The following is a 72,089-nucleotide window of genomic DNA, read 5'->3' as shown; positions in this document are numbered from 1 at the left end:
TTCAGCTTGTGCAGGTACAGAGTACAGTAAGCTTACAGTAAGCTTACAGGACTCGTATGGTACTCGTCCCCCGTGGTTTTTGTCCCCCCAAAAATTTGGGGGGGGGCCTTTGGGGTCCTTGTGAAACACCCAGAACAGGCCTAGGGGGCAGGGTGTTTCTACCCTACCCCCTTTTTGCATTTTACACATTTGTTTTTCAGCTTTCTTGTGCCTCAGTCTACCGAGGCACAAGATGGCTGCCAACACTTTCTGGTTTGGAGTATTGACAGACAGTTGACAGCCAATTAGCATTCAGCTCGTGCTCGGAAAGGTACAGAGTACAGTAAGCTTACAGTAAGCTCCTCTAGATATATACATTTTTTGAAACATGACATATGACTCCACATGACACATGACACCACATGACACATGACATCATGTCAATACATGACACCACATGACACATGACACATGACGATACATGACACATGTCACCACATGACACATGACATCACATGACACATGACATCACATGACACATGACGATACATGACACATGACACCACGTGACACAAGATACGTGATGACTCATGACACCATATGACAACACATGACACATGACACATGAAACCACTAGACACATGACACCACATGACACATGACATCACATGACAACACAAGACACATGACATCACATGACACATGACGATACATGACACATGACAACACATGACACATGACAAGTGATGGCAGATGACACCACATGACACATGATGACACATGTGGTGTCATGTGTCATCATGTGTCATGTGTTGTCATGTGGTATCATGTGTCATCATGTGTCATGTGTCATGTGGTGTCATGTGTCATGTGGTGTCATGTAGTGTTATGTGTCATGTGTCATGTGTCATGTGTTGTCATGTGATGTCATGTGTCATGTGGTGTCATGTGTCATGTGTTGTCATGTGTCATGTGGTATCATGTGATGTCAAGTTTCATGTGTCATCATGTGTCATGTTTTCACGTGGTTTCATATGTCATCACGTGTTTTGTGTCACGTGGTGTCATGTGTCATGAGGTGTCATGTGGTGTCATGTGTCATGTATCGTCATGTGTTGTGTTGTCATGTGATGGCATGTGTCATGTGATGTCATGTGTCATATGTCATGTGGTGTCATGTTGTCATGTGATGTCATGTGTCATGTGGTATCATGTGTCATCATGTGTCATCTTGTGTCATGTGGTGTCATGTGTCATCATGTGGTGCCATGTGACGTCATGTGTTGTCAGTCATGTGGTGTCATGTGGTGTCATGTTTCATCATGTGTCATGTGTTGTCACGTGGTGTCATTTGTTATCACGTGTCATGTAACATGTGGTGTCATGTGTCATGTGATGTCATGTGTCATGTAGTCATGTGTCATGTGATTGCCAAAGGTACACGAAGAGCGATAGAAGTCAGATAAGGAACACCAAAACCAAAGTGACCGAACATAACGAATTACTAGTAAAGTCCCACAAAACGTACTTACATTGTGCAATTGTGCAACAAGCTACGCGGAGTACCGCGAAGTCAGTGACTTTTTGTCCAAGCTTGAACCCATCATGAATGATCTTAAAAACACTGATTTGATCATGTGCACTGTGGACGTATGTTCACTTTATACCTCCATCCCCCATGATGGTGGTATGGAAGCTATTGAACAAACATTAACTTCATCAGATTTGGACTCTGACCTGAAAGTCTTCCTGATGCAACTCACTATGTATACGTTGTATCATAGTTATTTCACCGTACTTGATAAATGGATTCTCCAGTTGAATGGAACTGCCATGGGCAATTCGGCGGCTCCTTGCTACGCTAATATATACATGAAAGTGTTTGAAGAATCACACATTCTTTGCCAAAACAGCTGGCTTCAACATGGAAAATTGTACCTACGTTACATTGATGACGTGTTTTTACTATGGGAAGGTACAGCTGAAACTCTTGTCAACTTTCTTGAATCATGGAATGATGTGAATGAACGCATTCAGTTCACGTGGGATTACAATGACAAATGCATCCACTATCTAGACGTGGAAATACACCGTGAACCAAATGAGTGGTTCACCACCATTTATCGAAAACCAACGGACAGGAATTCCATTTTGCATTATAGCAGTTTTCATCGGCCTAGTCTTAAGAACAACTTGCCTTTTGTCCAACTCCTCAGAGTGAAACGCATAGTTTCTAATGATCAAGTTTGCAAGCAAGAACTCAGAAACACATTGGAGAGACTTAAAGCTCGTGGGTATCCCACACCCATTTTGGATCTGGCAATGGAGCGCACAGACAAGTCTAGTAGATTGGTACTACTAAAACCCAAACCCAAAAAAATAACTGACCGCATGGTCGTGGTTTCAAAACACTCTAAGATGTCCAACCAGTTTCAACATATCATCCGGAAACACTGGCCTATACTTACAATGGAACCGGATTTCAATGGTCTATTCAATCAACCTCCGATGTTTGCCTTTACCAGGGGCTGCAATGTCAAAGAGTTATTGAGCAAATCAACGTCAACGATCACTCCACTTGTTTACAATGGTCTAAAACCTTGCTATAATTGCAGTAACTGTGGGAACTGTATCCCTGGAAATAAAACCACACACCCTATGAAAGGACACGTCATTAAATTGAGAGTGAATGCTACATGCAATAGCAGTAATGTAATCTATATGCTGAAATGCCCGTGCGGCAAATGTTATATCGGCCACACTGAGAGAAAGATCCGTGCACGCATTCTAGAGCACAAGAGCAATATACGCACATGTAACTTGAAGTCAAGTGTGGCAACCCACTTCATGGAACACAGACACAGTGTTGCCCAACTGAAATTTCAAATACTTGAACAAGTGAAAATCACTGGGAACAATAAAAATACCCTCTTGAAGAGAGAGAACTTTTGGATCCGGCTTATGTCCACCATGGCACCGCATGGTCTTAATGACCGTATGGAATTTTTGTGTTATCTGTAATTCTTTATACATGTGCTTTACTCATGTTCTTTCATTTATCTTTTTTACCGTTTAATCACTACTGTCACCGTTTGTGTTACTTCTTTTTTTGATCTTGTGGTGTTTGTTTGATCTTTTTCACCTTTCCAATATGGCCCCCACACTTTTTCCATTTCCTCCACAGTCTTTTCTAACTCATAGTCCCTTGTTTATGTTCAGGATTACTCGTGTCTTAATGCACACGATCACATCGCCCTCACTGACAGACTACCGACTTCGCGGTACTCCGCGTAGCTTGTTGCACAATTGCACAATGTAAGTACCTTTTGTGGGACTTTACTAGTAATTCGTTATGTTCGGTCACTTTGGTTTTGGTGTTCCTTATATGACTTCTATCGCTCTTCGTGTACCTTTGGCAATAGCGCTTTTGACATTAGCACTTCAGGGCTGCATGAGGGTTTTCTCTATCTGCTTCACTACACCCGGTGATCATGTAATCAACACTGGGACCTTTACCTCACGTAGACGTTTTCTTTTTTCCATCTTCTATTCACGGGGGTGCACATTTTGATTCGAATTTATTCACCATGGTATGATAATCACCCAGACTTCTATGATTATCACCCTGTTAGATTACTTAATAAGTCATGCAGTTTAGTACGTCACATTTGGATACAAGATTGAATTGTTTCCTTTTGGATTGTTTTTTTGTAGAGTACTCCCCTGAAGAAGGGCGTGGCCCGAAATGCATCGGGATGTGTGATTGTTTTGGTTTGAACACACCTAACGTTTGATGGAAAATATAACTATGGATATATTATCTGAACTTCACTTTTGAGTCAAGAATAAAATGTGAAAGCTCATGCCAACTGCATATTGATTGACCTTCATCACACTTTATGTTTGATTGAACTAGACGTATTGGTCTCTTCTTGTTGTGCGCAGAGGTGCTCTCTCAACTGAGTGAGCGTTGTACGAGTACCTGGGTTTTCACACTGTTAGTGCAGACAGTGTTTCCTATCGCAGCACACTCAACTTCTTAAAAGACATTACCTTGATAACGCCCAGCTGTGCGAGCTCCCTTCCTATTCTAGTAGTCCTTGTGAAACACCCAGAGCAGGCCTAGGGGGCAGGGTGTTTCTACCCTGCCTCCTTTTTGCGTTTTACACGTTTGTTTTTCTGTTTTCTTGTGCCTCAGTCTACCGAGGCACAAGATGGCTGCCAACACTTTCTGGTTTGGAGTATTGACAGACAGTTGACAGCCAATTAGCATTCAGCTCGTGCTCGGAAAGGTACAGAGTACAGTAAGCTTACAGTAATCTTACAGTAAGCTCCTCTAGATATATACATTTTTTGACAAATGACATATGACTCCACATGACACATGACACATGACACCACATGACACATGACACCACATGACACATGACATCACATGACAACACATGACACATGACGATACATGACACATGACACCACATGTCACCACATGACACATGACATCACATGACACATAACGATACATGACACATGACACATGACACCACGTGACACAAGACACATGATGACACATGACACCACATGACACATGATGACATGACAACACATGACACATGATATCACATGACACATGACACATGACACCACATGACACATGACATCACATGACAACACATGACACATGACGATACAGGACACATGACACCACATGACACATGACACCACATGACACGTGATGACACATGAAACCACATGACACATGACATCACATGACACATGACACCACATGACACATGACATCACATGACAACACATGACATCACATGACACATGACACTACATGATGACACATGACACCACATGACACATGATGTCACATGACAACACATGATGACACCACATGACAGCATACGACACATGACATCACATGACACATGACAACACATGACACATGATGACACATGACACACATGACACATGATGACATGACAACACATGACATCACATGACACATGACATCACATGACACATGATGACACATGACACCACATGACATCACATGACACATGACGTCACATGGCACCACATGATGACACATGACAACACATGATGACACATGACACCACATGACAGCACATGACACGTGATGACACATGACACCACATGACACATGACACGTGATGACACATGATAACACATGACAAATGACATCACATGACACATGACATCACATGACAAATGACGATACATGACACATGATGACACATGACACCACATGATATCACATGACGTCACATGGCACCACATGATGACACATGACAACACATGATGACACATGACACCACATGACAGCACATGACACGTGATGACACATGACACCACATGACACATGACACGTGATGACACATGATAACACATGACAGCACATGACACGTGATGACACATGACACCACATGACACATGACACGTGATGACACATGATAACACATGACAAATGACATCACATGACACATGACATCACATGACACCACATGACACATGACAACACATGACACATGATGACACATGACACCACATGACATCACATGACACATGACGTCACATGGCACCACATGATGACACATGACAACACATGATGACACATGACACCACATGACAGCACATGACACGTGATGACACATGACACCACATGACACATGACACGTGATGACACATGATAACACATGACAAATGACATCACATGACACATGACATCACATGACAAATGACGATACATGACACATGACATCACGATACAAGACATGTGATGACACATGACACCACATGACAACACATGACACATGATGACACATGACACCACATGACACATGACATCACATGACACATGACACCACATGACACATGATGATACATGACACATGACACCACATGACACATGACATCACATGACAACACATGACACATGACGATACATGACACATGACACCACATGTCACCACATGACACATGACATCACATGACACATGACGATACATGACACATGACACATGACACCACATGACACATAATGACATGACAACACATGACACATGACATGACACATGACACCACATGACCCATGACATCACATGACAACACATGACACATGATATCACATGACACATGACACCACATGACATGTGATGACAAATGAAACCACATGACATGATATCACATGACACCACATGACACATGACAACACATGACAACACATGACACATGACATCACATGACACATGACACTACATGACACATGACATGTGATGACACATGACACCACATGATATCACATGACACATGATGTCACATGACAACACATGATTTATTATTTATTTAGAAGTTTTCTATAGCGCTAACAAGACCCGAAGGTATCAGAGCGCTTCACATGATGACACATGATACCACATGACAGCATATGACACATGACACATCACACCACATTACACATGACATCACATGACACATGACACGTGATGACACATGACACACATGACACATGATGACATGACAACACATGACATCACATGACACATGACATCACATGACAACACTTGACACATGACATCACATGACACATCACACTACATGACACATGACACCACATGACACATGACACCACATGACACATTATGACACATGACACCACATGACAACACATGACACATGATGACACATGGCACCACATGACACCACATGACATCACATGACACATGACATCACATGGCACCACATGATGACACATGACAACACATGATGACACATGACACCACATGACAGCACATGACAGCACATGACACATGACACGTGATGACACATGACAACACATGACAAATGACATCACATGACACATGACATCACATGACAAATGACGATACATGACACATGACACCACATGTCACCATATGACACATGACATCACAAGACATGACGCTACATGACACATGACACCACATGACACAAGACATGTGATGACACATGACACCACGTGACAACACATGACACATGATGACACATGACACCACATGACACATGACATCTGACGGCACATGACACCACATGACACATGACACATTATGATACATGACACATGACACCACATGACACATGACACCACATGATACATGACAACACATGACACATGACATCACATGACACATGACGATACATGACACATGACACCACATGACACCACATGACACATGACACGTGATGACACATGACACCACATGACACATGACATCACATGACACCACATGAAACATGACATCACATGTCATGTCACATGACACTACATGACACATGACAACACATGACACATGATGACACATGACACCACATGACTGACAACACATGACGTCACATGGCACTACATGATGACACATGATAACACATGATGACACCACAGGACACAAGATGACATGATGACACATGGCATATGACACCACATGACACATGACAGCACATGACACATGACATCACATGACACATGACACCACATAACACATGACATCACATGACACGTGATGACACATGACAACACATGACAACACATGACACATGATTGTTTGGAGTGTTTACAGACAGTTGACAGCCAATTAGCATTCAGCTCGTGCTCGGGAAGGTACAGATTACAGTAAGCTTACAGTAAGCTTACTGTGCTTGTACAGTACTCGTACTCTGCAGTTTTTGTAAAAAAAAAAATGGGGGGCCTTGTGGGTCCTTGTGCAGGCCTAGGGGGTCAGGGGATTTCTACCCTGCCCCCTTTTTGCGTTCTACTTGTTTGTTTTTCTGCTTTCTTGTGCCTCAGTCTACCGAGGCACAAGATGGCGGCCAACACTTTCTGGTTTGGAGTGTTGACAGACAGTTGACAGCCAATTAGCATTCAGCTTGTGCAGGTACAGAGTACAGTAAGCTTACAGTAAGCTTACAGGACTCGTATGGTACTCGTCCCCCGTGGTTTTTGTCCCCCCAAAAATTTGGGGGGGGGCCTTTGGGGTCCTTGTGAAACACCCAGAGCAGGCCTAGGGGGCAGGGTGTTTCTACCCTACCCCCTTTTTGCATTTTACACATTTGTTTTTCAGCTTTCTTGTGCCTCAGTCTACCGAGGCACAAGATGGCTGCCAACACTTTCTGGTTTGGAGTATTGACAGACAGTTGACAGCCAATTAGCATTCAGCTCGTGCTCGGAAAGGTACAGAGTACAGTAAGCTTACAGTAAGCTCCTCTAGATATATACATTTTTTGAAACATGATATATGACTCCACATGACACATGACACCACATGACACATGACATCATGTCAATACATGACACCACATGACACATGACACATGACGATACATGACACATGTCACCACATGACACATGACATCACATGACACATGACATCACATGACACATGACGATACATGACACATGACACCACGTGACACAAGATACGTGATGACTCATGACACCATATGACAACACATGACACATGACACATGAAACCACTAGACACATGACACCACATGACACATGACATCACATGACAACACAAGACACATGACATCACATGACACATGACGATACATGACACATGACAACACATGACACATGACAAGTGATGGCAGATGACACCACATGACACATGATGACACATGTGGTGTCATGTGTCATCATGTGTCATGTGTTGTCATGTGGTATCATGTGTCATCATGTGTCATGTGTCATGTGGTGTCATGTGTCATGTGGTGTCATGTAGTGTTATGTGTCATGTGTCATGTGTCATGTGTTGTCATGTGATGTCATGTGTCATGTGGTGTCATGTGTCATGTGTTGTCATGTGTCATGTGGTATCATGTGATGTCAAGTTTCATGTGTCATCATGTGTCATGTTTTCACGTGGTTTCATATGTCATCACGTGTTTTGTGTCACGTGGTGTCATGTGTCATGAGGTGTCATGTGGTGTCATGTGTCATGTATCGTCATGTGTTGTGTTGTCATGTGATGGCATGTGTCATGTGATGTCATGTGTCATATGTCATGTGGTGTTGTGTTGTCATGTGATGTCATGTGTCATGTGGTATCATGTGTCATCATGTGTCATCTTGTGTCATGTGGTGTCATGTGTCATCATGTGGTGCCATGTGACGTCATGTGTTGTCAGTCATGTGGTGTCATGTGGTGTCATGTTTCATCATGTGTCATGTGTTGTCACGTGGTGTCATTTGTTATCACGTGTCATGTAACATGTGGTGTCATGTGTCATGTGGTGTCATGTGTCATGTAGTCATGTGTCATGTGATTGCCAAAGGTACACGAAGAGCGATAGAAGTCAGATAAGGAACACCAAAACCAAAGTGACCGAACATAACGAATTACTAGTAAAGTCCCACAAAACGTACTTACATTGTGCAATTGTGCAACAAGCTACGCGGAGTACCGCGAAGTCAGTGACTTTTTGTCCAAGCTTGAACCCATCATGAATGATCTTAAAAACACTGATTTGATCATGTGCACTGTGGACGTATGTTCACTTTATACCTCCATCCCCCATGATGGTGGTATGGAAGCTATTGAACAAACATTAACTTCATCAGATTTGGACTCTGACCTGAAAGTCTTCCTGATGCAACTCACTATGTATACGTTGTATCATAGTTATTTCACCGTACTTGATAAATGGATTCTCCAGTTGAATGGAACTGCCATGGGCAATTCGGCGGCTCCTTGCTACGCTAATATATACATGAAAGTGTTTGAAGAATCACACATTCTTTGCCAAAACAGCTGGCTTCAACATGGAAAATTGTACCTACGTTACATTGATGACGTGTTTTTACTATGGGAAGGTACAGCTGAAACTCTTGTCAACTTTCTTGAATCATGGAATGATGTGAATGAACGCATTCAGTTCACGTGGGATTACAATGACAAATGCATCCACTATCTAGACGTGGAAATACACCGTGAACCAAATGAGTGGTTCACCACCATTTATCGAAAACCAACGGACAGGAATTCCATTTTGCATTATAGCAGTTTTCATCGGCCTAGTCTTAAGAACAACTTGCCTTTTGTCCAACTCCTCAGAGTGAAACGCATAGTTTCTAATGATCAAGTTTGCAAGCAAGAACTCAGAAACACATTGGAGAGACTTAAAGCTCGTGGGTATCCCACACCCATTTTGGATCTGGCAATGGAGCGCACAGACAAGTCTAGTAGATTGGTACTACTAAAACCCAAACCCAAAAAAATAACTGACCGCATGGTCGTGGTTTCAAAACACTCTAAGATGTCCAACCAGTTTCAACATATCATCCGGAAACACTGGCCTATACTTACAATGGAACCGGATTTCAATGGTCTATTCAATCAACCTCCGATGTTTGCCTTTACCAGGGGCTGCAATGTCAAAGAGTTATTGAGCAAATCAACGTCAACGATCACTCCACTTGTTTACAATGGTCTAAAACCTTGCTATAATTGCAGTAACTGTGGGAACTGTATCCCTGGAAATAAAACCACACACCCTATGAAAGGACACGTCATTAAATTGAGAGTGAATGCTACATGCAATAGCAGTAATGTAATCTATATGCTGAAATGCCCGTGCGGCAAATGTTATATCGGCCACACTGAGAGAAAGATCCGTGCACGCATTCTAGAGCACAAGAGCAATATACGCACATGTAACTTGAAGTCAAGTGTGGCAACCCACTTCATGGAACACAGACACAGTGTTGCCCAACTGAAATTTCAAATACTTGAACAAGTGAAAATCACTGGGAACAATAAAAATACCCTCTTGAAGAGAGAGAACTTTTGGATCCGGCTTATGTCCACCATGGCACCGCATGGTCTTAATGACCGTATGGAATTTTTGTGTTATCTGTAATTCTTTATACATGTGCTTTACTCATGTTCTTTCATTTATCTTTTTTACCGTTTAATCACTACTGTCACCGTTTGTGTTACTTCTTTTTTTGATCTTGTGGTGTTTGTTTGATCTTTTTCACCTTTCCAATATGGCCCCCACACTTTTTCCATTTCCTCCACAGTCTTTTCTAACTCATAGTCCCTTGTTTATGTTCAGGATTACTCGTGTCTTAATGCACACGATCACATCGCCCTCACTGACAGACTACCGACTTCGCGGTCCTCCGCGTAGCTTGTTGCACAATTGCACAATGTAAGTACCTTTTGTGGGACTTTACTAGTAATTCGTTATGTTCGGTCACTTTGGTTTTGGTGTTCCTTATATGACTTCTATCGCTCTTCGTGTACCTTTGGCAATAGCGCTTTTGACATTAGCACTTCAGGGCTGCATGAGGGTTTTCTCTATCTGCTTCACTACACCCGGTGATCATGTAATCAACACTGGGACCTTTACCTCACGTAGACGTTTTCTTTTTTCCATCTTCTATTCACGGGGGTGCACATTTTGATTCGAATTTATTCACCATGGTATGATAATCACCCAGACTTCTATGATTATCACCCTGTTAGATTACTTAATAAGTCATGCAGTTTAGTACGTCACATTTGGATACAAGATTGAATTGTTTCCTTTTGGATTGTTTTTTTGTAGAGTACTCCCCTGAAGAAGGGCGTGGCCCGAAATGCATCGGGATGTGTGATTGTTTTGGTTTGAACACACCTAACGTTTGATGGAAAATATAACTATGGATATATTATCTGAACTTCACTTTTGAGTCAAGAATAAAATGTGAAAGCTCATGCCAACTGCATATTGATTGACCTTCATCACACTTTATGTTTGATTGAACTAGACGTATTGGTCTCTTCTTGTTGTGCGCAGAGGTGCTCTCTCAACTGAGTGAGCGTTGTACGAGTACCTGGGTTTTCACACTGTTAGTGCAGACAGTGTTTCCTCTCGCAGCACACTCAACTTCTTAAAAGACATTACCTTGATAACGCCCAGCTGTGCGAGCTCCCTTCCTATTCTAGTAGTCCTTGTGAAACACCCAGAGCAGGCCTAGGGGGCAGGGTGTTTCTACCCTGCCTCCTTTTTGCGTTTTACACGTTTGTTTTTCTGTTTTCTTGTGCCTCAGTCTACCGAGGCACAAGATGGCTGCCAACACTTTCTGGTTTGGAGTATTGACAGACAGTTGACAGCCAATTAGCATTCAGCTCGTGCTCGGAAAGGTACAGAGTACAGTAAGCTTACAGTAATCTTACAGTAAGCTCCTCTAGATATATACATTTTTTGACAAATGACATATGACTCCACATGACACATGACACATGACACCACATGACACATGACACCACATGACACATGACATCACATGACAACACATGACATATGACATCACATGACAATACATGACACATGACACCACATGACACATGACACTACATGACATATGACATCACATGACCCATGACACCACATGAACCATGACATCACATGACACATGACACCACATGACACGTGATGATACCACATGACACATGATGACACATGACACCACATGACACATGACATCACATGACACATGATGTGACATGACAACACATGACACATGACCTCACGTGACACATGACACTACATGACACTTGACACCACATGATACATGACACCACATGACACATGATATCACATGACAACACATGACACATGACATCACGACACATGACACCACATGACACATGACACCACATGACACATGACACTACATGACACATGACATCACATGACACATGACACCACATGAACCATGACATCACATGACAACACATGACACATGCCATCACATGACACCACATGACACGTGATGACACCACATGACACATGATGACATATGACACCACATGACACATGACATCACATGACATATGATGTGACATGACAACACATGACACATGACCTCACGTGACACATGACACTACATGACACTTGACACCACATGATACATGACACCACATGACACATGACATGTGATTACACATGACACCACATGACTGACAGCACATGATGTCACATGACACCACATGACACATGATACCACATGACACTACATAACAACTGATACCACAATACACCTGACACATGACACCACATGACACATGACATCACATGACACATGACACATGACAATACATGACACATGACATCACATGACACATGACACCACATGACACATGACATCACATGACAACACATGACATCACATGACACCACATGACACATGACATCACATGACAACACATGACACATGATGACACATGACACCACATGACATCACATGACACATGACATCACATGGCACATGACATCACATGACATGAAACCACATGACACATGACGATATATGACACATGACACCACATGACACATGACACCACATGACACATGACACCACATGACACATGACATCACTTGACACCAGATGACACTTGACATCACATGACACATGACATCACATGACACATGACAATACCTGACAAATGACACCACATGACACATGACATCACATGACACATGACATCGCATGACACATGACACTATATGACACATGACACCACATGATACGTGACACCACATGACACATGACACCACATGACAACACATGACACATGATGACACATTACACCACATGACTGACAACACATGACGTCACATGGCACCACATGACACATGACAACACATGATGACAAATGACACCACATGACATATGTCATGTGGTATCATATGTCATGTGTCATCACACATGACATATGACACCGCATGACATGACACATGACAGCACATGACAGCACATGACACATGATGACACATGACACCACATGACACATGACATCACATGACATGTGATGACACATGACAACACATGACACATGATGACACATGACACCACATGACAACACATGATGACACATGACACCACATGACATCACATGACAACACATGGCACCACATGACATCACATGACACCACATGACACCTGACATCACATGACACCACATGACACATGACACCACATGAAACATGACATGTGATGACACATGACACCACTTGACACATGACATCACATGACACATGACATGTGATGACACATGACACCACATGACAACACATGACACATGAGGACACATGACACCACATGACAACACATGACATGATGACACATGACACACGACACCACATGAAACCTGACACGTGATGACACATGACAACACATGGCACATGACATCATATGGCACATGACATCCCATGACAACACATGACACATGACATCACATGACACTTGGCGATACATGACACATGACACCACATGACACATGACACCAAATGACAACACATGACACATGATGATACATGACACATGACACCACATGACACATGACACCACATGAAACATGACACGTGATGACACATGACACATGACATCACATGACAACACATGACACATTACATCACATGACACATGACACCACATGACATGTGATAACAAATGACACCACATGACAACACATGACACATGATGACACATGACAACACATGACACATGACATCACATGACACATGACACTACATGACATCACATGACAATAAATGACACATGACATCACATGACACATGACACATGATACCATGTGACACATGACACCGCATGACACCACATGACACATGACACATGACATCACATGACACATGACATCACATGACACATGATACATGACACCACATGACACGTGACATCACATGACACATGATACATGACACCACATGACACATGACACCACATGATACATGACACCACATGACACATGATGACACATGACACCACATGACACCACATGACATCACATGACAAAACATGACACATGACACCACATGTCACCACATGACATGACATCACATGACACATGACACATGCCATCACATGACAACACATGACACATGACGATACATGACACATGACACCACATGACACCTCATGACACCACATGACACAAGACACGTGATGACACCACGTGACAACACATGACATCACATGACACCTCATGACACATGAAACCACGTGACATAAGACACGTGATGACACATGACAACACATGACACATGATGCCACATGATATCACATGACACATGACATCACATGGCACCACATCATGACAACACATGACAGCACATGACACATGACATCGCATGACACATGATGACACATGACACACATGACACCACATGACATGTGATGACACATGACAACACATGACACATGACATCACATGACACATGACATCACATGACACATGACGATGCATGACATGACACCACATGACACATGACATCACATGACACATGACATCACATGACACATGATGACACATGACACCACATGACACCTCATGACACATGACACCACATGACATGTGATGACGCATGACACCACGTGACAACACATGACACATGACACCACATGAAACATGACACGTGATGACACATGACATCACATGACACATTACATCACATGACACATGACACTACATGACATCACATGACATCACATGACACATGACAATACATGACACATGACACCACGTGACACATGACACCGCATGACACCACATGACACATGACATCACATGACACATGACACCACATGATAACACATGACACATGACATCACATGACACATGACATCACATGACACATGATACATGACACCACATGACACATGACACCACATGATACATGACACCACATGACACATGATGACACATGACACCACATGACACGTGACATCACATGACACGACACCACATGACACATGACACCCCATGACACATGACACCACATGACACATGACATCACATGACACATGGCACCACATGATAACACATGACACATGACATCACATGACACATGACATCACATGACACATGACGATACATGACACCACATGACAAATGACACCACATGATACCACATGACACATGACATCACATGACACATAACACCACATGAAACATGACATTGCATGAAAACACATGACAAATGACATCACATGACACATGACACATGACACCACATGATACGTGACACCACATGACAACACATGACACATGATGACACATGACACCACATGACTGACAACACGTCAGTCATGGCACCACAAGACACATGACAACACATGATGACACATGACACCACATGACACCACATGACATCACATGACAAAACATGACACCACATGACATCACATGACACATGACGATACACGACACATGACACCACATGTCACCACATGACATGACATCACATGACACATGACACATGCCATCACATGACAACACATGACACATGACGATACATGACACATGACACCACATGACACAAGACACGTGATGACACCACGTGACAACACATGACATCACATGACACCTCATGACACATGAAACCACGTGACATAAGACACGTGATGACACATGACAACACATGACACATGATTACACATGACACCACATGATCTCACATGACACATGACATCTCATGGCACCACATCATGACAACACATGACAGCACATGACACATGACATCGCATGACACGTGATGACACATGACACACATGACACCACATGACATGTGATGACACATGACAACACATGACACATGACATCACATGACACATGACATCACATGACGATGCATGACACATGACACCACATGACACATGCCATCACATGACACATGACATCACATGACACATGATGACACATGACACCACATGACACCTCATGACACATGACACCACATGACATCTGATGACGCATGACACCATGTGACAACACATGACACATGACAACACATGACACCAAGTGACACAAGACACATGCTGACACATGACACCACATGACACGACATCACATGACACCTCATGACACATGACACCAAGTGACACATGACACATGATGACACATGACACCACATGACACGACATCTCATGACACCACATGACACATGACATCACATGACATGATGATACATGACACCACATGTCACCACATGACACATGACATCACATGACACATGACATCACATGACACATGATGATACATGACACATGACACGTGATGACACATGACACCACATGACACATGATGACATGACAACACATGGCACATGACATCACATGACACATGACACCACATGACACATGACATCACATGACATCACATGACAATACATGACACATGACATCACATGATAACACATGACACACGACATCACATGACACATGACATCACATGACACATGACGATACATGACACCACATGACACATGACATCACATGACACATGACGATACATGACACATGACACCACATGACACATGACATCACATGACACATGACACCACATGACACATGACATCACATGACAACACATGACACATGACATCACATGACACATGACGATACATGACACCACATGACACATGACATCACATGACAACACATGACAACACATGACACATGACACTATATGACACATGACACCACATGATACGTGACACCACATGACACATGATGACACATGACACCACATGACACCACATGACTGACAACACATGACATCACATGGCACCACATGATGACACATGACAACACATGATGACAAATGACACCACATGACACATGATGACACATGACATATGACACCACATGACACATGACACGACAGCACATGACAGCACATGACTCATGACACCACTTGACACATGACACCACATGACACATGACATGTGATGACACATGACACCACATGACAACACATGACACATGACACCACATGACACATGATGACACATTTATTTATTTATTTATTTATTTATTTATAAACAGTTTTCTATAGCGCGAACTAGACCCATGGGTATCAGAGCGCTTTACAACAATGGCATAGGATAAAAATAGCAGTGTATATAACAAGCAATGATATTGCACACCGTAGTTGGTAATATTTTCAGCATAGTCATTCCACTGTTCTTCAATTTCTCATTTTGTTATCTTAAGAACCTCACAGTTAAGTCATAGAAGGCGAAATGCCTGCCTATGGGAGGAATTTGCTCATGAGGAAGGTCTTAGCTTCCTTCTTAAACAATGCTATGTTCGAAATTTTTCTGATATTCACAGGCAGAGAGTTCCAGATTCTATGGGCTGCTCCGGAGAACGCTCTCTCATAAGTTTTTTTCTTCCTGAAGATAGGTGGTCTCAGCAGTAGCAAATTGGCACTTCGGGCTGGTCTGTTTCTTCCTGAAATTTCTATTTTCTGGGCAAGATATCTAGGTGTGTTGTGGTGAATCGCTTTGTGGGCGATACATGCCATTTTTAGTTGTATTCTAGCTTCAAAGGGTAGCCAGTTTAGCACCTTCAGGTGAGGGGTGATGTGGTCAAATTTCCTCGTTCTGGTCTTGCCGCTGCATTGAGACAAGCTTTTAGAGGGGCTATGGAAATTTTTGGAGGACCTGCTAGAGTTGTACATCCATATTCAATTCTTGAGATAACCAGTGACTGCACAGCTAGTTTTAGGTCTTTCTCCGATAAAACACATGACAACACATGACACATGACATCACATGACACATGACATCACATGACAACACATGGCACATGACATCACATGACACATGACACCACATGACACATGATATCACATCTACCGATACACATGGCATATGACAACACATGACACATGACACCACATGACACATGATATCACATGACAACACATGACATCACATGACACATGACACCACATGACATCACATGACAACACATGATACATGACACATGACACCACATGAAACATGACACGTGATGACACATGACACCACTTGACACATGACATCACTTGACACATGACACCACATCACAACACATGACACCACATGTGTCATGTACCACATGACAACACATGACACACATGACACATGACACCATATGACACATGACATCACATGACAACACATGGCACATGACATCATATGACACATGACATCACATGACAACACATGACACATGACATCACATGACACATGGCGATACATGACACATGACACCCCATGACACATGACACCACATGACACATGACATCACATGACAACACATGACACATGACATCACATGACACATGATGATACATGACACATGATACCACATGACACATGACACGTGATGACACATGACAACACATGACACATGACATCACATGACACATGGCATCACATAACACATGACACCACATGACACATGACACCACATGACACATGACACGTGATAACAAATGATACCACATGACAACACATGATGAAACATGACACCACATGACACCACATGACTGACAACACATGACGTCACAAGGCACCACATGATGACACGTGACACCACATGACACAAGATGACACATGATGACACATGACACCACATGTCACCACATGACACATGACATCACATGACACATGACACCACATGACACATGCCATCACATGACAACACATGACACATGACAATACATGACACATGACACCACATGACACCTCATGACACATGACATGTGATGACACATGACACCACATGACAACACATGACACATGACACCACATGACACATGAAATCACATGACACATGCCATCACGACAACACATGACACATGACATCACATGACACCACATGACATGACAACACATGACACATGATGATACATGACACATGACACCACATGACACATGACACCACATGACAACACATGTCATCACATGACACATGACGATACATGACACATGACACCACACGACACATGACACCACATGACATGTGATGACACATGACACCACATGACACATGACAACACATGACATGATATCACATGACACATGACATCACATGACATCACATGACACATGACGATACATGACACATGATACCACATGTCACCACATGACACCACATGACACATGACGATACATGACACCACATGACACCTCATGACACATGACACATAACATCACATGACACCACATGACACATGACATCACATGACACATGACACCACATGACATCACATGACAACACATGACACATGACACATGATGATACATGACACCACATGATACCACATGACACATGACACGTGATGACACATGACACCACATGACACATGATGACACATGACACCACATGACACATGACATCACATGACATGACACCACATGACACATGACATCACATGACACGTGATGACACATGACACATGTTAACACATGACACCACGACACCACATGACATCACATGACACATGACGTCACATGGCACCACATGATGACACATGACACCACATGACATCATATGACACATGACGTTACATGGCACCACATGATGACACATGATGACACATGACACTACATGACACATGAAACATGATGACACATGACACATGATGACACATTATACCACATGACACCACATGACATCACATGACACATGACACCACATAACACATGACACCACATAATACATGACATCACATGTCATGTCACATGACACATGACACTACAAGACACATGACACCACATGACACATGACACCACATGACACATGACACTACATGACACATGACACCACATGACAACACATGACTGACAACACATGACATCACATGGCACTACATGATGACACATGACAACACATGATGACATATGACACCACATGACACCACAGGACACAAGATGACACATGATGACACATGACAGCACATGACACCACATGACACATGACATCACATGACACATGATTGTTTGGAGTGTTTACAGACAGTTGGCAGCCAATTAGCATTCAGCTCGTCCTCGGGAAGGTACAGATTACAGTAAGCTTACTGTGCTTGTACAGTACTCGTACTCTGCAGTTTTTGTAAACAAAAATAATGGGGTGCCTTGTGGGTCCTTGTGGGATCCCTGAGCAGGCCTTGGGGGTCAGGGGGTTTCTACCCTGCCCCCTTTTTGCGTTCTACTTGTTTGTTTTTCTTCTTTCTTGTGCCTCAGTCTACCGAGGCACAAGATGGCGGCCAACACTTTCTGGTTTGGAGTGTTGACAGACAGTTGACAGCCAATTAGCATTCAGCTCGTGCAGGTACAGAGTACAGTAAGCTTACGGGACTTGTATGGTACTCGTCCCCCGTGGTTTTTGTCCCCCCAAAAATTTGGGGGGGGGGGCCTTTGGGGTCCTTGTGAAACACCCAGAGCAGGCCTAGGGGGCAGGGTGTTTCTACCCTGCCCCTTTTTGCATTTTACAGGTTTGTTTTTCTGCTTTCTTGTGCCTCAGTCTACCGATGCACAAGATGGCTGCCAACACTTTCTGATTTGGAGTATTGACAGACAGTTGACAGCCAATTAGCATTCAGCTCGTGCTCGGAAAGGTACAGAGTACAGTAAGCTTTTAGTAATCTTACAGTAAGCTCCTCTAGATATATACATTTTTTGACACATGACATATGACTCCACATGATACATGACACATGACACCACATGACACATGACACCACATGACACATGACATGACAACACATGACACATGACGATACATGACAAATGACACCACATGTTACCACATGACATCACATGACACATGATAATACATGACACATGACACATGACACCACGTGACACAAGACACGTGATGACACATGACACCACATGACACATGATGACATGACAACACATGACACATGACATCACATGACACATGCCACCACATGACACATGACGATACAGGACACATGACACCACATGACACATGACACCACATGACACGTGATGACACATGAAACCACATGACATGACATCACATGACACATGACACCACATGACACATGACATCACATGACATCACATGACACATGACACATGATACGTGATGACACATGACACCACATGACATCACATGACACATGATGTCACATGACAACACATGATGACACATGACAGCATATGACACATGACATCACATGACACATGACACCACAGGACACATGACATCACATGACACATGACACACATGATACATGATGACATGACAACACATGACATCACATGACACGTGACACCACATGACACATGACATCACATGACATCACATGACAACACATGACACATGACATCACATGACACTATATGACACATGACACCACATGATACGTGACACCACATGACACATGACACCACATGACAACACATGACACATGACACCACATGACTGACAACACATGACGTCACATAGCACCACATGACACATGATGACACATGATGACAAATGACACCACATGACTTGACACATGACAGCACATGACAGCACAGGACACATGACATCACATGACACATGACACCACTTGACACATGACACCACATGACACATGACATATGACATGTGATGACACATGACAACACATGACACATGATGACGCATGACACCATACGACAACACATGACACCACACGACAACACATGACACATGATGACACATGACATCACATGACAACACATGGCACCACATGACATCACATGACAACACATGACACATGACATCACATGACACATGATGATACATGACACATGACACCACATGACACCCGACATCACATGACACATGACACCACATGACACATGACACCACATGAAACATGACACATGATGACACATGACACCACTTGACACATGACATCACATGACATGTGATGACACATGACACCACATGACAACACATGACACATGACATCACATGACACATGACACCTCATGACACATGATGACACATGACACCACATGACAACACATGACACATGATGACACATGACACCACATGATGACACATGACACGACATGTCACCACATGACACATGACATCACATGACACCTCATGACACATGCCATCACATGACAACACATGACACATGACGATACATGACACCGCATGACACATGACACCACGTGACACAAGACACGTGATGACACATGACATCACATGACAACACATGACACATGACATCACATGACACATGACATCACATGACGATACATGACACATGACACCACATGACACATGACATCACATGACACATGACACCACATGACACATGACATCACATGACATCACATGACACATGACGATACATGACACCACATGACACTTGACACCACATGACACATGACATCACATGACACATGACAACACATGACACATGATGACACATGACACCACATGACACCACATGACTGACAACACATGACATCACATGGCACCACATGATGACACATGACAATACATGATGACAAATGACACCACATGACACATGACATATGACACCACATAACACATGACACGACAGCACATGATAGCACATGACTCATGACACCACTTGACACATGACATCACATGACACATGACACATGACATGTGATGACACATGACACCACATGACAACACATGACACATGATGACACATGACACCACATGACACATGATGACACATTTATTTATTTATTTATTTATTTATAAACAGTTTTCTATAGCGCGAACTAGACCCATGGGTATCAGAGCGCTTTACAACAATGGCATAGGATAAAAACAGCAGTGTATATAATAAGCAATGATATTGCACACCGTAGTTGGTAATATTTTCAGCATAGTCATTCCACTGTTCTTCAATTTCTCATTTTGTTATCTTAAGAACCTCACAGTTATGTCATAGAAGGCGAAATGCCTGCCTATGGGAGGAATTTGCTCATGAGGAAGGTCTTAGCTTCCTTCTTAAACAATGCTATGTTCGAAATTTTTCTGATATTCACAGGCAGAGAGTTCCAGATTCTATGGGCTGCTCCAGAGAACGCTCTCTCATAAGTTTTTTTCTTCCTGAAGATAGGTGGTCTCAGCAGTAGCAAATTGGCACTTCGGGCTGGTCTGTTTCTTCCTGAAATTTCTATTTTCTGGGCAAGATATCTAGGTGTGTTGTGGTGAATCGCTTTGTGGGCGATACATGCCATTTTTAGTTGTATTCTAGCTTCAAAGGGTAGCCAGTTTAGCACCTTCAGGTGAGGGGTGATGTGGTCAAATTGCCTTGTTCCGGTCTTGCCGCTGCATTGAGACAAGCTTTTAGAGGGGCTATGGAAATTTTTGGAGGACCTGCTAGAGTTGTACATCCATATTCAATTCTTGAGATAACCAGTGACTGCACAGCTAGTTTTAGGTCTTTCTCCGATAAAACACATGACACCACATGACACATGACATCACATGACACATGACATCACATGACAACACATGGCACATGACATCACATGACACATGACACCACATGACACATGATATCACATCTACCGATGCACATGGCATATGACAACACATGACACATGACACCACATGACACATGATATCACATGACACATGACACCACATGACATCACATGACAACACATGACACATGACATCACATGACACATGACGATACATGACACATGACACCACATGAAACATGACACGTGATGACACATGACACCACTTGACACATGACATCACTTGACACATGATACCACATCACAACACATGACACATGACACCACATGTGTCATGTACCACATGACAACACATGATACACATGACACCATATGACACATGACATCACATGACAACACATGGCACATGACATCATATGACACATGACATCACATGACAACACATGACACATGACATCACATGACACATGGCGATGCATGACACATGACACCACATGACACATGACACCACATGACACATGACATCACATGACAACACATGACACATGACATCACATGACACATGATGATACATGACACATGACACCACATGACATGACACCACATGACACGTGATGACACATGACAACACATGACACATGACATCATATGACACATGACATCACATGACAACACATGACACATGACATCACATGACACATGGCGATACATGACATGACACCACATGACACATGACATCACAACACATGACACATGACATCACATGACACCGCATGACACATGACACCACGTGACACAAGACACGTGATGACACATGACATCACATGACAACACATGACACATGACACCACATGACATCACATGACAAAACATGACATCACATGACACAAGACACCACATGACATATGACATGACACATGACGATACATGACATATGACACCACATGCCACATGACACCACATGACACATGATGATACAGGACACAAGACACCACATGGCCCATGACACCACATGACACGTGATGACACATGACACCACATGAGACATGACATCGCATGACACATGACACCACATGACACACGACATCACATGACAACACATGACACATTACACATGACACCACATGACACATGATACCACATGACACATGACACGTGATGACACATGACACCATATGACAACACATGACACATGCTGACACATGACACCACATGACACCACATGACATGACACATGACAACACATGACACCACATAACTGACAACACATGACGTCACATGGCACTACATGATGACACATGACAACACATGATGACACATGACACCACATGAGACCACAGGACACAAGATAACACATGATGACACATGACATATGATACCACATGACACATGACAGCACATGACACACGACATCACATGACACCACATGACACATGACACCACATGACAACACATGACACATGATTGTTTGGAGTGTTTACAGACAGTTGACAGCCAATTAGCATTCAGCTCGTGCTCGGGAAGGTACAGATTACAGTAAGCTTACAGTAAGCTTACTGTGCTTGTACAGTACTCGTACTCTGCAGTTTTTGTAAAAAAAATAATGGGGGGCCTTGTGGGTCCTTGGGGCATCCCTGAGCAGGCCTAGGGGGTCAGGGGGTTTCTACCCTGCCCCCTTTTTGCGTTCTACTTGTTTGTTTTTCTGCTTTCTTGTGCCTCAGTCTACCGAGGCACAAGATGGCGGCCAACACTTTCTGGTTTGGAGTGTTGACAGACAGTTGACAGCCAATTAGCATTCAGCTCATGCTCGGAAAGGTACAGAGTACAGTAAGCTTACAGGAATCTTACAGTAAGCTCTTCTAGATATATACATTTTTTGACACATGACATATGACTCCACATGACACATGATACATGACACTGCATTCAGCTCGTGCAGGTACAGAGTACAGTAAGCTTACAGTAAGCTTACAGGACTCGTATGGTACTCGTCCCCCGTGGTTTTTGTCCCCCAAAAATATTGGCGGGGGCCTTTGGGATCCTTGTGAAACACCCAGAGCAGGCCTAGGGGGCAGGGTGTTTCTACCCTGCCCCCTTTTTGCGTTTTACACGTTTGTTTTTCTGCTTTCTTGTGCCTCAGTCTACCGAGGCACAAGATGGCTGCCAACACTTTCTGGTTTGGAGTATTGACAGACAGTTGACAGCCAATTAGCATTCAGCTCGTGCTCGGAAAGGTACAGAGTACAGTAAGCTTACAGTAATCTTACAGTAAGCTCCTCTAGATATATACATTTTTTGACACATGACATATGACTCCACATGACACAAGACACCACATGACACGACACCACATGACATCACATGACACATGACATCACATGACATGACGATACATGACACCACATCTCACCACATGACACATGACATCACATGACACATGACATCCCATGACACATGACAATACATGACACAAGACACGTGATGACACATGACACCACATGACACATGATGACACATGACACATGACATCACATGACACATGCCACCACATGACAACACATGACATCACATGACAATACATGACACATGACACCACATGACACATGACATCACATGATAACACATGACACATGACATCACATGACACATGACATCACATGACACATGACGATACATGACACATGACACCACATGACACATGACGACACATGACATCACATGACACATGACGATACATGACATCACATGACACTTGACACCACATGACACATGACATCACATGACACATGACACCACATGACACATGATGACACATGACATATGACACCACATGACACATGACACGACAGCACATGACAGCACATGACTCATGACACCACTTGACACATGACATCACATGACACATGACACATGACATGTGATGACACATGACACCACATGACAACACATGACACATGATGACACATGACACCACATGACACATGATGACACATTTATTTATTTATTTATTTATTTATAAACAGTTTTCTATAGCGCGAATTAGAACCATGGGTATCAGAGCGCTTTACAACAATGGCATAGGATAAAAACAGCAGTGTATATAACAAGCAATGATATTGCACACCGTAGTTGGTAATATTTTCAGCATAGTCATTCCACTGTTCTTCAATTTCTCATTTTGTTATCTTAAGAACCTCACAGTTAAGTCATAGAAGGCGAAATGCCTGCCTATGGGAGGAATTTGCTCATGAGGAAGGTCTTAGCTTCCTTCTTAAACAATGCTATGTTCGAAATTTTTCTGATATTCACAGGCAGAGAGTTCCAGATTCTATGGGCTGCTCCAGAGAACGCTCTCTCATAAGTTTTTTTTCTTCCTGAAGATAGGTGGTCTCAGCAGTAGCAAATTGGCACTTCGGGCTGGTCTGTTTCTTCCTGAAATTTCTATTTTCTGGGCAAGATATCTAGGTGTGTTGTGGTGAATCGCTTTGTGGGCGATACATGCCATTTTTAGTTGTATTCTAGCTTCAAAGGGTAGCCAGTTTAGCACCTTCAGGTGAGGGGTGATGTGGTCAAATTTCCTTGTTCCGGTCTTGCCGCTGCATTGAGACAAGCTTTTAGAGGAGCTATGGAAATTTTTGGAGGACCTGCTAGAGTTGTACATCCATATTCAATTCTTGAGATAACCAGTGACTGCACAGCTAGTTTTAGGTCTTTCTCCGATAAAACACATGACACCACATGACACATGACATCACATGACACATGACATCACATGACAACACATGGCACATGACATCACATGACACATGACACCACATGACACATGATATCACATCTACCGATGCACATGGCATATGACAACACATGACACATGACACCACATGACACATGATATCACATGACAAATGACACCACATGACATCACATGACAACACATGGCACATGACATCATATGACACATGACATCACATGACAACACATGACACATGACATCACATGACACATGGCGATACATGACACATGACACCACATGAAACATGACACGTGATGACACATGACACCACTTGACACATGACATCACTTGACACATGATACCACATCACAACACATGACACATGACACCACATGTGTCATGTACCACATGACAACACATGACACACATGACACCATATGACACATGACATCACATGACAACACATGGCACATGACATCATATGACACATGATATCACATGACAACACATGACACATGACATCACATGGCGATACATGACACCACATGACACATGACACCACATGACACATGACATCACATGACAACACATGACATCACATGACACATGATGATACATGACATGACACCACATGACACATGACACGTGATGACACATGACAACACATGACATCACATGACACATGGCATCACATGACACATGACACTACATGACACATGACACCACATGACACATGACACCACATGACACATGACACGTGACAACACATGACACATGATGAAACATGACACCACATGACACCACATGACTGACAACACATGACGTCACAAGGCACCACATGATGACACATGACACCACATGACACAAGATGACACATGATGACACATGACACCACATGTCACCACATGACACATGACATCACATGACACATGACACCACATGACACATGCCATCACATGACAACACATGACACATGACAATACATGACACATGACACCACATGACACCTCATGACACATGACACCACATGACACATGACACATGATGACACATGACACCACATGACAACACATGACACATGATGACACATGACACCACATGACACATGAAATCACATGACATGACATCACGACAACACATGACACATGACATCACATGACACATGACACCACATGACACATGATGATACATGACACATGACACCACATGACACATGACAACACATGACAACACATGACACATGTCATCACATGACACATGACGATACATGACACATGACACCACATGACACATGACACCACATGACATGTGATGACACATGACACCACATGACACATGACAACACATGACATGATATCACATGACACATGACATCACATGACACATGACGATACATGAATCATGATATCACATGTCACCACATGACACCACATGACACATGACATCACATGACACATGACGATACATGACACATGACACCACATGACACATGACATCACATGACACCATATGACACATGACATCACATGACACATGATACCACATGACACATGACATCACATGACACATGACATCACATGACAACACATGACACATGACATCACATGACACATGACGATACATGACACCACATGACACATGACACGTGATGACACATGACACCACATGACACATGACATCACATGACACATGACACATGACATCACATGACACCACATGACACATGACGTCACATGGCACCACATGATGACACATGACATCATATGACACATGACGTTACATGGCACCACATGATGACACATGACAACACATGATGACACATGACACATGATGACACATGACACCACATGACTGACAACACATGACATCACATGACACATGACACCACATAACACATGACACCACATGACACATGACATCACATGTCATGTCACATGACACTACATGACACATGACACCACATGACACATGACACCACATGACACATGACACTACATGACACATGACACCACATGACAACACATGACTGACAACACATGACATCACATGGCACTACATGATGACACATGACAACACATGATGACATATGACACCACATGACACCACAGGACACAAGATTACACATGATGACACATGAGACATGACAGCACATGACACATGACATCACATGACACATGATGACACATGACAACACATGACACATGATTGTTTGGAGTGTTAACAGACAGTTGGCAGCCAATTAGCATTCAGCTCGTGCTCGGGAAGGTACAGATTACAGTACGCTTACTGTGCTTGTACAGTACTCGTACTCTGCAGTTTTTGTAAACAAAAATAATGGGGTGCCTTGTGGGTCCTTGTGGGATCCCTGAGCAGGCCTTGGGGGTCAGGGGGTTTCTACCCGGCCCCCTTTTTGCGTTCTACTTGTTTGTTTTTCTTCTTTCTTGTGCCTCAGTCTACCGAGGCACAAGATGGTGGCCAACACTTTCTGGTTTGGAGTGTTGACAGACAGTTGACAGCCAATTAGCATTCAGCTTGTGCAGGTACAGAGTACCGTAAGCTTACAGGACTTGTATGGTACTCGTCCCCCGTGGTTTTTGTCCCCCCAAAAATTTGGGGGGGAAGCCTTTGGGGTCCTTGTGAAATACCCAGAGCAGGCCTAGGGGGCAGGGTGTTTCTACCCTGCCCCCTTTTTGCATTTTACAGGTTTGTTTTTCTGCTTTCTTGTGCCTCAGTCTACCGATGCACAAGATGGCTGCCAACACTTTCTGGTTTGGAGTATTGACAGACAGTTGACAGCCAATTAGCATTCAGCTCGTGCTCGGAAAGGTACAGAGTACAGTAAGCTTTTAGTAATCTTACAGTAAGCTATTCTAGATATATACATTTTTTGACACATGACATATGACTCCACATGATACATGACACATGACACCACATGACACATGACACCACATGACACATGACATGACAACACATGACACATGACGATACATGACACATGACACCACATGTCACCACATGACACATGACAATACATGACACATGACACATGACACCACGTGACACAAGACACGTGATGACACATGACACCACATGACACATGATGACATGACAACACATGACATCACATGACACATGACACCACATGACACATGACATCACATGACAACACATGACACATGACATCACATGACACAGACGATACAGGACACATGACACCACATGACACCACATGACACGTGATGACACATGAAACCACATGACACATGACATCACATGACAACACATGACACATGACATCACATGACACATGACACTACATGACACGTGATGACACATGACACCACATGACATCACATGACACATGATGTCACATGACAACACATGATGACACATGACACCACATGACAGCATATGACACCACAGGACACATGACATTACATGACACATGACACGCGATGACACATGACACACATGACACATGATGACATGACAACACATGAAACATGACACCACATGACACATGACATCGCATGACATCACATGACAACACATGACACATGACACTATATGACACATGACACCACATGACACGTGACACCACATGACACATGACACCACATGACAACACATGACACATGATGACACATGACACCACATGACACATGATGACACATGATGACAAATGACACCACATGACTTGACACATGACAGCACATGACACATGACATCACATGACACCACTTGACACATGACACGTGATGACACATGACACCACATGACACATGACACGTGATGACACATGACACATGACATCACATGACACATCACGACAACACATGACACATGATGACACATGACATCACATGACACCACATGACATCACATGACAACACATGGCACCATATGACATCACATGACAACACATGACACATGACATCACATGACACATGATGATACATGACACATGACACCACATGACACCTGACATCACATGACAACACATGACACATGACACAGCATGACACATGATACCACATGATGACACATGACACCACTTGACACATGACATCACATGACACATGACATGTGATGACACATGACACCACATGACAACACATGACACATGAGGACACATGACACCACATGACAACACATGACACATGATGACACATGACATTACATGAAACATGACACATGATGACACATGACAACACATGGCACATGACATCATATGGCACATGACATCCCATGACAACACATGACACATGACATCACATGACACATGGCGATACATGACACATGACACCACATGACACATGACATCACATGACATGACAACACATGACACATGACATCACATGACACCACATGACACATGACACCACATGAAACATGACACGTGATGACACATGACACCACATGACACATGACATCACATGACACATGTCATCACATGACACATGAAACTACATGACACATGACACCACATGACACATGACACGTGATAACAAATGACACCACATGACAACACATAACACATGACACCACATGACACCACATGACTCACAACACATGACGTCACATGGCACCACATGATGACACATGATGACACATGACACCACATGACACATGACATCGCATGACAAAACATGACACCACATGACTGACAACACATGACGTCACAAGGCACCACATGATGACACATGACACCACATGACACAAGATGACACATGATGACACAAGACACCACATGTCACCACATGACATCACATGACACATGACACCACATGACACATGCCGTCACATGACAACACATGACACATGATACCACATGACACCTCATGACACATGACACCACATGACACATGACACGTGATGACACATGACAACACATGACACATGATGACACATGAAACCACATGACACATGACATCACATGACACATGACATCACGATAACACATGACACATGACATCACATGACACATGACACCACATGACACATGACAACATGACACATGATGATACATGACTCATGACACCACATGACACATGACACCACATGACATGTGATGACACGACACCACATGACACATGACAACACATGACATGATATCACATGACACATGACATCACATGACACATGACGATACATGACACATGACACCACGTCACCACATGACGCCACATGACACATGACATCACATGACACATGAGATACATGACACCACATGACACCTCATGACACATGACACATGACATCACATGACACCACATGATATCACATGACACATGACATCACATGACAACACATGACACATGACATCACATAATAACACATGACATCACATGACACATGACGATACATGACACCACATGACACATGGCACCACATGACACGTGATGACACATGACACCACATGACACATGATGACACATGACACCACATGACACATGACATCACATGACACATGACACCACATGACACATGACATCACATGACACCACATGACATATGACACCACATGACACGTGATGACACATGACACATGTTGACACATGACACCACATGACACCACATGACATCACATGACACATGACGTCACATGGCACCACATGATGACACATGACACCACATGACATCACATGACACATGACGTCACATGGCACCACATGATGACACATGACAACACATGATGACACATGACACTACATGACACATGACCCATGATGACACATGACACATGATGACACATGACACCACATGACACCACATGACACATGACACATGATGATACATGACACATGACATCACATGACAACACATGACATTACATGACACATGACACCACATGACACATGACACGTGATGACACATGACACCACATGACACCACATGACACATGACATCACATGACAACACATGACATTACATGACACATGACGATATATGACACCACATGACACATGGCACCACATGACACGTGATGACACATGACACCACATGACACATGATGACACATGACACCACATGACACATGACATCACATGACACATGACACCACATGACACATGACATCACATGACACCACATGACACATGACACCACATGACACGTGATGACACATGACACATGTTGACACATGACACCACATGACACCACATGACATCACATGACACATGACGTCACATGGCACCACATGATGACACATGACACCACATGACATCACATGACACATGACGTCACATGGCACCACATGATGACACATGACAACACATGATGACACATGACACTACATGACACATGACCCATGATGACACATGACACATGATGACACATGACACCACATGACACCACATGACACATGACACATGATGATACATGACACATGCCATCACATGACAACACATGACATTACATGACACATGACACCACATGACACCACATGACACATGACACGTGATGACACATGACACCACATGACACCACATGACACATGACATCACATGATACATGACACCACATGACACATGACATCACATGTCATATCACATGACACATGACACTACATGACACATGACACCACATGACACATGACACCACATGACACATGACACGTGATGACACATGACACCACATGACAACACATTACTGACAACACATGACATCACATGGCACTACATGATGACACATGACAACAAATGATGACATATGACACCACATGACACCACAGGACACAAGATGACACATGATGACACATGACACATGACTTGAAAAACAACACACCTGCCTATGCTGAGCAATTTTTCTCAAAAACAATACTTATAGAAATGTGCATGAAAAATAAACATGAACAACAGCTTTAGAAATTGCAATGTTTCCTTTAATTCTTTTGCAGACTATTTACTTTTTAGTCTTTGCTTGTTTTTTATGGCATGAGAATACAAAAATTGTGAAAACAACTACTATACATTTACATACAAACAAACGGAAGCAAACTTTGGTATGTACATAATTCATTCAAAATCACACTCAACACATTCTTGGCCATCCAATCATACAAAAAACATTCATACTGGTCCCATGATCATAAACACAGTTTGTGATAATGCAAAGAAATATATATATATAGCATTTGTAAATTTCAAACGATAATCAAACTTTTTACACAGTTCTTTGGAAAAAGTAATAATCCATCAATTGAATGACACAACCATGAAAAAAATGATGATGACACGGGACCGAGTCAGGTCGACGCGTTTCGAACCCTATCCTTTCGGGGGTTCTCTTCAGGACCACAGTTTACTACAAGGGGAAGAGGAAAGCAACAATCACTAGACCGAACCTGAGAGATCACCATCTCAACCAATGCACCGCTAGACTCAGCCTACCTCAATACATGGGTCAAAGCTCCTCAAGTGGAATAAGAAGACAGAAGTATTCCCAGCAAAAGGGAGCGAAGAAGTGCTGCGAAAGAGAACAAGTATACTCAATCATACGGCATTCTGTCTAGGCTGGTGGAATCAGGCTAGTGTATACATAGGATCAATGCGTGTGCTCACCTTGCATGTAGCGCGTGTGCGCTCAGCCAATGCTTGTCAATTTTGGTGACGCTCGGTCCGTGAATTGTATGGATCCGGCGTCTCTGGAGATTAAAAAAGTGAAGGTATTCGTTAAAATCCACAATGTGGAGGGAAGCGCAAAGGTGGCCGCTACAGAACCGCGCTGAGAAATCCCGGTGTCCGCTTACCGTGAAAACTAATTCAACCAGGCGAAACAGTATCTCAAACGTCCTCGCTCCTCGCTCCTCGCGGTCACTAGCGAGTTACTGAGGCCTCCCTGCAGCTTGGCTCAAGAGAATGGTCGCATCCTACGGGGTGTAGGGAGTTGTAGTTTCATGTAATATGCGCCAAGGAGGGTTCTGGGAGATGAAGTCCTATGGGCAGTATCATTGGAAAGTTTTGTAAATTTCCGAGATTTCGTTCAATCCATTGACTGCTGTGTCATATTTCCTGATTAATAGGGCCTCTCTTTGATTCAGTCGTAGTTCCAAATCACCTCCTCTTGGATCTTTTTCGATTTTGGACAAGACGGTCCATTTGAGATTATTTTTATCATGTTTCTTCGTCACCCAGTGGTGTACCAATGGCGCATTCTCAACTTCTCTGCGCAGTCTGGATTTATGCTGCGTAATGCGTTGTCTGACCTCTTGGGATGTTTTCCCAATGTATAGTTTTGGGCAGGGGCATAGGATCGCGTAAACGACATTCCTTGTTTTACAATTAGTAAAAGCTTCATGCTTCCAGTGAATGTTGTTAAAGGAAAATACTGTTTCTTCCATGGTGTCATGACAACAAACGCAGGTGCCACATTTGTGATGTCCTTTAGTCTGGGGGAAGCCGAAAAGGCTTCTCAACGTTGGTGGTTGTTTACTCGGTAAAGCAGCCCTCACAATGTGATTTGCCACGCTCTTCTCCTTCTTGAAAGCAAATAGTGGTGGATTCATCAAGTCCTCATGCAAGTCTTTCACTAGATGCCAATTGAGATTTATCAGCCTCTTAAGTTGATTTGCAGCAGGGCAAAAGGTTGATACACACACCACTCGGTTTTGCTCAACCTTAGCTTTCTTGTGCATTAGTGTTTCGCGGGGCGTCCACCATGCTCGCTTAAGGGATTGCTTTAGAAGTTTTCTTGGATATCCTCTTTGGAGAAGCCTCTCCATGAGTGAATTGGCATGGTCGAAATAGTCCTCTTTTCCTGAGCAATTCCTTCGGATCCTCAGGAATTGTCCGAATGGTAAATTCTGTCTTAGACTTCGTGGGTGATTGCTGGTGAATAACAATGCCTTGTTCCTATCGGTAGATTTTCTAAACACGGTTGTTTCTAGGCTTCCATTACGAGGGACAACTTTGACGTCCAAAAATGTAATTGATTGGCTAGATGATGTACAATTAAATTTTATGTCGCTCGAGCGCCCATTAAGCCATTCAACAAACCCATTGAGGGTTTCTGGAGTCCCAGTCCAGATGAAAAAGACGTCATCTATGTAACGCATATAATGCGAGATCTGATGACTGTAGGGATTATCATTGTAAATGAATTTTTTCTCATAGAGGCCCATGAACATGATCGCTAATTCCGGGGCAAATGGACACCCCATGGCTACTCCCTTCACCTGAAGGAAGTAGTCGGTGTCAAAAGTAAAAAAATTCTTTCTTAATGCGAAGGATGCCAGCTGTACAATGAAATCAGAAGGTACTTGGCAAGGTCTAGCACGTGTGTCCAAGAACCATGCCAGTGTCTCAAGGGCCTGATCTTGAGGAATCTGCGTGTACAATGACACGACGTCTAGCGTTACTAGAAGCTGGGAACTTTGTTCAAAAAGAACGCTACTGATTCTTTGGAGGAAAGCCGTGGTGTCCTGGAGATGTGCTGGAATCTCTTCAATAAAGGGTTTCAGGAAAAATTCGATGTACTTAGCCACTGGTTCTAATAAGGACTCACACCCAGAAACTATGGGGCGTCCTGGTGGGTTTAATTCGTCCTTGTGAATTTTGGGTAATAAATAAAAAACTGGAGTTCGTGGATTCTTATTCTGTAAAAAGGCCAGTTCTCTGGGTCCATTGAACCCTAGATCAAATCCTTTCTGGATTGCTGAAAATAGTTCATTCTGAATTTCGAGTGTGGGATTTTTTGTGATGCGTCTGTAGCATGAGTTGTCATTCAGTTGTCGAAGTGCTTCCGTTTTATATTTATTAACGTCCCAAATAACCACTGCTCCCCCCTTGTCAGCTTGCTTGACTACTATATTCTTGTCATTTTTCAAGGTGGTCAAAGCTTCTTTCTCAGCTTTAGCAAGATTGAATTTGACGAAGTTCCTCTTCTTTTCTAGTGCTGATATTCCTGAAAGAATTGTGCGTTCGAACGTTAGAATCTCTTTAGGAATCTTTGAGCCGGCTGGGCAAAAGGTGGATTTCTTCCTAAGTCCCGTTACTTCCGTTTGATGTTCCTCGCATATGTCAGAAAAGAATGTCTTTAATCTTAATTTACGACAGAATTCCAATGTTTCTAACTTCATCTTAATGAAGTCTGTGGGTCTCGACGGGACAAATCCAAGGCCCTTCGTCAAGATCGATGTTTCAGCTTCATTTAGAGTCCTGTCAGATAAATTAAAGATAGATGGAAGATCTAACTCTTGTAGAACCGGGATCGTGTCCTCATTTCCCATGGCTGGACGGGACGTGACCGACCTCTCGGTTTCGGGGGGCCTTGTCCTAAAAAAGATGCCTGGTTTTGTTGTTGACGTTGACCCTGATCTTGTGGGTTGCCTTGCTTATTTTGATAGGATCTATTAGTGTTGTTAGAATCACTTCCAGAAGAAGATGTATCTGAGAATGAAATGAATTTACGTCGTGAACGACCTTGGTTCTCCTGAAGAAACCTCCGTGATTCAGAGTTGGAATAAAAGTCTTTTCTCAAGTAGGGGTATACGGATTCCAAAGAGAAATTTTTCTTGTCCAGCTCAAACTTGTTGTTTTTTTGGGCAACAGTGAAATCCTTGAATTCGCCGATTTCTTTTTCCACCTTCTCCAGGAGTCCCCGCAGGACTTCAAATTCGTAACATCCCGGTCGTTTTCACGGACGACCCTGAATACAAAAAAGGATTCAGTGGGGTTGAAACAAAGTGCAGTAGGGACCTGATGGTCCTTACTATTGAGACCGCACACAGAATTTCAGTTAAAGAACTCGAAGAAATTGCGATACTTGAGAAAGAAATTCAAGACAATCAACTCATAACTGATTCTAAAGGACTCCTGGAGAAGGTGGAAAAAGAAATCGGCGAATTCAAGGATTTCACTGTTGCCCAAAAAAACAACAAGTTTGAGCTGGACAAGAAAAATTTCTCTTTGGAATCCGTATACCCCTACTTGAGAAAAGACTTTTATTCCAACTCTGAATCACGGAGGTTTCTTCAGGAGAACCAAGGTCGTTCACGACGTAAATTCATTTCATTCTCAGATACATCTTCTTCTGGAAGTGATTCTAACAACACTAATAGATCCTATCAAAATAAGCAAGGCAACCCACAAGATCAGGGTCAACGTCAACAACAAAACCAGGCATCTTTTTTAGGACAAGGCCCCCCGAAACCGAGAGGTCGGTCACGTCCCGTCCAGCCATGGGAAATGAGGACACGATCCCGGTTCTACAAGAGTTAGATCTTCCATCTATCTTTAATTTATCTGACAGGACTCTAAATGAAGCTGAAACATCGATCTTGACGAAGGGCCTTGGATTTGTCCCGTCGAGACCCACAGACTTCATTAAGATGAAGTTAGAAACATTGGAATTCTGTCGTAAATTAAGATTAAAGACATTCTTTTCTGACATATGCGAGGAACATCAAACGGAAGTAACGGGACCTAGGAAGAAATCCACCTTTTGCCCAGACGGCTCAAAGATTCCTAAAGAGATTCTAACGTTCGAACGCACAATTCTTTCAGGAATATCAGCACTAGAAAAGAAGAGGAACTTCGTCAAATTCAATCTTGCTAAAGCTGAGAAAGAAGCTTTGACCACCTTGAAAAATGACAAGAATATAGTAGTCAAGCAAGCTGACAAGGGGGGAGCAGTGGTTATTTGGGACGTTAATAAATATAAAACGGAAGCACTTCGACAACTGAATCACAACTCATGCTACAGACGCATCACAAAAAATCCCACACTCGAAATTCAGAATGAACTATTTTCAGCAATCCAGAAAGGATTTGATCTAGGGTTCATTGGACCCAGAGAACTGGCCTTTTTACAGAATAAGAATCCACGAACTCCAGTTTTTTATTTATTACCCAAAATTCACAAGGACGAATTAAACCCACCAGGACGCCCCATAGTTTCTGGGTGTGAGTCCTTATTAGAACCAGTGGCTAAGTACATCGAATTTTTCCTGAAACCCTTTATTGAAGAGATTCCAGCACATCTCCAGGACACCACGGCTTTCCTCCAAAGAATCAGTAGCATTCTTTTTGAACAAAGTTCCCAGCTTCTAGTAACGCTAGACGTCGTGTCATTGTACACGCAGATTCCTCAAGATCAGGCCCTTGAGACACTGGCATGGTTCTTGGACACACGTGCTAGACCTTGCCAAGTACCTTCTGATTTCATTGTACAGCTGGCATCCTTCGCATTAAGAAAGAATTTTTTTACTTTTGACTCCGACTACTTCCTTCAGGTGAAGGGAGTAGCCATGGGGTGTCCATTTGCCCCGGAATTAGCGATCATGTTCATGGGCCTCTATGAGAAAAAATTCATTTACAATGATAATCCCTACAGTCATCAGATCTCGCATTATATGCGTTACATAGATAACGTCTTTTTCATCTGGACTGGGACTCCAGAAACCCTCAATGGGTTTGTTGAATGGCTTAATGGGCGCTCGAGCGACATAAAATTTAATTGTACATCATCTAGCCAATCAATTACATTTTTGGACGTCAAAGTTGTCCCTCGTAATGGAAGCCTAGAAACAACCTTGTTTAGAAAATCTACCGATAGGAACAAGGCATTGTTATTCACCAGCAATCACCCACGAAGTCTAAGACAGAATTTACCATTCGGACAATTCCTGAGGATCCGAAGGAATTGCTCAGGAAAAGAGGACTATTTCGACCATGCCAATTCACTCATGGAGAGGCTTTTCCAAAGAGGATATCCAAGAAAACTTCTAAAGCAATCCCTTAAGCGAGCATGGTGGACGCCCCGCGAAACACTAATGCACAAGAAAGCTAAGATTGAGCAAAACCGAGTGGTGTGTGTATCAACCTTTTGCCCTGCTGCAAATCAACTTAAGAGGCTGATAAATCTCAATTGGCATCTAGTGAAAGACTTGCATGAGGACTTGATGAATCCACCACTATTTGCTTTCAAGAAGGAGAAGAGCGTGGCAAATCACATTGTGAGGGCTGCTTTACCGAGTAAACAACCACCAACGTTGAGAAGCCTTTTCGGCTTCCCCCAGACTAAAGGACATCACAAATGTGGCACCTGCGTTTGTTGTCATGACACCATGGAAGAAACAGTATTTTCCTTTAACAACATTCACTGGAAGCATGAAGCTTTTACTAATTGTAAAACAAGGAATGTCGTTTACGCGATCCTATGCCCCTGCCCAAAACTATACATTGGGAAAACATCCCAAGAGGTCAGACAACGCATTACGCAGCATAAATCCAGACTGCGCAGAGAAGTTGAGAATGCGCCATTGGTACACCACTGGGTGACGAAGAAACATGATAAAAATAATCTCAAATGGACCGTCTTGTCCAAAATCGAAAAAGATCCAAGAGGAGGTGATTTGGAACTACGACTGAATCAAAGAGAGGCCCTATTAATCATGAAATATGACACAGCAGTCAATGGATTGAACGAAATCTCGGAAATTTACAAAACTTTCTAATGATACTGCCCATAGGACTTCATCTCCCAGAACCCTCCTTGGCGCATATTACATGAAACTACAACTCCCTACACCCCGTAGGATGCGACCATTCTCTTGAGCCAAGCTGCAGGGAGGCCTCAGTAACTCGCTAGTGACCGCGAGGAGCGAGGAGCGAGGACGTTTGAGATACTGTTTCGCCTGGTTGAATTAGTTTTCACGGTAAGCGGACACCGGGATTTCTCAGCGCGGTTCTGTAGCGGCCACCTTTGCGCTTCCCTCCACATTGTGGATTTTAACGAATACCTTCACTTTTTTAATCTCCAGAGACGCCGGATCCATACAATTCACGGACCGAGCGTCACCAAAATTGACAAGCATTGGCTGAGCGCACACGCGCTACATGCAAGGTGAGCACACGCATTGATCCTATGTATACACTAGCCTGATTCCACCAGCCTAGACAGAATGCCGTATGATTGAGTATACTTGTTCTCTTTCGCAGCACTTCTTCGCTCCCTTTTGCTGGGAATACTTCTGTCTTCTTATTCCACTTGAGGAGCTTTGACCCACGTATTGAGGTAGGCTGAGTCTAGCGGTGCATTGGTTGAGATGGTGATCTCTCAGGTTCGGTCTAGTGATTGTTGCTTTCCTCTTCCCCTTGTAGTAAACTGTGGTCCTGAAGAGAACCCCCGAAAGGATAGGGTTCGAAACGCGTCGACCTGACTCGGTCCCGTGTCATCATCATTTTTTTCATGGTTGTGTCATTCAATTGATGGATTATTACTTTTTCCAAAGAACTGTGTAAAAAGTTTGATTATCGTTTGAAATTTACAAATGCTATATATATATATTTCTTTGCATTATCACAAACTGTGTTTATGATCATGGGACCAGTATGAATGTTTTTTGTATGATTGGATGGCCAAGAATGTGTTGAGTGTGATTTTGAATGAATTATGTACATACCAAAGTTTGCTTCCGTTTGTTTGTATGTAAATGTATAGTAGTTGTTTTCACAATTTTTGTATTCTCATGCCATAAAAAACAAGCAAAGACTAAAAAGTAAATAGTCTGCAAAAGAATTAAAGGAAACATTGCAATTTCTAAAGCTGTTGTTCATGTTTATTTTTCATGCACATTTCTATAAGTATTGTTTTTGAGAAAAATTGCTCAGCATAGGCAGGTGTGTTGTTGTTCAAGTTATTATTGGCTCAGCCTTGCTGAGTTTTGAGTCAAGACCCTCTATTGTTATTGAAACATGACACATGACAGCACATGACACATGACATCACATGACACATGACACGTGATGACACATGACAACACATGACACATGATTGTTTGGAGTGTTTACAGACAGTTGGAAGCCAATTAGCATTCAGCTCGTGCTCGGGAAGGTACAGATTACAGTAAGCTTACTGTGCTTGTACAGTACTCGTACTCTGCAGTTTTTGTAAACAAAAATAATGGGGGGCCTTGTGGGTCCTTGTGGGATCCCTGAGCAGGCCTTGGGGGTCAGGGGGTTTCTACCCTGCCCCCTTTTTGCGTTCTACTTGTTTGTTTTTCTGCTTTCTTGTGCCTCAGTCTACCGAGGCACAAGATGGCGGCCAACACTTTCTTGTTTGGAGTGTTGACAGACAGTTGACAGCCAATTAGCATTCAGCTCGTGCAGGTACAGAGTACAGTAAGCTTACAGGACTTGTATGGTACTCGTCCCCCGTGGTTTTTGTCCCCCCAAAAATTTGGGGGGGGCCTTTGGGGTCCTTGTTAAACACCCAGAGCAGGCCTAGGGGGCAGGGTGTTTCTACCCTGCCCCCTTTTTGCATTTTACAGGTTTGTTTTTCTGCTTTCTTGTGCCTCAGTCTACCGATGCACAAGATGGCTGCCAACAGTTTCTGGTTTGGAGTATTGACAGACAGTTGACAGCCAATTAGCATTCAGCTCGTGCTCGGAAAGGTACGGAGTACAGTAAGCTTTTAGTAATCTTACAGTAAGCTCCTCTAGATATATACATTTTTTGACACATGACATATGACTCCACATGATACATGACACATGACACCACATGACACATGACACCACATGACACATGACATCACATGACAACACATGACACATGACACATGACGATACATGACACATGACACCACATGTCACCACATGACACATGACATCACATGACACATGACGATACATGACACATGACACCACATGACACAAGACACGTGATGACACATGACACCACATGACACATGATGACATGACAACACATGACACATGACATCACATGACACATGACACCACATGACACATGACATCACATGACAACACATGACACATGACATCACATGACACATGACGATACAGGACACATGACACCACATGACACGTGATGACACATGAAACCACATGACACATGACATCACATGACACATGACACCACATGACACATGACATCACATGACAACACATGACACATGACATCACATGACACATGACACTACATGACACATGACACGTGATGACACATGACACCACATGACATCATATGACACATGATGTCACATGACAACACATGATGACACCACATGATAGCATATGACACATGACATCACATGACACATGACACCACATGACATGACACATGACACGTGATGACACATGACACACGATGACATGACAACACATGACATCACATGACACATGACATCACATGACAACACATGACACATGACATCACACTACATGACACATGACACCACATGACACATGACACCACATGACACATGACACGTGATGACACATGACACCACATGACAACACATGACAAATGATGACACATGACACCACATGACACCACATGACATCACATGACACATGACGTCACATGGCACCACATGATGACACATGACACCACATGACACCACATGACACCACATGACACGTGATGACACATGACACGTGATGACACATGACACCACATGACACATGACATCACATGACACATGACATCACATGACACATGACACTACATGACACGTGATGACACATGACACCACATGACATCACATGACACATGATGTCACATGACAACACATGATGACACATGACACCACATGACAGCATATGACACATGACATCACATGACACATGACACCACAGGACACATGACATCACATGACACATGACACACAATGACACATGACACACATGACACATGATGACATGACAACACATGAAACATGACACATGACACCACATGACACATGACATTGCATGACATCACATGACAACACATGACACATGACACTATATGACACATGACACCACATGATACGTGACACCACATGACACATGACACATGATGACACATGACACCACATGACAACACATGACACATGATGACACATGACACCACATGACTGACAACACATGACGTCACATAGCACCACATGACACATGATGACACATGATGACAAATGACACCACATGACTTGACACATGACAGCACATGACACATGACATCACATGACACCACTTGACACATGACACGTGATGACACATGACACCACATGACACATGACACGTGATGACACATGACACATGACATCACATGACACATCATGACAACACATGACACATGATGACACATGACATCACATGACACCACATGACATCACATGACAACACATGGCACCATATGATATCACATGACAACACATGACACATGACATCACATGACACATGATGATACATGACACATGACACCACATGACACCTGACATCACATGACAACACATGACACATGACACCACATGACACATGACACCACATGATGACACATGACACCACTTGACACATGACATCACATGACACATGACATGTGATGACACATGACACCACATGACAACACATGACACATGAGGACACATGACACCACATGACAACACATGACACATGATGACACATGACACCACATGACACATGACACCACATGAAACATGACACATGATGACACATGACAACACATGGCACATGACATCATATGGCACATGACATCCCATGACAACACATGACACATGACATCACATGATACATGGCGATACATAACACATGACACCACATGACACATGACACCACATGACATGACAACACATGACACATGACATCACATGACACCACATGACACATGACACCACATGAAACATGACACGTGATGACACATGACACCACATGACACATGACATCACATGACACATGTCATCACATGACACTACATGACACATGACACCACATGACACATGACACGTGATAACAAATGACACCACATGACAACACATGACACATGACACCACATGACACCACATGACTCACAACACATGACGTCACATGGCACCACATGATGACACATGATGACACATGACACCACATGACACATGACATCGCATGACAAAACATGACACCACATGACTGACAACACATGACGTCACAAGGCACCACATGATGACACATGACACCACATGACACAAGATGACACATGATGACACATGTCACCACATGACATCACATGACACATGACACCACATGACACATGCCATCACATGACAACACATGACACATGATACCACATGACACCTCATGACACATGACACCACATGACACGTGATGACACATGACAACACATGACACATGATGACACATGAAACCACATGACACATGACATCATATGACACATGACATCACGATAACACATGACACATGACACCACATGACACATGACATGACAACATGACACATGATGATACATGACACATGACACCACATGACACATGACACCACATGACAACACATGACACATGTCATCACATGACACATGACGATACATGACATATGACACCACATGACATGTGATGACACATGACACCACATGACACATGACAACACATGACATGATATCACATGACACATGACATCACATGACACATGACGATACATGACACATGACACCACGTCACCACATGACGCCACATGACACATGATATCACATGACACATGAGATACATGACACATGACACCACATGACACCTCATGACACATGACACATGATATCACATGACACCACATGACATCACATGACACATGACACCACTTGACACATGACATCACATGACAACACATGACACATGACATCACATAATAACACATGACATCACATGACACATGACGATACATGACACCACATGACACATGGCACCACATGACACGTGATGACACATGACACCACATGACACATGATGACACATGACACCACATGACACATGACATCACATGACACATGACACCACATGACACATGACATCACATGACACCACATGACACATGACACCACATGACACGTGACACATGTTGACACATGACACCACATGACACCACATGACATCACATGACACATGACGTCACATGGCACCACATGATAACACATGACACCACATGACATCACATGACACATGACGTCACATGGCACCACATGATGACACATGACAACACATGATGACACATGACACTACATGACACATGACCCATGATGACACATGACACATGATCACACATGACACCACATGACACCACATGACACATGATGATACATGACACATGACATCACATGACAACACATGACATTACATGACACATGACACCACATGACACCACATGACACATGACACGTGATGACACATGACACCACATGATACCACATGACACATGACATCACATGATACATGACACCACATGACACATGACATCACATGTCATGTCACATGACACATGACACTACATGACACATGACACCACATGACACATGACACCACATGACACATGACACGTGATGACACATGACACCACATGACAACACATTACTGACAACACATGACATCACATGGCACTACATGATGACACATGACAACAAATGATGACATATGACACCACATGACACCACAGGACACAAGATGACACATGATGACACATGACACATGACAGCACATGACACATGTCATCACATGACACATGACACATGACAACACATGACACATGATTGTTTGGAGTGTTTACAGACAGTTGGAAGCCAATTAGCATTCAGCTCGTGCTCGGGAAGGTACAGATTACAGTAAGCTTACTGTGCTTGTACAGTACTCGTACTCTGCAGTTTTTGTAAACAAAAATAATGGGGGGCCTTGTGGGTCCTTGTGGGATCCCTGAGCAGGCCTTGGGGGTCAGGGGGTTTCTACCCTGCCCCCTTTTTGCGTTCTACTTGTTTGTTTTTCTGCTTTCTTGTGCCTCAGTCTACCGAGGCACAAGATGGCGGCCAACACTTTCTGGTTTGGAGTGTTGACAGACAGTTGACAGCCAATTAGCATTCAGCTCGTGCAGGTACAGTAAGCTTACAGGACTTGTATGGTACTCGTCCCCCGTGGTTTTTGTCCCCCAAAAAATTTGGGGGGGGCCTTTGGGGTCCTTGTTAAACACCCAGAGCAGGCCTAGGGGGCAGGGTGTTTCTACCCTGCCCCCTTTTTGCATTTTACAGGTTTGTTTTTCTGCTTTCTTGTGCCTCAGTCTACCGATGCACAAGATGGCTGCCAACAGTTTCTGGTTTGGAGTATTGACAGACAGTTGACAGCCAATTAGCATTCAGCTCGTGCTCGGAAAGGTACAGAGTACAGTAAGCTTTTAGTAATCTTACAGTAAGCTCCTCTAGATATATACATTTTTTGACACATGACATATGACTCCACATGATACATGACACATGACACCACATGACACATGACACCACATGACACATGACATCACATGACAACACATGACACATGACACATGACGATACATGACACATGACACCACATGTCACCACATGACACATGACATCACATGACACATGACAATACATGACACATGACACCACGTGACACAAGACACGTGATGACACATGACACCACATGACACATGATGACATGACAACACATGACACATGACATCACATGACACATGACACCACATGACACATGACATCACATGACAACACATGACACATGACATCACATGACACATGACGATACAGGACACATGACACCACATGACACGTGATGACACATGAAACCACATGACACATGACATCACATGACACATGACACCACATGACACATGACATCACATGACAACACATGACACATGACATCACATGACACATGACACTACATGACACATGACACGTGATGACACATGACACCACATGACATCATATGACACATGATGTCACATGACAACACATGATGACACCACATGATAGCATATGACACATGACATCACATGACACATGACACCACATGACATGACACATGACACGTGATGACACATGACACACATGATGACATGACAACACATGACATCACATGACACATGACATCACATGACAACACATGACACATGACATCACACTACATGACACATGACACCACATGACACATGACATCACATGACACATGACACGTGATGACACATGACACCACATGACAACACATGACAAATGATGACACATGACACCACATGACACCACATGACATCACATGACACATGACGTCACATGGCACCACATGATGACACATGACACCACATGACACCACATGATACCACATGACACGTGACGACACATGACACGTGATGACACATGACAACACATGACAAATGACATCACATGACACATGACATCACATAACAAATGACGATACATGACACATGACACCACATGTCACCATATGACACATGACATCACATGACACATGAGACCACATGACACATGACATCACAAGACATGATGATACATGACATATGACACCACATGACACAAGACATGTGATGACACATGACACCACGTGACAACACATGACACATGATGACACATGACACCACATGACACATGACATCACATGACACATGACACCACATGACACATGACACATGATGATACATGACACATGACACCACATGACACATGACACCACATGACACATGACACATGATGATACATGACACATGACATCACATGACACATGACGATACATGACACATGACACCACATGACACATGACACCACATGACACATGATGACACATGACACCACATGACACATGACATATGACACCACATGACACATGACATCACATGTCATGTCACATGACACTACATGACACATGACAACACATGACACATGATGACACATGACACCATATGACACCACATGACTGACAACACAAGACGTCACATGGCACTACATGATGACACATGATAACACATGATGACACATGACACCACAGGACACAAGATGACACATGTGGTGTCATGTGTCATCATGTGGCATGTGTTGTCATGTGGTGTCATGTGTCATCACGTGCCATGTGTCATGTGGTGTCATGTGTCATGTGGTGTCATGTAGTGTCATGTGTCATGTGTTGTCATGTGATGTCATGTGTCATGTGTCATGTGGTGTCATGTGTCATGTGTTGTCATGTGTCATGTGGTGTCATGTGATGTCAGGTTTCATGTGTCATCATGTGTCATGTTTTCACGTGGTTTCATGTGTCATCAATTTCTCAGGCCAATGAAATGAACACAAAATAGAAAACAAATAAGCATAGTAGCAAGGCTACTGAGAAGGAGAGCAGTGCACCTGAAATGCATAGAAGATTTTGAAATATAATTTACCTACAATGTAATCGGCAGCATTATTGCTCTTGGTAAAAAACAAAAATTTGCAATATAATAACACACAGAGTGGGATAAAACAGAGTAGTGATGAAATAGATAGAAATAGCTACTACTTCTCACCAAGCCCGGGGATCTCTATGCCGAGCACGTCCAGCAAGTCGCGTTCCCGGTCCATGAGATCCGTCCAGCGGTGGGTGGCCTGGTTATAGGTGCGCCGGACCCCAGAGTGTTCAAACATGGCCCGGCACACCTTCTCCCACTGCTTCCGGCGCTCCCGGATCCCGTAGCCGGTAGCGATCCTGCCGCCTCCCATGATGGTCTTGGGGAGGATGCGCTGGACGTGAAAGACTAGTGCGGCCACCTCCTCCACACTAAAAATCTCCCGAGCTGTAACTGTCTCCCCCCTCAAAGGCCTGCATGGGAGCCGGGCACGGGGTGCGGGACCCTTCCCCTTTGCGGGCTTCTTCCCGGCTCCCTTTGCGATGGTTTGAGCAGAAAGGAAGCAAAGTAAGAAAGAAGAAATAGAACAGGGAAGAAGAAAAGAAAAGCGTTTAAAAAAGTAGTTTAAAATTAACAAAAAGTAGCAGAAAACACAGAAATATAGAGCTAGAAAAATAGGGGGATAGATAATAAGTAAAATAGATTAAAAAAAACTTCAAACAAGCAAAGGATGGCAGAGAATAAGAAAGGATACAGAGAGCATGCCCAGAACCATAGCAATGAATGAGAAACAAGATGGCCGCGTCCGTTCACGACCTCGTGGGTAAGTTCGCGCCAGATTTTCCTCGCGATCACACGCGAAATTGTACTAGCGAGCCGCACACTTTGCGAGATTACATATAGCGGCCGGAAACGGAATTACGTCACGCAAACAAGATGGCCGAGCCAATGTACGACCGCTAGGGTAACTTCGCAAACGTTGCGCTACAAGTGGCTTGCGAACACGCAAAAAATCACGCGAACAAACACGCAGCAAAAAAAAACAAATGGTGTAATCGCACGAATTTGCGGCTTCCGAAATCGATCTCGCACGGATTCACGCCCTGCAAATCGCGCGAAATTGCAGAAAAACGATTTTTGCAAAACTGAAAGCAATCAGCAGGTGCAAAAGTTCAATCTTAACATTAGTAACCATTCACTCTAGTGCTTCCTGAGGGGCCCCTCCAGAGTTCAGTTGCCTATTTGCAACTATTCTATGACCCTGCTCTGACCCTCACAGCAGGCTCATAGAATAGCTACAAGTAGGCCATAAAGGTCCTGTGAAAAAAAATTGCACTGCAACAGAAAGCAAATTACAGATAAGGAAGGAAGCAGGTGCCAGCCAGACTGGAAGTTTAAAAATCAGTGACACATTAATCAACCCCAAATTAATTCATGGCACTTGAAGCAGGGCAGGTGTGCTTGCTTTTTTTCACCCCCATAATCTACAGTGATAAACTAACCAGAGGGTGGCAATGAGGATGTACCAGAGGGTGGCATGGGTGTACCAGAGGGTGGCAGTGGTGAAACAGAGGGTGCTGTGAACCTGTGATGATGAACCAGACATAGAAACAACATAGTCGCGGCCGTTGCGAGCTGACAAGTAAGTTCGCAATTGCGAACTGGTACACAAACCTCGCGAACTGGCAGAAACCCTTGCAAACACAAAAAAACACAAAAATCCACAAATTCGCGAGAGTTCGCGGATTTTGCGGATTGCGAATCCATAAATACGCAAGTTCGAGTACGCCAGATTCGCTAAATCCGCCCAACTGCCAACACTTTCTGGTTTGTGGTGTTTACAGACAGTTGACAGCCAATTAGCATTCAGCTCCTGCTCTGGAAGGTGCAGAGTACAGTAAGCTTACAGTAAGCTTACTGTGTCCGTACAGTACTTGTACTCCGCGGTTTTTGTAAAAAAAAAGATGGGGAGGGCCTTGGGGGTCCTTGTGGGATGCCCGAGCAGGTCTAAGGGGGTCAAAGTGTTTCTACACTGCCCCTTTTTCGCATTCTACATGTCTGTTGTTATGCTTTCTTGTGCCTCGGTCTACCGAGCACAAGATGGCTGCCAACACTTCCTGGTTTGGAGTGTTCACAGCCAATGAGCATGCAGCTGGTACTCGGAAAGGTACTCATACCCTGTGATTTTTGTAAAAAAAATAAAATTGTGGTGCGGCCTTGGGGGTCCTTGTGGGACCCCCAGCGCAGGACTAGAGGGTCAGGGTGTTGTTACCCTATCCCCTTTTTGCGTTCTACACGTTTGTTTTTCTGCTTTCTTGTGCCTCAGTCTACCGAGGCATAAGATGGCTGCCAACACTTTCTGGTTTGGAATGTTTACAGACAATTGACAGCCAATTAGCATTCAGCTCGTGCTCGGGAAGGTACAGAGTACAGTAAGCTTACAGTAAGCTTACCGTGCTGGTAGAGTACTCATACTCAGCGGGTTTTGTCGAAAAAAAATTGGGGGGGCCTTGGGGGTCCTTGTGGGACCCCCTGAGCAGGCCTAAGGGGTCAGAGTGTTTCTACCCTGCCCCCTTTTTGCGTTCTACATGTCTGTTTTTCTGCTTTCTTGTGCCTCAGTCTACTGAGGCACAAGATGGCTGCCAACACTTTCTGGATTTGGAGTGTTGACAGACAGTTGACAGCCAATTAGCATTCAGCTCGTGCTCGGTAAGGTACAGAGTACAGTAAGCTTACAGTAATCTTACAGTAAGCTCCTCTAGATATATACATTTATTCTCTTTTGATTTTCTCAGGAACTACTGGAGGGATTTACACCATTTAAACAAGAGGGTAATCTGCGAATCAAACTCTACCATTTTGCCAAATTTCTTGTCATTCCGTTCAGCCGTTCGGGCTGCAGCCGTGTCTAATCATCCTATGGAAAATTGCATTGGGAAAACACGTTTTGGGACCCCCCTTTTTTCTCAGCCCCCACTTCACGAATCCCCCCAAATCTTTCAGGGAAGGAGCAGGCCATCTTCTTTGAGAAATTCACAAAGATTCATCAACCGGCGCCAAAGTTATTCCCAATAGAATGTTGCGGATTTCCTATGGAAACTAGGTCCTAACTATATATACCTACTGGCGACCGCCATTAGGTCAATTATATATATAAATGCCCCCTTTTTGCGTTCTACACGTTTTTGTTTCTGCTTTCTTGTGCCTCAATCTACTGAGGCGCAAGATGGCTGCCAACACTTTCTGGTTTGGAGTGTTGACAGACAGTTGACAGCCAATTAGCATTCAGCTCGTGCTTGGAAAGGTACAGAGTACAGTAAGCTTACAGTAAGCTTACCATACTCGTACAGTACTTGTACCCCGCGTTTCTTGTCCCATAAAAATTTGGGGGGGCCTTGGGGGTCCTTGTGAGACACCCTGAGCAGGCCTAGGGGGTCAGGGTGTTTCTACCCTGCCCCCTTTTTGCGTTCTACACGTTTGTTTTTCTGCTTTCTTGTGCCTCAGTCTACCGAGGCACAAGATGGCTGACAACACTTTCTGATTTGGAGTGTTGACAGACAGTTGACAGCCAATTAGCATTCAGCTCGTGCTCGGAAAGTTACAGAGTACAGTAAGCTTACAGTGATCTTACAGTAAGCTCCTCTAGATATATACATTTTTTCTCTTTTGATGTTCTCAGGAACTACTGGAGGGATTTACACCATTTAAACAAAATGGCGATCTGCGAATCAGACTCTACCATTTTGCCAAATTTCTTGTAATTCCGTTCCGCCGTTCGGGCTGTAGCCGTATCTAATTGTCCTATGGAAAATTGCATGGGGAAAACACGATTGGGGACCCCCCTTTTTTCTCAGCCCCCACTTCACGAATCCCCCCAAAACTTTCAGGGAAGGACCAGAGCAGAGCGGGCCATCTTCTTTGAGAAATTCACAAAGATTCATCAACCGGCGCCATAGTTATTCCCAAAAGAATGTTGCGGATTTCCTATGGAAACTAGGTCCTAACTATATATATCTATTGGCAACGGCCAGTAGGTAATATATATATATATATATATATATATATATATAAGCCCCTTTTTTGTGTTCTACACGTTTGTTTTTCTGCTTTCTTGTGCCTCAGTCTACAGAGGCACAAAATGGCTGCCAACACTTTCTTGTTTGGAGTGTTGACAGACAGTTGACAGCCAATTAGCATTCAGCTCGTGCTCGGGAAGGTACAGATTACAGTAAGCTTACAGTAAGCTTACCGTGCTCGTACAATACTCGTACTCTGCAGTTTTTGTCAAACAAAAATGGGGGGGGCCTTGGGGGTCCTTGTGGGATCCCTGAGCAGGCCTAGGGGGTCAGGATGTTTCTACCCTGCCCCCTTTTTGTGTTCTACATGTTTGTTTTTCTGCTTTCTTGTGCCTCAGTCTACTGAGGCACAAGATGGCTGCCAACACTTTTTGGTTTGGAGTGTTGATAGACAGTTGACAGCCAATTAGCATTCAGCTCGTGCTCGGAAAGGTACAGAGTACAGTAAGCTTACTGTAATCTTACAGTAAGCTCCTCTAGATATATACATGATTTCTCTTTTGATTTTCTCAGGAACTTCAGGAAGGATTTACACCATTTAAACAAAAGGGCGATCTGCTCATCAGATTCTACCATTTTGCCAAATTTCTTGTAATTCCGTTCAGCCGTTCGGGCTGTAGCCGTGTCTAATCGTCCTATGGAAAATTGCATGTGGAAAACATGTTTTGGGACCCCCCTTTTTTCTCAGCCCCCACTTCACAAATCCCCCAAAACTTTCAGGGAAGGAGTGGAGAGGGCCATCTTCTTTGAGAAATTCACAAAGATTCATCAGCCGGCACCAAAGTTATTCCCAATAGAATGTTGCAGATGTCCTATGGAAACTAGGTCCCAACTATATGTACCTATTGGCATCCACCAGTAGGTAATATATATATATATATATGCCCCCTTTTTGTGTTCTACATGTTTGTTTTTCTGCTTTCTTGTGCCTATCTCTACCGAGGCACAGGATGGCTGCCAACACTTTCTGGTTGGGAGTGTTTACAGACAGTTGACAGCCAATTAGCATTCAGCTCGTGCTCGGGAGGGTACAAAGTACAGTAAGCTTACAGTAAGCTTACCGTGCTCGTACAGTACTTGTACTCCGCTGTTTTTGTAAAAACAAAAATTGGGGGGGCCTTGGGGTTCCTTGTGGGATGCCGGAGCAGGCCTAGGGGGTCAAGGTGTTTCTATACTGCCCCTTTTTTGCGTTCTACATGTCTGTTTTTATGCTTTCTTGTGCATCGATCTACCGAGCACAAGATGGCTGCCAACACTTCCTGGTTTGGAGTGTTCACAGCCAATGAGCATGCAGCTCGTACTCAGAAAGGTACGCGTACGGTACTCGTACCCTGTGATTTTTGTAAAAAATCACTATTGGGGGTGGCCTTGGGGGTCCTTGTGGGACCCCCTGAGCAGGCCTAGGGGGTCAGGGTGTTTCTACCCTGCCCCCTTTTTGCATTCTACATGTTTGTTTTTCTGCTTTCTTGTGCCTCAGTCTACCAGGCCACAAGATGGCTGCCAACACTTTCTGGTTTGGAGCGTTTACAGACAGATGACAGCCAATTAGCATTAAGCTCGTGCTTGGGAAGGTACAGAGTACAGTAAGCTTACAGTAAGCTTACCGTGCTCGTACAGTACTCGTACTTTGCGTTTTTTGTCAAAAAAAACACATGGGGGGCGGGCTTGGGGATCCTTGTGGGACCCCCTGTGCAGGCCTAGGGGGTCAGGGTGTTTCTACCCTGCCCCCTTTTTGCGCTCTACAGGTTTGTTTTTCTGCTTTCTTGTGCCTCAGTCTACCGATGCACAAGATGGCTGCCAACACTTTCTGGTTTGGAGTATTGACAGACAGTTGACAGCCAATTAGCATTCAGCTCGTGCTCGGAAAGGTACAGAGTACAGTAAACTTTTAGTAATCTTACAGTAAGCTCCTCTAGATATATACATTTTTTGACACATGACATATGACTCCACATGATACATGACACATGACACCACATGACACATGACACCACATGACACATGACATCACATGACAACACATGACACATGACGATACATGACACATGACACCACATGTCACCACATGACACATGACATCACATGACACATAACGATACATGACACATGACACATGACACCACGTGACACAAGACACATGATGACACATGACACCACATGACACATGATGACATGACAACACATGACACATGATATCACATGACACATGACACATGACACCACATGACACATGACATCACATGACAACACATGACACATGACGATACAGGACACATGACACCACATGACACATGACACCACATGACACGTGATGACACATGAAACCACATGACACATGACATCACATGACACATGACACCACATGACACATGACATCACATGACAACACATGACATCACATGACACATGACACTACATGATGACACATGACACCACATGACACATGATGTCACATGACAACACATGATGACACCACATGACAGCATACGACACATGACATCACATGACACATGACAACACATGACACATGATGACACATGACACACATGACACATGATGACATGACAACACATGACATCACATGACACATGACATCACATGACACATGATGACACATGACACCACATGACATCACATGACACATGACGTCACATGGCACCACATGATGACACATGACAACACATGATGACACATGACACCACATGACAGCACATGACACGTGATGACACATGACACCACATGACACATGACACGTGATGACACATGATAACACATGACAAATGACATCACATGACACATGACATCACATGACAAATGATGATACATGACACATGATGACACATGACACCACATGACATCACATGACACATGACGTCACATGGCACCACATGATGACACATGACAACACATGATGACACATGACACCACATGACAGCACATGACACGTGGTGACACATGACACCACATGACACATGACACGTGATGACACATGATAACACATGACAAATGACATCACATGACACATGACATCACATGACACCACATGACACATGACAACACATGACACATGATGACACATGACACCACATGACATCACATGACACATGACGTCACATGGCACCACATGATGACACATGACAACACATGATGACACATGACACCACATGACAGCACATGACACGTGATGACACATGACACCACATGACACATGACACGTGATGACACATGATAACACATGACAAATGACATCACATGACACATGACATCACATGACAAATGACGATACATGACACATGACATCACGATACAAGACATGTGATGACACATGACACCACATGACAACACATGACACATGATGACACATGACACCACATGACACATGACATCACATGACACATGACACCACATGACACATGATGATACATGACACATGACACCACATGACACATGACATCACATGACAACACATGACACATGACAATACATGACACATGACACCACATGTCACCACATGACACATGACATCACATGACACATGACGATACATGACACATGACACATGACACCACATGACACATAATGACATGACAACACATGACACATGACATGACACATGACACCACATGACCCATGACATCACATGACAACACATGACACATGATATCACATGACACATGACCCCACATGACATGTGATGACACATGAAACCACATGACATGATATCACATGACACCACATGACACATGACAACACATGACAACACATGACACATGACATCACATGACACATGACACTACATGACACATGACATGTGATGACACATGACACCACATGATATCACATGACACATGATGTCACATGACAACACATGATTTATTATTTATTTAGAAGTTTTCTATAGCGCTAACAAGACCCGAAGGTATCAGAGCGCTTCACATGATGACACATGATACCACATGACAGCATATGACACATGACACATCACACCACATTACACATGACATCACATGACACATGACACGTGATGACACATGACACACATGACACATGATGACATGACAACACATGACATCACATGACACATGACATCACATGACAACACTTGACACATGACATCACATGACACATCACACTACATGACACATGACACCACATGACACATGACACCACATGACACATTATGACACATGACACCACATGACAACACATGACACATGATGACACATGGCACCACATGATACCACATGACATCACATGACACATGACATCACATGGCACCACATGATGACACATGACAACACATGATGACACATGACACCACATGACAGCACATGACAGCACATGACACATGACACGTGATGACACATGACAACACATGACAAATGACATCACATGACACATGACATCACATGACAAATGACGATACATGACACATGACACCACATGTCACCATATGACACATGACATCACAAGACATGACGATACATGACACATGACACCACATGACATAAGACATGTGATGACACATGACACCACGTGACAACACATGACACATGATGACACATGACACCACATGACACATGACATCTGACGGCACATGACACCACATGACACATGACACATTATGATACATGACACATGACACCACATGACACATGACACCACATGATACATGACAACACATGACACATGACATCACATGACACATGACGATACATGACACATGACACCACATGACACCACATGACACATGACACGTGATGACACATGACACCACATGACACATGACATCACATGACACCACATGAAACATGACATCACATGTCATGTCACATGACACTACATGACACATGACAACACATGACACATGATGACACATGACACCACATGACTGACAACACATGACGTCACATGGCACTACATGATGACACATGATAACACATGATGACACCACAGGACACAAGATGACATGATGACACATGGCATATGACACCACATGACACATGACAGCACATGACACATGACATCACATGACACATGACACCACATGACACATGACATCACATGACACGTGATGACACATGACACCACATGACAACACATGACACATGATTGTTTGGAGTGTTTACAGACAGTTGACAGCCAATTAGCATTCAGCTCGTGCTCGGGAAGGTACAGATTACAGTAAGCTTACAGTAAGCTTACTGTGCTTGTACAGTACTCGTACTCTGCAGTTTTTGTAAAAAAAAAAATGGGGGGCCTTGTGGGTCCTTGTGGGATCCCTGAGCAGGCCAAGGGGGTCAGGGGATTTCTATCCTGCCCCCTTTTTGCGTTCTACTTGTTTGTTTTTCTGCTTTCTTGTGCCTCAGTCTACCGAGGCACAAGATGGCGGCCAACACTTTCTGGTTTGGAGTGTTGACAGACAGTTGACAGCCAATTAGCATTCAGCTTGTGCAGGTACAGAGTACAGTAAGCTTACAGTAAGCTTACAGGACTCGTATGGTACTCGTCCCCCGTGGTTTTTGTCCCCCCAAAAATTTGGGGGGGGCCTTTGGGGTCCTTGTGAAACACCCAGAGCAGGCCTAGGGGGCAGGGTGTTTCTACCCTACCCCCTTTTTGCATTTTACACATTTGTTTTTCAGCTTTCTTGTGCCTCAGTCTACCAAGGCACAAGATGGCTGCCAACACTTTCTGGTTTGGAGTATTGACAGACAGTTGACAGCCAATTAGCATTCAGCTCGTGCTCGGAAAGGTACAGAGTACAGTAAGCTTACAGTAAGCTCCTCTAGATATATACATTTTTTGAAACATGACATATGACTCCACATGACACATGACACCACATGACACATGACATCATGTCAATACATGACACCACATGACACATGACACATGACGATACATGACACATGTCACCACATGACACATGCCATCACATGACACATGACATCACATGACACATGATGATACATGACACATGACACCACGTGACACAAGATACGTGATGACTCATGACACCATATGACAACACATGACACATGACACATGACACATGAAACCACTAGACACATGACACCACATGACACATGACATCACATGACAACACAAGACACATGACATCACATGACACATGACGATACATGACACATGACAACACATGACACATGACAAGTGATGGCAGATGACACCACATGACACATGATGACACATGTGGTGTCATGTGTCATCATGTGTCATGTGTTGTCATGTGGTATCATGTGTCATCATGTGTCATGTGTCATGTGGTGTCATGTGTCATGTGGTGTCATGTAGTGTTATGTGTCATGTGTCATGTGTCATGTGTTGTCATGTGATGTCATGTGTCATGTGGTGTCATGTGTCATGTGTTGTCATGTGTCATGTGGTATCAAGTGATGTCAAGTTTCATGTGTCATCATGTGTCATGTTTTCACGTGGTTTCATATGTCATCACGTGTTTTGTGTCACGTGGTGTCATGTGTCATGAGGTGTCATGTGGTGTCATGTGTCATGTATCGTCATGTGTCGTGTTGTCATGTGATGGCATGTGTCATGTGATGTCATGTGTCATATGATGTCATGTGTCATGTGGTGACATGTGGTGTCATGTGTCATGTATCGTCATGTGTCATGTGGTGTCGTGTTGTCATGTGATGTCATGTGTCATGTGGTATCATGTGTCATCATGTGTCATCTTGTGTCATGTGGTGTCATGTGTCATCATGTGGTGCCATGTGACGTCATGTGTTGTCAGTCATGTGGTGTCATGTGGTGTCATGTTTCATCATGTGTCATGTGTTGTCACGTGGTGTCATTTGTTATCACGTGTCATGTAACATGTGGTGTCATGTGTCATGTGGTGTCATGTGTCATGTAGTGTCATGTGTCATGTGATGTCATGTGTCATGTGTTGTCATGTGATGTCATGTGGTGTCATGTGTCATCACGTGTCATGTTTCATGTGGTGTCATGTGGTATCATGTGTCATATATCATCATGTGTCATGTGATGTCATGTGTCATGTGTCATCACGTGTCATGTGTCATGTGGTGTCATGTAGTGTCATGTGTCATGTGTCATGTGTCATGTGTTGTCATGTGATGTCATGTGTCATGTGGTGTCATGTGTCATGTGTTGTCATGTGTCATGTGGTATCATGTGATGTCAAGTTTCATGTGTCATCATGTGTCATGTTTTCACGTGGTTTCATGTGTCATCACGTGTTTTGTGTCACGTGGTGTCATGTGTCATGAGGTGTCATGTGGTGTCATGTGTCATGTATCGTCATGTGTCGTGTTGTCATGTGATGGCATGTGTCATGTGATGTCATGTGTCATATGATGTCATGTGTCATGTGGTGACATGTGGTGTCATGTGTCATGTATCGTCATGTGTCATGTGGTGTCGTGTTGTCATGTGATGTCATGTGTCATGTGGTATCATGTGTCATCATGTGTCATCTTGTGTCATGTGGTGTCATGTGTCATCATGTGGTGCCATGTGACATCATGTGTTGTCAGTCATGTGGTGTCATGTGGTGTCATGTTTCATCATGTGTCATGTGTTGTCACGTGGTGTCATTTGTTATCACGTGTCATGTAACATGTGGTGTCATGTGGTGTCATGTGTCATGTAGTCATGTGTCATGTGATTGCCAAAGGTACACGAAGAGCGATAGAAGTCAGATAAGGAACACCAAAACCAAAGTGACCGAACATAACGAATTACTAGTAAAGTCCCACAAAACGTACTTACATTGTGCAATTGTGCAACAAGCTACGCGGAGTACCGCGAAGTCAGTGACTTTTTGTCCAAGCTTGAACCCATCATGAATGATCTTAAAAACACTGATTTGATCATGTGCACTGTGGACGTATGTTCACTTTATACCTCCATCCCCCATGATGGTGGTATGGAAGCTATTGAACAAACATTAACTTCATCAGATTTGGACTCTGACCTGAAAGTCTTCCTGATGCAACTCACTATGTATACGTTGTATCATAGTTATTTCACCGTACTTGATAAATGGATTCTCCAGTTGAATGGAACTGCCATGGGCAATTCGGCGGCTCCTTGCTACGCTAATATATACATGAAAGTGTTTGAAGAATCACACATTCTTTGCCAAAACAGCTGGCTTCAACATGGAAAATTGTACCTACGTTACATTGATGACGTGTTTTTACTATGGGAAGGTACAGCTGAAACTCTTGTCAACTTTCTTGAATCATGGAATGATGTGAATGAACGCATTCAGTTCACGTGGGATTACAATGACAAATGCATCCACTATCTAGACGTGGAAATACACCGTGAACCAAATGAGTGGTTCACCACCATTTATCGAAAACCAACGGACAGGAATTCCATTTTGCATTATAGCAGTTTTCATCGGCCTAGTCTTAAGAACAACTTGCCTTTTGCCCAACTACTCAGAGTGAAACGCATAGTTTCTAATGATCAAGTTTGCAAGCAAGAACTCAGAAACACATTGGAGAGACTTAAAGCTCGTGGGTATCCCACACCCATTTTGGATCTGGCAATGGAGCGCACAGACAAGTCTAGTAGATTGGTACTACTAAAACCCAAACCCAAAAAAATAACTGACCGCATGGTCGTGGTTTCAAAACACTCTAAGATGTCCAACCAGTTTCAACATATCATCCGGAAACACTGGCCTATACTTACAATGGAACCGGATTTCAATGGTCTATTCAATCAACCTCCGATGTTTGCCTTTACCAGGGGCTGCAATGTCAAAGAGTTATTGAGCAAATCAACGTCAACGATCACTCCACTTGTTTACAATGGTCTAAAACCTTGCTATAATTGCAGTAACTGTGGGAACTGTATCCCTGGAAATAAAACCACACACCCTATGAAAGGACACGTCATTAAATTGAGAGTGAATGCTACATGCAATAGCAGTAATGTAATCTATATGCTGAAATGCCCGTGCGGCAAATGTTATATCGGCCACACTGAGAGAAAGATCCGTGCACGCATTCTAGAGCACAAGAGCAATATACGCACATGTAACTTGAAGTCAAGTGTGGCAACCCACTTCATGGAACACAGACACAGTGTTGCCCAACTGAAATTTCAAATACTTGAACAAGTGAAAATCACTGGGAACAATAAAAATACCCTCTTGAAGAGAGAGAACTTTTGGATCCGGCTTATGTCCACCATGGCACCGCATGGTCTTAATGACCGTATGGAATTTTTGTGTTATCTGTAATTCTTTATACATGTGCTTTACTCATGTTCTTTCATTTATCTTTTTTACCGTTTAATCACTACTGTCACCGTTTGTGTTACTTCTTTTTTTGATCTTGTGGTGTTTGTTTGATCTTTTTCACCTTTCCAATATGGCCCCCACACTTTTTCCATTTCCTCCACAGTCTTTTCTAACTCATAGTCCCTTGTTTATGTTCAGGATTACTCGTGTCTTAATGCACACGATCACATCGCCCTCACTGACAGACTACCGACTTCGCGGTACTCCGCGTAGCTTGTTGCACAATTGCACAATGTAAGTACCTTTTGTGGGACTTTACTAGTAATTCGTTATGTTCGGTCACTTTGGTTTTGGTGTTCCTTATATGACTTCTATCGCTCTTCGTGTACCTTTGGCAATAGCGCTTTTGACATTAGCACTTCAGGGCTGCATGAGGGTTTTCTCTATCTGCTTCACTACACCCGGTGATCATGTAATCAACACTGGGACCTTTACCTCACGTAGACGTTTTCTTTTTTCCATCTTCTATTCACGGGGGTGCACATTTTGATTCGAATTTATTCACCATGGTATGATAATCACCCAGACTTCTATGATTATCACCCTGTTAGATTACTTAATAAGTCATGCAGTTTAGTACGTCACATTTGGATACAAGATTGAATTGTTTCCTTTTGGATTGTTTTTTTGTAGAGTACTCCCCTGAAGAAGGGCGTGGCCCGAAATGCATCGGGATGTGTGATTGTTTTGGTTTGAACACACCTAACGTTTGATGGAAAATATAACTATGGATATATTATCTGAACTTCACTTTTGAGTCAAGAATAAAATGTGAAAGCTCATGCCAACTGCATATTGATTGACCTTCATCACACTTTATGTTTGATTGAACTAGACGTATTGGTCTCTTCTTGTTGTGCGCAGAGGTGCTCTCTCAACTGAGTGAGCGTTGTACGAGTACCTGGGTTTTCACACTGTTAGTGCAGACAGTGTTTCCTCTCGCAGCACACTCAACTTCTTAAAAGACATTACCTTGATAACGCCCAGCTGTGCGAGCTCCCTTCCTATTCTAGTAGTCCTTGTGAAACACCCAGAGCAGGCCTAGGGGGCAGGGTGTTTCTACCCTGCCTCCTTTTTGCGTTTTACACGTTTGTTTTTCTGTTTTCTTGTGCCTCAGTCTACCGAGGCACAAGATGGCTGCCAACACTTTCTGGTTTGGAGTATTGACAGACAGTTGACAGCCAATTAGCATTCAGCTCGTGCTCGGAAAGGTACAGAGTACAGTAAGCTTACAATAATCTTACAGTAAGCTCCTCTAGATATATACATTTTTTGACAAATGACATATGACTCCACATGACACATGACACATGACACCACATGACACATGACACCACATGACACATGACATCACATGACAACACATGACATATGACATCACATGACAATACATGACACATGACACCACATGACACATGACACTACATGACATATGACATCACATGACACATGACACCACATGAACCATGACATCACATGACAACACATGACACATGCCATCACATGACACATGACACCACATGACACGTGATGATACCACATGACACATGATGACACATGACACCACATGACACATGACATCACATGACACATGATGTGACATGACAACACATGACACATGACCTCACGTGACACATGACACTACATGACACTTGACACCACATGATACATGACACCACATGACACATGACATCACATGACAACACATGACACATGACATCACGACACATGACACCACATGACACATGACACCACATGACACATGACACTACATGACACATGACATCACATGACACATGACACCACATGAACCATGACATCACATGACAACACATGACACATGCCATCACATGACACCACATGACACGTGATGACACCACATGACACATGATGACATATGACACCACATGACACATGACATCACATGACATATGATGTGACATGACAACACATGACACATGACCTCACGTGACACATGACACTACATGACACTTGACACCACATGATACATGACACCACATGACACATGACACGTGATTACACATGACACCACATGACTGACAGCACATGATGTCACATGACACCACATGACACATGATACCACATGACACTACATAACAACTGATACCACAATACACCTGACACATGACACCACATGACACATGACATCACATGACACATGACACATGACAATACATGACACATGACATCACATGACACATGACACCACATGACACATGACATCACATGACAACACATGACATCACATGACACCACATGACACATGACATCACATGACAACACATGACACATGATGACACATGACACCACATGACATCACATGACACATGACATCACATGACAACACATGGCACATGACATCACATGACATGAAACCACATGACACATGACGATATATGACACATGACACCACATGACACATGACACCACATGACACATGACACCACATGACACATGACATCACTTGACACCAGATGACACTTGACATCACATGACACATGACATCACATGACACATGACGATACCTGACAAATGACACCACATGACACATGACATCACATGACACATGACATCGCATGACACATGACACTATATGACACATGACACCACATGATACGTGACACCACATGACACATGACACCACATGACAACACATGACACATGATGACACATTATACCACATGACTGACAACACATGACGTCACATGGCACCACATGACACATGACAACACATGATGACAAATGACACCACATGACATATGTCATGTGGTATCATATGTCATGTGTCATCACACATGACATATGACACCGCATGACATGACACATGACAGCACATGACAGCACATGACACATGATGACACATGACACCACATGACACATGACATCACATGACATGTGATGACACATGACAACACATGACACATGATGACACATGACACCACATGACAACACATGATGACACATGACACCACATGACATCACATGACAACACATGGCACCACATGACATCACATGACACCACATGACACCTGACATCACATGACACCACATGACACATGACACCACATGAAACATGACACGTGATGACACATGACACCACTTGACACATGACATCACATGACACATGACATGTGATGACACATGACACCACATGACAACACATGACACATGAGGACACATGACACCACATGACAACACATGACATGATGACACATGACACATGACACCACATGAAACCTGACACGTGATGACACATGACAACACATGGCACATGACATCATATGGCACATGACATCCCATGACAACACATGACACATGACATCACATGACACTTGGCGATACATGACACATGACACCACATGACACATGACACCAAATGACAACACATGACACATGATGATACATGACACATGACACCACATGACACATGACACCACATGAAACATGACACGTGATGACACATGACACATGACATCACATGACAACACATGACACATTACATCACATGACACATGACACCACATGACATGTGATAACAAATGACACCACATGACAACACATGACACATGATGACACATGACAACACATGACACATGACATCACATGACACATGACACTACATGACATCACATGACAATAAATGACACATGACATCACATGACACATGACACATGACACCATGTGACACATGACACCGCATGACACCACATGACACATGACACATGACATCACATGACACATGACATCACATGACACATGATACATGACACCACATGACACGTGACATCACATGACACATGATACATGACACCACATGACACATGACACCACATGATACATGACACCACATGACACATGATGACACATGACACCACATGACACCACATGACATCACATGACAAAACATGACACATGACACCACATGTCACCACATGACATGACATCACATGACACATGACACATGCCATCACATGACAACACATGACACATGACGATACATGACACATGACACCACATGACACCTCATGACACCACATGACACAAGACACGTGATGACACCACGTGACAACACATGACATCACATGACACCTCATGACACATGAAACCACGTGACATAAGACACGTGATGACACATGACAACACATGACACATGATGCCACATGATATCACATGACACATGACATCACATGGCACCACATCATGACAACACATGACAGCACATGACACATGACATCGCATGACACATGATGACACATGACACACATGACACCACATGACATGTGATGACACATGACAACACATGACACATGACATCACATGACACATGACATCACATGACACATGACGATGCATGACATGACACCACATGACACATGACATCACATGACACATGACATCGCATGACACATGATGACACATGACACACATGACACCACATGACATGTGATGACACATGACAACACATGACACATGACATCACATGACACATGACATCACATGACACATGACGATGCATGACATGTCACCACATGACATGACATCACATGACACATGACACATGCCATCACATGACAACACATGACACATGACGATACATGACACATGACACCACATGACACAAGACACGTGATGACACCACGTGACAACACATGACATCACATGACACCTCATGACACATGACACCACATGACATGTGATGACGCATGACACCACGTGACAACACATGACACATGACACCACATGAAACATGACACGTGATGACACATGACATCACATGACACATTACATCACATGACACATGACACTACATGACACATGACACATGACATGTGATAACAAATGACACCACATGACAACACATGACACATGATGACACATGACAACACATGACACATGACATCACATGACACATGACACTACATGACATCACATGACATCACATGACACATGACAATACATGACACATGACACCACGTGACACATGACACCGCATGACACCACATGACACATGACATCACATGACACATGACACCACATGATAACACATGACATGACATGTGATGACGCATGACACCACGTGACAACACATGACACATGACACCACATGAAACATGACACGTGATGACACATGACATCACATGACACATTACATCACATGACACATGACACTACATGACACATGACACATGACATGTGATAACAAATGACACCACATGACAACACATGACACATGATGACACATGACAACACATGACACATGACATCACATGACACATGACACTACATGACATCACATGACATCACATGACACATGACAATACATGACACATGACACCACGTGACACATGACACCGCATGACATCACATGACACATGACATCACATGACACATGATACATGACACCACATGACACATGACACCACATGATACATGACACCACATGACACATGATGACACATGACACCACATGACACGTGACATCACATGACACGACACCACATGACACATGACACCACATGACACATGACACCACATGACACATGACATCACATGACACATGGCACCACATGATAACACATGACACATGACATCACATGACACATGACATCACATGACACATGACGATTCATGACACATGACACCACATGACAAATGACACCACATGATACCACATGACACATGACATCACATGACACATAACACCACATGAAACATGACATCGCATGAAAACACATGACAAATGACATCACATGACACATGACACATGACACCACATGACAAAACATGACACCACATGACATCACATGACACATGACGATACACGACACATGACACCACATGTCACCACATGACATGACATCACATGACACATGACACATGCCATCACATGACAACACATGACACATGACGATACATGACACATGACACTACATGACACAAGACACGTGATGACACCACGTGACAACACATGACATCACATGACACCTCATGACACATGAAACCACGTGACATAAGACACGTGATGACACATGACAACATATGACACATGATTACACATGACACCACATGATCTCACATGACACATGACATCACATGGCACCACATCATGACAACACATGACAGCACATGACACATGACATCGCATGACACGTGATGACACATGACACACATGACACCACATGACATGTGATGACACATGACAACACATGACACATGACATCACATGACACATGACATCACATGACGATGCATGACACATGACACCACATGACACATGATATCACATGACACATGACATCACATGACACATGATGACACATGACACCACATGACACCTCATGACACATGACACCACATGACATCTGATGACGCATGACACCATGTGACAACACATGACACATGACAACACATGACACCAAGTGACACAAGACACATGCTGACACATGACACCACATGACACGACATCACATGACACCTCATGACACATGACACCAAGTGACACATGACACATGATGACACATGACACCACATGACACGACATCTCATGACACCACATGACACATGACATCACATGACACCTCATGACACATGACACCAAGTGACACATGACACATGATGACACATGACACCACATGACACATGACAACACATGACACATGACACCACATGACACATGACGATACATGACACCACATGACACATGACATCACATGACATCACATGACACATGTCACATGACACATGACGATACAGGACACCCACATGGCATGTGATGACACATGACACCACATGACACATGACATCACATGACACATGACACATGACATCACATGACACATGACACCACATGACACATGACATCATATGACACATGACACCACATGACACATGACATCACATGACATGACACATGACGATACATGACACATGACACCACATGACACATGACACCACATGACAACACATTACATCACATGACACATGACGATACATGACACGACATATGACACCACATGACACGTGATGACACATGACATCACATGACACATGATGACACATGACAACACATGACACATGACATCACATGACACATGACACTACATGACATCACATGACATCACATGACACATGACAATACATGACACATGACACCACGTGACACATGACACCGCATGACATCACATGACACATGACATCACATGACACATGACACCACATGATAACACATGACACATGACATCACATGACACATGACATCACATGACACATGATACATGACACCACATGACACATGACACCACATGATACATGACACCACATGACACATGATGACACATGACACCACATGACACGTGACATCACATGACATGACACCACATGACACATGACACCACATGACACATGACATCACATGACACATGGCACCACATGATAACACATGACACATGACATCACATGACACATGACATCACATGACACATGACGATACATGACACATGACACCACATGACAAATGACACCACATGATACCACATGACACATGACATCACATGACACATAACACCACATGAAACATGACATCGCATGAAAACACATGACAAATGACATCACATGACACATGACACATGACACCACATGATACGTGACACCACATGACGACACATGATGACACATGACACCACATGACTGACAACACGTCAGTCATGGCACCACAAGACACATGACAACACATGATGACACATGACACCACATGACACCACATGACATCACATGACAAAACATGACACCACATGACATCACATGACACATGACGATACACGACACATGACACCACATGTCACCACATGACATGACATCACATGACACATGACACATGCCATCACATGACAACACATGACACATGACGATACATGACACATGACACCACATGACACAAGACACGTGATGACACCACGTGACAACACATGACATCACATGACACCTCATGACACATGAAACCACGTGACATAAGACACGTGATGACACATGACAACACATGACACATGATGACACATGACACCACATGATCTCACATGACACATGACATCACATGGCACCACATCATGACAACACATGACAGCACATGACACATGACATCGCATGACACGTGATGACACATGACACACATGACACCACATGACATGTGATGACACATGACAACACATGACATATGACATCACATGACACATGACATCACATGACGATGCATGACACATGACACCACATGACACATGACATCACATGACACATGACATCACATGACACATGATGACACATGACACCACATGACACCTCATGACACATGACACCACATGACATGTGATGACGCATGACACCATGTGACAACACATGACACATGACAACACATGACACCAAGTGACACAAGACACATGCTGACACATGACACGACATCACATGACACCTCATGACACATGACACCAAGTGACACAT

The sequence above is a fragment of the Lissotriton helveticus genome, chromosome 3_2 (genome assembly GCF_964261635.1).
Source record: "Lissotriton helveticus chromosome 3_2, aLisHel1.1, whole genome shotgun sequence".
NCBI classification, from domain to species: Eukaryota; Metazoa; Chordata; class Amphibia; order Caudata; family Salamandridae; genus Lissotriton; species Lissotriton helveticus.
The sequence above is the reverse complement of the archived record's forward strand: the minus strand, read 5'-3'. Positions refer to the sequence as shown.